The sequence below is a fragment of the Dama dama genome, chromosome 21 (assembly GCF_033118175.1).
Source record: "Dama dama isolate Ldn47 chromosome 21, ASM3311817v1, whole genome shotgun sequence".
Lineage (NCBI taxonomy): Eukaryota > Metazoa > Chordata > Mammalia > Artiodactyla > Cervidae > Dama > Dama dama.
Window position 1 is genome coordinate 16,843,292 of NC_083701.1, and position 72,089 is coordinate 16,915,380.

The following is a 72,089-nucleotide window of genomic DNA, read 5'->3' on the forward strand; positions in this document are numbered from 1 at the left end:
CATGTCCCCCAAGCTCTCCATCCCCAGCTCTCCTCACTCCCTGCGTCACAGTCTGAACTTCGCTGCATCCAGTGCCATTCCCCTCCTCTTGTCATTGGTCTGTCTCCCCCACCTGCGTAGCCACCCCATTCCCATCTTTATCTGCTTTTGCTTCATCAGTTCTTTGCTGTTGCTGTTTAGTTGCTAAGTCATGTCCAACTTGTTGGAGACCCCATGGACTGTAGCCCAGCAGGCTCCTGTCCATGAGCTTTCCCAGGCAAGAATACTGAAGTGGGTTGCCATTTCCTTCTCCAGGGGATCTTCCCAACCTGGGGATCAAACTTGCATCTCCAGCACTGGCAGGTGGATTCTTTACCACTGAGCCGCGAGGGAATTCCCACATCAGTTCTTACTCATCTTTTAAGACTCAGCCCAAGAGCAACTCCAGGAAGCCTCGCCTGACTGTCCTAGGCTGACTTCGGTGCTTATCCCTTCCTGTGGACGTCCCAACGACTTCACGCAAACTTCAATCACTGTACATACCACACAGTTTTAGGAGTGTATTTTTATGTGTCTCTCTTTCCCTATGGCCTATACACCCTCTGAGAGTAAATGGTCATCTCTGTATTCTCTAAGCTGCTTTAGATAGAAAAGGACCGGGAACATAGCAAAGGTGTGATGCATCCTTGCTGAGTCAATGAATGAATGACATTCTGTAATAAATTCTACAGCCTGTAAGATGATCAAAAAAACAGAAGAAACATAACTACTTCTTTTGTTTAGTTGATAGAAGAAACAATCTAATTTACGTTCCATCTCTTTAATAAACACACCATTTGAAGACATTTAGCAAAAGCTTTTATGGAATACCATTTTTAGCAAAGCAGATGTTTAAAAGACTAAATTATTTCTTAAATTACTATCAACAGTAAATCCTGGTTGAAAATATTATGCCTCTTAAGGGACTGAATTTCGCAGGCAGTAGTCAAAATGGGAAAGATGAACATTCTGTACTTCTTTTAAAATTACCTTCTTCTTCCTGAAATGAATGTACTGTTGTTTAAAAGAAATCATGGGTTCATTTTATTTTTATCGAATCACCTGAGGCAAACGGTAAAATGGTTTTCAGTTCAGAGACCACAGTTCTAGGCCACGACTTAGAAATTCAATTGTACATACACAGAGACCTCCTATGCGCCATGCATCGGGCACACATCAGAGAAGAAAATTCACTTACAGACTTTGGTTTTCTGGGGAAAACCATGGCTAAGACAGGCAGAGATAGACAACTGACCCAAGAAAAAGCACAGCAGAGAATTGTTTTCCTATTTCCCAATGAAATTTGTAATGATTGTTATTGATCACCCTTTAACCAATGATGTCATAGAATTGTATAACCATGTCTATTCCACATATGTGTACATAAATGTGAAAACTGAGCACCAAACAGGTTAAGTGACTTCTCTGGGACTTGACAAATCAGTAGCTGACTCATATGAGGAAATACACTCACCGTAACTCACAAACCCCTTCTCTGATCACTAGGGTTGACAAGTCCAAACATGCAGTGATTACAATTTGTCAAAATATAACAAGCTGTACATCTGCATTCAATCTGGTGGTCAAGGAAGGACTTACAAGGCACTTGATTTTTCAAATCTGCTGTTTCTCCAGGAGCCTAACTTGGAAGAGGAGTCTCTTTAAGGGTTCAAATACCTGTGACCATTTTTCTTCTATTCTTTGGATCAAACTCACTGACGAAACTCTTGATAAAATCCAATCATTGGAATGTGCAAAGCAAAGGTTTGAATTTTACTTCAAATTTTACCTTTCTCAGGGACCGTGGTCAGTACAGAAAGGTTAATGGAATATTCTAACCCTATTGGCTTGGTAGCATGTGTCTCAGTTCCCAGGACTGCTACTAACTAGTTCTGTGTTCCTGAGTGAGTTTCTTTTCTTTGGAAGTGGACCAGGTAACCTCAAAGTTGGTTCTGATTTTTATAAGCAGACTTTCAAGTAAGTGGTTAACATACCCGAGCATTAGTCTCTTCATCTGGGTCATTAGTTTCATCATCTTCATCTGGATTCACGGAATAAATCACATACCTCACAAAGTTATGTGAACATGACTGCTGATAAGTAACTAAACCACAAGACACAAAGCCTGGGCAAACTTTAGTTTGAGCTACTTTTGCATAGGAGAAATCTCAGAACTCAGATTTGCTACTCAACCATTCAAGATACTATGTGAAGAATTATAGACAATTTTAACCAATTTCAAGCACTTATACTGTATTTAAAGCTTTACATCCATTACAAAGGTAACATAAAACTTTAATATAACAAAATTTAACATTCACATATTTTAAATCTGGATTTTTTAAAAAGACACTAGAAGTCTGGGCTATTGGTGTAAATGTTGCAGTTTTATTTATTTCCCTATATTATATAAAAGTTAGTAGTTTTGTCTCCAAATCCTTTCTGCTACTTATCAAGAGGGAAAAAAAAAGAATTTTCATTAAAGCTGACCTATAAAAGAAGGATTATAGCAAAATATCCTTGACCCTCAGAAACAGAACCAAGCCCCCATTTGAGGAATAGCAAATGATTCTCATTAAAGTAATGAGAATATTTGCAGTGACATGTGTCTGACCAACTCTAATTTTGTTGGCAGGACTCCTGGCAGCCAGAGACCCAGAAATAACACACAGCTGGCAGTTCCTGCTCAAACACACCTAGCAGACATATTTCACACTGTTTCAAGGATGCCCTACCCTAGACAGCTAAGGCACAAGGTCATATGCAAATTTCTGTGGCATTAAACATACATTCCTCGTGACAACACTAGCAGGTTGAAAATACACCAACTCCTCCTTTATAAAATTTACTCTAACTTGAACAGGCTGAGCCAACAGACTTGTTGATTCCAGCCCCCGCCCAACCCAACAAGCTATTTTTAACTCACAATTACTGCTGATAAGTACTTTTCACACACAAAAAACCACCCTTTTAGAAAGAGAAACTATGAAAAAACAAAATATCATTACATTTCAGTGAGAAGAAGTCAGTCCCTCGGCCAAAGCTATAAAAAGATGTCATTTTGAATTAGAAATGTATTTATCATATTTATTATACTTATCAAGTTTTTCACAGTTCTTTCTACAAACAATTTCTCTAAACAGCCTTACATGGTAGTAATCGGGCTACAACTGTGCCAGGTTTAACTTCGAAAATGCAGTCTTTGGAACAGAATAAGGCCCGCTTCCAGAGTTCAAGTGCAATAAATAATAACTAACAATATGTAAACCATCATTTCATTGTACAGTTTGCTCCAATAGACACATTGTCTCATATCTGGAAATTAGCTAAGTGAGCTGTGCTCCATGTCCTCAACACTTAAAATTTGGTGGGGAAAACATAAATGGACTTGAGCCAAATTTGCATGAAGATAATAATAACTACTACTGATGTCAGCACTATTATATGTACTTTATACATATTACTTCAATAAATCCTCACAATACCCTCTGAGGTGGGTACTGTCATCATTCCCGTTTCAAAAATGAGGAAAGAGTAGCACAGAGAGGTAAAGTAACTGGCCCAAGGTCACACAGCTATTTCAGTAGGGAACTATGATTTCCAGTCAATCTGGCTCCAGTTGGGATTGAAGTTAGATCTTGGTACCAGCCTGGGTTCCACCACATACTAACTGGGTTATCCTAGGCAGGCTATTTAACTCTTCTGAGCTTCAGTTTCCTAATCTACAAAATGGGAATAATGGTACCTAGCTCACAGGGTTTTGTGAGGATTGTTAAACAGGATTACATTTGCGAAGCTCTGGGCACACTAACTTCAGTATGGCTAGAATCTGCCATCAAGGTAACAAGCACATGAAAACATCATTTTGAGGGAAGCCACCACCTTCTCTATTTGTCTTACCAACTGGTAAGGCATCACTGTTGGAGAATTCAGATATGCAGGGCAGGACTAGGGAATGTTACTCTCCTACCTCCCTATTCTGTCATGTCCTTAGAAATAATAAGGTATCAGTAGGTAAAGACATGGCACTACCCGTACCCCACGGTTAGCTCAACATTCACTGTGTTATTTATGGTTTATCTGTCATGTACCAAGCACTATGCTAGACACTGTGATGACTCAGCCCTGCCAACAAGGAGCTCCCAGCCCCATAGCAGAGAAGCACAGATAAATAACCCAATACCCAGCCTGTGATCTGGTCAGTCTGCTACCCAAAGCGGTTCAGCAGAGGCAGAGGCTCAATATCTGTGCAGTGGAACTCAGCCACTGTAGCTGCATTGTGTGAACCGCTCAAGCCCCTAGGCTATGCTGGTCCTACCCAGACTGGGCCTTGGGAAATTCTCAGAGTATCCTTCTGCTTCTATATCTTGAGTCCACAGGCATCACACTAATATTTTGTCTTTGTGGTTCTCAACTGCTGAGTCACGATAAGGATTCCAACTCCACAGCCTTTGCAGAGTCAAGGTAATTGGTCTAGACATGGCCGAGTACATTCTTTATCTTAAAGGGCTCACTCAGCATTACAAGGCTTCCTGGTTAGAAACCATGTGTTGGAAAAAGTGTCAAGTTGGATTTTTAATGGTGTGGGAAATCTAAAGCAGTCACTCATACATTAATAATGGCAGAGCTAAGATATGATAGTCACAGGAGGAGAAAGTCAAAGGACTACAGACAAACACTGAAGCTTCCTGAGATTAGTTCTTAGCCAAAAAGTCAAGGACCCCAAAATTGTGATTTCCTACTTGTGCTTAAATTTTTGAAATTAAAATTTCCACAGAGTTTTATCTACTCAACCCTAGTCAGCAACTGACACAGGAATTCTGTGTAATAAAAGACCACAATTATCACAGTGGCATTCAAACATAAAAATTTATTTCTTGCTACCATACCTGTGGGACAAGTAGGGTGTCTGCTCCATGAGTCGCATCCTAGGACCAAGGCTTGAGAAGCAGAGGCTACCCTGAGTACTCTCTTGCCATGGTTTTGGCAGAAGTACAAGAAGGCAAGCCAAATCAGACAAGCACACACATGATATCCTCTGCTCACATCACATCCACTAGCATCCCATTGGCCAAAGCAAGCTACATGGCCAAGGTCAGTGTGAAGAATAAGGGAAGTACTGAGTCTATATTACAAAGCTACAATAATCAAAACGGCATGATACTAGCGCAGTAACAGACACATAGATCAATGGGACAGTATAGAGAGCCCAGAAATAAACCTATGCACCTATGGTCAATTAATCTACAAGTGAAGGCAGCAACAATATACACTGGGAAAAAGAGAGTCTCTTCAATAATAAGTGGTGCTGGGAAAACTAGATAGCCACATGTAAAAGGAAGAGATTAGGACATTTTCTCACACCATATACAAAAACGAGTTCAAAATTAGACATGAATGTAAACTCTGAAACCATAAAACTCCTAGAAGGGAGCATGGACAGAACACTCTTTGACATAAATGGTAGCAAGATTGTTTGTATCTATCTCCTAAGGCAAAAGAAATAAAAGCAAAAATAAACAAATGAGACCTAATTAAACTTAAAAACTTTTTCCCAGCAAAAAAAATCATCAACAAAATGAAAAGACAACCTACTGAACGAGAGAAAATATTTGCAAATGATACTATTGACAAGGAGTTAATACCCAAATTATGTAAACAGTTTATACAACTCAAATATCAGAAAAACAAACAATGTGATTTAAAAAAAAAAAAAACAGGCAGAAGATCTGAGTAGACATTTTTCCAAAGACGACATACAGATAGTTAACAGGCACATGAAAAGATACTCAACATCACTAACTATTAGAGAAATGCAAATAAAAACAAAATTAAGATATCACTCACACCTATCAGAACAGCTATTATCAAAAAGTCTACAAATAACAAATGTTGATGACGATATGGATGTACACTGTTAGTGGGGATGTAAACTAGTACAGCCACTGTGGAAAACAGTATGGAAGTTTCTCAAAAAACTAAAAATAGAGTTACCATATGACCCAGCAATCCCACTCCTGGCACTACATCCAAAATAAATGAAAATACTAATTCAAAAACATACATGCACCCCAATGTTCATAGCAACCCTATTTACAATAGTCAAGATATGGAAGCAACAGAAGTGTCCATCAGCAGACAAATGGATAAAGAAGGTGTGGTGTATATACACAAGGGAATACTACTCAGTCATAGAAAAGGAACAAAAATCTGCCATTTGCAGCTATGTGGATGGACCTAGAAAATAGTATGCTTAATGAAATTAGACAGAGAAAGACAAATATTTTATGTTATCATTTATATGTGGAATCTAAAAAATAAAAAACAAATATCTATAGCAAAACAGAAACAGACAAAACAGAACTTTGTTCCCTAACAAAGTAAAGGATAATAGTGGGGGGAGGGGCAAGATGGGAGTAGAGGGTTAAGAGATAGAAACTACTATGTACAAAGTACCCACCAAGGATATATTGTACAACAGGGAACTAGAGCCGTTATTTTGTAATATCTTTAAGTGGAGTATAATCTATAAAAACACTGAATCATTAGGCTCTACACCTGAAACTAATATAATATTCTAAGTCAACTATATTTCAACTTTTAAAAAAGAATCAGGGAATTACATATTACTAAGAGGCCGTGTACCACGTGAATGCATTACACAACCAAGGGGAAAAGAACTGGTAACAATAATCCCATTTAAAATACTTTCTAAACAATCCTGAAAGGTAGACATTTATAGGCTCTATTCTCTCCTGACAGCTGAGAAAACTGAGCCTCCAGAATTTGTCATTCATCCAGGTCAGACAGACAGTATGTTGCTCTAGCAGAATTAGAATTCAAATCTTCTGCCTTCCATAGTTTCTACAGAGCTATAGCTCGCTGACGTGTAACTAGCACACATCTTTAATAATCACATCCCTTAATTATGCTCCCTTGCAGGTATCAGTTCTCTTCAACAAATGCCAGACCCAACACTATCTCATCTATGAGCTGGATCATAGTGATTATCATTTGTCTAGGACCTTCTGCAGTGTTTTTACAAGCTATTTTTACTATTACTACACTAATAAATTATTTATGGTGGAAAACCTGAATCAGAAAACTCTGGCTACTTGAAAACAGACTTTATTAAAAACATCTCCTTTCCCCTCCAACATGTACCCCTCCCAAGAGACACACAATTTGTCTACTCTGAGCCTTAAAGATGGCAGAGTTGGTGGCTGCAGAGGAGGGATTGTGGAGATATCAAGGAAGCAAGTGTAAGCTAACTCTTGAGCATGGAGATTTTACTCTGCTGTGACCACTCTTTGCAATCCAGTCACCAGAAGGAACAGATCATAAACCACCATAAGTAGAAGTCAGAAAGAGCACGACGAAAGCCTGAGGTCAGCAGCCTCCCATAAGCATTCACCTACTCATAGGACAAATAGTTACGGAAGGCCTTCTCCAGGCCTGGCAAAGTGCTGGAGCTGGGATGCTCCCCAAACAAGACGCTGGAGCTCCCCCGGAGTTTACACTCTCTGCAGACAGTGGTAGCTTATTACCAAAAAGCAAACGGGGTGATTTCAGATTGTACAGTGGGTTGTGAAGAAACAAGCCTTGTGACCCTGGCTAAGTCACAGGCTTAACCTTTCTCAGGGGCTGGATCGCTGCCAGACTGGTCCCCCTGCTCGCGGTTAGGAGGATTAGGTGAATAAACCGAGGTCTGTAAGGGTCTAGGACTCCGGGGGCATTGCCTCCTCACTGTGGGCTTTGATCGAACTTCCTTCAGTCCCATCAGTCGGGCGGGGGGGGCGCTTTCTGGAAACTCTTGCCAAAACTAAAACAAAACTCCTGGCCTGATTCTTCCCGGAGGAGGGCCTAATAGCCCAGAGGATACCAAACAGCAAGGAAGGGGAAGGGGCTTAGCGGTTCTTCAGAACAAAAGCCCAGGCCCCGGCGTCCTAGAGGGAGGCTGGACAGTAAGCGGAGCTGGGACACATCTAACCTGCTCCCCCGCTGCGCTGTGCTGGGCCGGGCGCTGCAGCCGCCAGCGCCGCTCGCTTAGGCGCGCAGAGGGGTGGGGGACGGTCCCTGCTCTCCACTCCCACCGTGCGGGGACCTGCCGCCGCCCGGCCTCCTTCTCCTTCCTTTGCCACCCCGGGGACAGGTCTGACAACAGACTCTTCAACAGTTCGAGGGCAGAGGGAGGTGGAAGACAGTCCCTCCTCCCATCCCCGCCTCGCGGCGGATCCCCTCCTCCGCCGAGGAGATCGGGGTCTAGGCAGTGAGAGAGGCCAGGAGGCTGCGTCCCGCTACCCGGCTCCGGGCCGCGCAGTGCCGGGTCGGCTCCCGCAAGGCCGCTCGGAACCGCGGGGCTCGACTGTGACAGCTCGGGGCTGGGAGGCGGGGAGCCTTTCTTCCCACCCCCGCTCCGCAGCGATCCAGACGCCGCCCGGGCCTAGTCCTCCCCGCACCTCGCCAGGCCGGGAGCTGCAGGAGGACGGGGCGCAGTTTCCCCGAGCGCCCGGCTTCGCGCTCGGGCCGCAGCAGCTGCGCCCTTTGCGAACAGGAAGGGAGCGCAGAGGGGCCCGGGGCGGAGGGGCCAGTGGGAGCCCCGGCCCCGCAGCGCGGCTTCAAGTTTCCATCGGCGAGCGGTTGTGCAACAGCCAGAGGAGCAGGAGCCGCGGGCGCCTCGGAAAACAAGTCGAGCCTATAAACAAAGCCACGTGGCCTCCGGGCTGGGGGGGGCCGGGCTAAGAGCAGGCGGCTCTTCCGGCAACAAAGAGCCGCGGCCGGCGGCCCAGGATAAATACGGCGGCCCGGACCGCAGCGCTGCACTGCAGCGAGCCTCGCGCAGCCCGCGACCCTCCATAGCGCGTTCCGCGAGCGCGGGCACCTCGCTCCGCAGCCCCCGATCCCGCAGCCGCTCACTCACCGGCCCCCAAGCACCCCAAGCAGCCGCCCAGGGCGGGCGCGCCCCCGAGGCCGCCGGGCGGGTCCCCGTCCCCCAGTCCGTCGCCTGCATCCGTCGCATCCCTCGGCAGTGCCATGCCATTCCTCGGGCAGGACTGGCGGTCCCCCGGGCAGAGCTGGGTCAAGACGGCGGATGGCTGGAAACGCTTCCTGGACGAGAAGAGCGGCAGCTTCGTGAGCGACCTCGGCAGGTGAGGGGGTCGCCACCAACTTCAGCGGCGGCGGACGGACTCGGGCTGGCCTCTCGGAGTCGGGGGCGGGTGAATGCGACGCAGGCAGGCCGGAACAGGGTGAGGAGGGAGCCCCGGACCAGAAGGATGGAAGTGGATTATCCCGGGTTTCTGCAGAGATGTCGGCAGAGCACGGGTGTTTGGTTTCTCTTATTGTTCAAGGTCAGCGTCTCCAAGTGGGCACTTCTTACAGAATGCTGGTCCCTCTGAGAAACTGATCTTATCCCCAAACGCTAAAACTCAGACCCAACTTCAGGGGTCCACTGCCTTAAAGGATACCAGCGTCGTGCGATTTGCGTGGGGGGTAGGGGTGGGGAGTGGGCGCCGGCGAGTGGGCCGCATGACCTTCATCCTGGGGTGGGCCCTGGGGTGGCGGGGCTCTGAGCACACGTCTGAGACGGGATTGGACATGGGTCCCGGCCGCCGCGCCTCCAGGCTCTTCCCACGCACAGGCGACCACAGAGTGGGCAGAGAAGATGAGTAACCGGGAAGGGGCGACCAGATGGTCCCTGGGGCATCCGTGCTGGCGGAGCGACGGTAAAGACCCGAGGAGGCAGAGCTGCGGAGGAGGGGAGGGAGGTGGGCTGAGACTCCCACAAGCCCTCGGCCTCTGGGAGGACCGCGTCTTTGCACCTGTTTCCTCAGTAGCCCTTTCGGGCGTTTTCTTTGTATAGTGAGTGCGCCCCCATTTCAAGTGATGCCCATCCCCTGCAGAAAGTCCACCCGGCGTGGGTGAGCCTCTGGAGTCAAGTTCCACCTGAACTGTCAGTGTGGTGGAAAATCTGAGTTTCCGAGGAGCCCCACCCCCACCCCGGTTAATAGCACAGAAGCAGCGACTAAGGAGTTGGATGGCCTGGAGTCTGTCAGTCCTCATCACCACAGTTGGCATCCACAGCGCTGCCATCTGGCCCAGAGGGGATCAGTGCAGCCTGCTTACCCTTGGGTGACTTTACCCGTGGCCTTTGGTGAAAACCACTGCTCCCCGCCCCCAGCCCTTAGACTGACTTCGGTGGAGAGTCCTGTACCTGGGCCAGCTTCCCACTCAGATTTACCAATGGTTGTTTGGCTGAGCCCCTGGCACTCAATTTTACAAAAACTATCAAGGAAATATGGTTATTTCAGCGTCCTGCCTTCCAGGGCCCCGCACCTGTTTGTGATTTGTGAAGCATCACTTTTTGTTTTCCAGTGGAAAAAAATAAAAGTAATTGATCTTGGGGGTCTGCCAGGGAAGACAAGAGCACATTGACCTTTTACTTTAAAGACACTTTGAGGTCGTCCCTGGGGAGTTTGGGTAGCACTCTAAAGAAATCTTACTTATGGAAACTCAGAAAATTTACAGAAAAATAAAAAGACTATCTGCTGTCTCTAGACTCTTTTAGGGACTCTAGTTGCCCATTTGGTCTAAATTTTTCTCCCTGGACTAAAAGCTTTTTTTTTGGTATAGTAGAATGCAAGCTTCTTTCTTTCCTTCCTTCCTTCTTTCCTTCCTTCCTCCTCATTCCTAAGAAGTGAGGATCTAATATTTTGGACTTTATTTTGAGGTGACAGTTTGGATTCTTCCTAGGGAGGTGCAGCCATGGTCTGCTCAGCTGTGTCCTAGTGGCTCACCCAGATACAAGCGTAGGATGTTCCTCAGTGGGAGACAGACCAGTGGGTTCGGCAGGAGAGTTTCCAAATCAGAGGCTCTGCTTGGCATAAACATTCACACTGAATCTGCTCTGGGAGATAAGCTGGTGTCACTCCCATTTAGAAAAGTGGTGCCTCTCTCTCCATAGTAGGGGAGACCTGGAGACAGGTTTACCTTACCACGAAAGTTTACCCTTAGCTTCCCACCTCTCTCTCCGCTTGAACCTCCTTTCTTTCCTCCCCTTTCAGGCCATCTGAGCTAGAACTGCCACCCTACCACCATCATCACAAATGGTGATCCACTTAGTGACCACTTGGGGCTGTTGGATGAGTCAGATTTGAGGATTCATTTGGTAGCTCCTAGCAAAGCAGCTCCCTGTTTGTTTGCAGAGTAATTTTTTTCCCCAGCAATTGTAAACAGTCCCTTCCCTACTTCACATGAGAAGTCTGCCAATTTCTTCAAAGCCGTTGGCCTTCTGAAACCCGGGTTTGCAGGCTCAAATATCCCTCCTGTTTTCAGTCCTGGTGATGTTGCTCTGTGATGTCAGGTTTGGGCGGCCAGCCTGCCTACTCAGGTGAAGCTGAATGCCTCTCCTGTTAGGAGAAAACAAAAGGCAGGCCCTTTCGAAAGAGAGGGAGGGGGGTGGATGTGCAATAGAGGCCTGCAGAAGAGGCCTCAGGCACTTAGTCTGATTCCACCTCCCATTCTGTGAGCTGCCTGGACAAGAGTGGGGGCGCGGGGGTGGGGGGGTGAGGGTGCCCTTGGTATGTTGCAACCTGGGGACCATGGTGTTTTTTGTGAGTGGACCACAGCTTCTCTGCCCAGAGCACCTTCTCTGGACCCTGCTGGCCATTCTCTCTGTGTCCCGGGCCCTGTCTTCTTCCAGCAGCTGAATGTTCCAAAACCCCGTCATAGCTAAGTGCCCTGAACTGAGATCAAGGGAGGATTTCAGATAAGCTTCAAGGAGGGTGCCCTGTGAAAAAGTTGAAACTACCTAAGAGGAATGGCAAGTGTTACATTTGGGCAGATGAAAAAAATTCAAGGAAAGAGTTCAGCAGGAATTAGGGTGATCCAAGAGGGCTTCAAGGAACTGGTGGTTGAGCCACCTCTCAAGCAGTCCTGCTCACCAATAACCCCCAGCCCTGCCCTGCCCCACCCCCCAGATGAGTCATCTCAGCTCCCTGAGCGTGGGCTACCCTTCTGCAAGCCTGCAGGGGCGCCTCTGAAAACTCCAAAAGTACAGCTAAGGCTGAACCAGGAAGCAGGAAGTTTACCCTGGTGCCCTGGGTGCACAAATAAAAACAAGCAAATAAAATAGTGAATAAGCAAATAAAATAATAGTTAAGATTTTTATGAGCACTTATTGTGTGCAAGGCAGTGTTCTCAGGGCTTCATACACTAGGCTGTTTGTTTTGCCACAACAATGGGGTTCTCGCCCTGTGAGTCTGACAGTTTGGGTATGTATTGGAGTAAATTAGCCTAGGACTCTCATTGGCCTTAATCTACAACTAAGTCCTTAGGAGTAGGCCACGGCTCTCTCCAAATGGTCTATTACAAATGAAATGAGAATTAGGACTTCTTTTTTTTTTTTTTTCTTCCCTGCCTTTGTCTCTGCTGCCAAATGCATTTATTTTGAAATCTTGCATTTTTTTTAAAGTTGTCTTTAAGTATCTTGCTATGTGTGTGATGACAGTACAGGGCTGGAAGAGGTCTTTTTTTTCTTATTCTAGGCCTGTGCCTATAAAAATCAAGATTAGTTAGAACTGACTATAAAATAGCAAGTTACTGGTTACTACTGCATTTAATGAAGAAGACAGCCTCTTTAAATGGTTTTGCTTATTTTAAAAAAAAAAGTCATGGTTCCCAAATGATGGTGGCTTTTCTTGTTCAAAATTTCAGTTGTAATTTTCCATTGGCTTTGCATTTTCTTGAAATGGACATAATTGAACTCTCAAAATAGCCTCTAACTGAATATATTATTGCTTAAAAGAAAACATATAAGCAAGCAACACAAATAAACCCCGTGGTCCTTCCTCCCAGGCCCTACCCCTGAAGTCCAAAACCTAAGTGAAAAGTGCAGGGTTTGTCTTTGGTTAAAGCTTTTCTACATTCTCCAGTGGGAAAGCGTCATCAATTATGTCGAATTCTTCTTAAAACTAGCTTTGGAAATGAGTCACTCAGGCTTAAAGCAGGTTATTGTTATTTCTGTGAGGAAGGCAAGTGCTCAAATTCCTTTGAGGAATGTTTTCAATTAGAAAAGAATAAGATGAAAGATAAATATTTAACATTGCTAAGGAATGGTCACAATCTATGGCCCAGGCCCCGAAATGCTCTGCTAAACCTTGAATGTGTGATTGAGAATAAGACAGCTTCATTTTGTGGCGCTGTCTATGTGGAATTCATGCTGTAGGTGTCTGCTCATGGTGCCAGTGTGTGTTTCCTTTAAAAATAAGTCTTCGTGGGATATTTTTACACGAAATGGCCTCAACTTTGTTTTCTAAAGCTGTTCTCAGCTTTGGTACATCATGGACCAGTCAAGTGACTTTCCATTTTCCTCCCTTCTCCTCAGCGTTGACAGAAATTTCTTAAATTAGCTCTAAGAACTCTGAATTCTGCTCCCCGTTTCTGCTGCCCCTCTTATCCTGCTGACCTTGGCACCGGGCAGCTGGCTGCTCAATGGTTTCGTGCCCCTAGAGCTGTGCAAGCAAATACACACTCACGTGTGATACAAAGCCAGGCCCAAAACATTCACCCTGGGCTCAGTGAGACTTAGTGTTCCCTAAGACAGGGCATTTCTACAGTAAACCCGCAGAAACCTCAAAGTATCCTGTATCCCGGAATGAGAAGGAGAAGGCTAATGATATTAGGAAGCTCAATAAATGGTATTAAGCTTGGCCTTCTGAGGGAAGATTAACAAATGACTGATTATCCATCACGCCTATCCCTCTGGGTCCAGAAACACTGAGCATATTGTTGGTGCTATCACGTGTAAGCATATTAGCAAGATACTTATTGTACTTATTGAAGTACTGGAGAGATCATTGTATTGATAGCAATAGGATACTGGAAATTGTTTTTCAACCCCTCTCTTCTCTTTTACATAATACTCATAACATGGAGAAGTGCAAGTATACCTCATCGTATCCAACAGATGTTGGTCCAAACAAGATATAAATCAAATCATATTTTAAATTCAGCAAAAGAATTCAGAAAGTTAAAGGGCTCTAATATATGGTTGATGTAAGAAAAAAAAAACCTAGTTGATGTTTTACAGGTTGACATTATAAATCTTGCCTGAAAAAAATAAAAATTCTGCCTGGCATATGCATACCCCATGGGGGTTGGGAGGTGGGGGTAGGGGGATCTTTTCATTATATCTTCTCAATATTTCTCCTGCATTCCTTCTGCGGAAACTCTTTGGAGATATACTCTCAAGTCCCATTACATGATAGAACTCCATCAGCCCCCCAAAGACAGCTAAGCTTACTGAAGGAAATATGCCCCAACCCAAGTTGAAACTGTACATTGTTTAGTGACCTGTGAATTGGCCAGTTCTGTCTTTTCAGCCCTAATAGATGTGTGAATTGTAAATTCAGCTTGTTTCATTTAGGACTCAAGGTCTTCACCTCACAACATGATGCCTAGGGGTTAGTCAAGGAATGATATGAAACCTAAACAACTGATACTATATGCTGAACACCTCCTAGAAATACAGTCTATAAGTCAGATTTCTGTAAATGTTTTAAAGACATGAGGGGAGCATGCTAGTTAAAAGCAGCTTGGGATGGGCAGGGAGATGGGAGGGAGGTTCAAGAGGGAGGGGACACATGTATACCTATGGCTGATTCATGTTGAGGTTTGACGGAAAACAACAAAATCCTGTAAAGCAATTATCGTTCAATTAAAAAATAAATTAATTAAAAATAAGTAAATAAATAGGTCAAAGATACGGTATGTGAATCATATCTCCATAAAGCTATTTTTTTAAAAGCAGCTTGAGGTGGATGATTTTTGCAAAATGAAAATATTGTATATTATAGTGATACCAGTAGCCCTCCCTCTTCCTCTCTCCCCACCATTCATAATTTTTGCTTAAAGTAATGTTGCTGTACGCTGGGTGGCTCTTAAAAGAGTGCAGAGCTATGTATCTAATACAATGGCAAACACTGTTGGGCATTCAAAATGAGTAGAAGCCCCCATCCCTGTCTTCCATAGAGACGTGACACTATTTTCTTCCTAAAAGAGGCAAGACTGGGCCTGTGCAGACTTCTTTTGAGTGATTATTTCATTGCTTTGTTTGAGGAGCACATATGATTGAGTTTTATAACTGCAGTGAGTTATTTATAGAAACAGCTCATGTTAAAGTATAACTGTTACAGCTCATCCTGTCTGGTCTTATTATTCCTAGTTATTGCAGCAAGGAAGTATACAATAAGGAGAACCTTTTCAACAGCCTGAACTATGACGTTGCAGCCAAGAAGAGAAAGAAGGACATGCTGAATAGCAAAACCAAAACTCAGTGTAAGCCGTTTGTTTTGAACTTAAGAAAGAAAGCTGTCTGAAGATCGTTTTGATTGGTTCTTGGGGCGGGGAATCACACTTCACATGTTTGACATTGGCTTTCACATTGACTGTGTCACTGACAGAGGTTACAGGGATCTTTGCACTCAGAAACCTGGTTATGCATTTTATGAGTGAGATTAATGTATTCTTTATAGTTGTGTTTATAAGTCAGTTGCTAGTTGGGGTATTTTTTCCTGGCTTGTCACTTATATTTGACATAGTTTAGTTATTATCCAGTGATATGGTCAGCTGAAGCACCAGTGTGTGCTTTCATTTGGAACTGGGTTTTGAGGCTTTGAATGTATATTTCTTCCCCCTCTTTCCTTGTAAAAACACTAGTAACAGTTCTAGATGCTGGATGTACGAACAGAGAGTCTACATTTCTGTTAATAAACAGGAATTACAGATCTTTAGTTGATTCCATCTGTACTGCATGGCTTCTTCATGTTATCTGTTTTATTTCTACTCTTTATGGCATTGTTTAACTTGTAGGCTTGGCATTTAACACAAACTTGTACTTGGGTATTAGATTTTTTTTTTTCTTTAATTTGGAGCTTTGGTATACTCGATCTGAGTATCAAAGACTTGAAATGCCTTCAACAAAGTAAGTTATAACTCTGGTATTTATACACTGCAGAAATTAGGCATTTGCATCCCCTTAGACTGTCAGTAGAGTCTTTGCATGTTCTGTCAAAACTTTTTAACACTTTGGAGTAAATGAAAAATAAATGCAAAATCTTGGACATGTAAATTTTAAAGCTATGGGGTTTTGTTTGTTTGTCTTTTTAGATTTCCACCAAGAAAAATGGATCTATGTTCACAAAGGAAGTACTAAAGAGGTGAGCACTCATCTGTTTGTTAATGAGAATGCTTATTTATACCTGCCCTAGGAGAGTATAGGACTCTCTCCTTGGGTGTGGGTGGTGCTGGCTTACAGCCCACTACCTAGCCAACCATCAGTTTGGGGCTACAGAGAGAGAGGCTAAAGTCTCTAGGTGGACTCCCCAGTTGTTCAGTGAGATGATGACTGTAAAAGTGCTTAATGGAGATGAATATTCACATCTCAAAGGCTGGAACTGTTATAAAGTTCCAGCATTTCCCTCAGGACAATGCCTCCCTTTTGTTCTAACATCACTTTTAGACTTCAACTCGGTTCATTTTAGCCCTGGAGGTTTAATTACTAAATACAGTAGAAGTTTTTGTGCCTGCCTGGTGTGATGCTGCACAACCAAGATGCAGAAGAGAACACAACATTGTAATATCTCAATTTGCATGGCAGATTGATAGAATTTCTACCCCTGTCAGGGACCTGGGAGAACTAGTTCCCTCTGTGATTTGAGGCCCTGAGAGGGGGACAGTGATATACCCGAGACCACCCAGGTTCTGGGAGTAGAGCTGGGGCTGTGAGTCAGGGCTTTCCACCCTCAGTGCCTTGTGCATTCACAGGGGAAAGACCAAAACTTCTCTGGCTCCTTCGTGAAGCCTTAAAAACACTTCTGATGATCACAGTGAGAAAAGACCTAGAGATGTGAGGCAGGATGGCAGACAGAGCTAACACACACAGGGTTAATTCTCCCCCCAGAAGTATGTTCCCGTGATCAACATACATCACATATCTATCTCCCAACCCTTCCTCAATAAGCAAGTGCATGCGGAGGACAAGGGTCCACAGGGGACACGTCACAGCTTCAGTCACTGACTAAAGCAACTGTCTGCTGAACCACCCATCTTTGTGGCTCACGGGGGTGAGGGGTAGGGGGGTGGAGTTTCCCAGAAAGAGCTGATCATGGTGCAGGAAAGGAGCAGGTTACCTTAGATAGCCACCCAGCTGGTCCGCAGAGTCCAGGCAGATCATTCTAGAACGTGACCTCTGCACCCCCTGTTTTCACATTCAGCGCCATGGATACTGCACTCTTGGGGAAGCTTTCAACAGGCTGGACTTCTCAACTGCCATTCTGGATTCCAGAAGATTTAACTACGTTGTACGGGTAAGTCTCTATTGATTACCCAGACTCTCAAGTTGAAGTGTCTCTTTAGGTTGTCTTGAAGTAGCCCCCACCCCCACCCCTGCCCGATATAAGTAACTTTTTAGGACCCTGGACATCTTGAGGAAAGCTGAAAATGGACTCCTCAACGTCCCCCTCCCTGGATGGACTTCCGGTTCCCGTATGGATCCTGTTAGGGTGTCCCTGTGATCGGCGCCCCCAGACAGGGACGCCATAATCCCTCACGGGAGCCACGGGGCGGGCAGCATCGGCCCTGGCAGCAACATTGGCCAGAGAGAATTTAGCAGAAAACAAGTTGTAAAGCACCTTGGCTTGTTTTACAATTTTTATGCCCCTCTGGCCATTCTCACTGGCCTTCCTCCTTCCCCAACTTTAGCTGACTCTGGGTGAACCTAAGACATTTTTGGTTTAAGCCTCAAAGCTGGGTGTTCAGGCGCATTGGACCCTTGTTTCCCTGACTCCCTTCTCCCACCCCTCCACCGCCACGTGATGACAATATTCAGTCCGAGGTTCACTGCAAGCCTGAAACTACCTGCTGGGGTCAGTTGCTTCCTATTTTAAACCCTGAGTTGGGGGAAAAAAAAAATTAATGAGCTTTAGGAAAATATTAATGATGAAGGTAGTAAAACAAGTTAAGCCTAACCATGACCTTCAAGTCACTGATTCTTTTTAATTGCTCGGTGGCTGTTTTTCCCCCAAGCTCCCTTGTTCTCAGCAGTTCCATCTGGGAGGTAGCAGCTGTTTGGGTTTTAGGATCAGAAGTAGAAGGCAGTTTACCCCCTATGGGTGTTGGCCGGTCGGGTTTTTATTTTCTTTTTCCTGGGTTGTTGTGCTTCTCAGTGCTGTGTCAATGAGTCAGATGATTGCAAAGACTGAGCCAGAGCGATGACATTCAAGCCCCCTTGAGGCCTGGATCGTTCACCTGTCATCTGGGCAGATACAGGCCTGGCTGTCCCAACTGACCTGATTTTAAAACACACGCACCACACTCACACACAAACCCAGGCCTCTTGTAGGTTAGAAGCTTTGAGCTGAGCCCGTGATCAGGTCTGTCTGTCTGCCTGCTCAGATGAGCCCTTATTCCAGACCAAAAGGGATAACAATGAGACGTTCATGTCATTCAGTGTGACTCTGCTGACTCTGGGAGGTCATTTTGGCCCACAACCCAGCGCAGGCTGGTTGGAGTGAGGTCCAGGAAGACCTGGAACTTGTCACTAAGAAGGTGAATAGTTTCCAGTCTCCCAGATCTGATGTCTTGATCCCAAACTGATCAGCATATGGTTAGTTTTTAGATGGTTCTCCTTTCTACCTGTTCTCCTTTCCACAAGAAATAAGATAAAGCAAAGGAACAAGGAGTTGAATTGTGGAAATCTATTTCAAGCAATTATGTGCACTAATACTTCTTAGCCTTCCATTAACTGTGTAAAGTATAGGTACTTTTATTCTCTGTTTACATAGAGAGGTACAGAGAAGTAAAATGACCTGTCCAAGGTCACAAAGCTACGTAAGGGAAGATAGCCAAATCTGAAACCGGCAGTTAAAGTCCACACTCTTTAGCTGCTACAAGGAGGAGCTCCATATAAGCAAAGGACTGAAAGTAAAATGGCCTGTGGTCAGATCTCAGCGCCACTTCTTTCACATTGTTTGACCCTTACGTTCCCAAGTGGAAGAAGGACTTGGAATAACCTAACTTCACAGAGTAGCTGTGAAACTCAGTAACATACATGGAAATTTTCTGCAGGCCGGAATATGTTAGTCAAAGTCAGCTACTAATATTTGTTATTACCTACCTATCAAAATTACTGTTTATAAGAATCAACTCTAATTGATCACACAAGGCAATTTTATTTCTGGGAATTCAATTAATATTTTTTATTATAATGACAAGATTTTATAATTGGTAAGCTTTTCCAGACTGAATTTTTTAATTTTTAGACTAGTTGGCTATTAAATCTTCTTATGTGTTTAAAAAATTATTGTTTATTCTCCCTGAAAGACCTTTTCAATTTGGTTGATTAAAAAAAAAAAATGTTTTTCTACTTAAAAAAAAAATACCTGGAGAATAATGCCATTTCCTTTTGATTAAAACTCAGCATGAAGAACCTTGTATCTAACAGTATGAGCACAATCTCCTAATCTTGAAGTTAAAGAAACTATTGAATGCTTTCTGTTATTAGGTTCAGAAAGTGGGGGAAAATATCTATTTTGGAAAGAATAATCTTTTTTTCCTCTTCACTGTTAGAGTCCTCTGTAATTTGAGAAATGTTATTTTTATAAAGAGCTTAAAACATTTTAATGATAGGCACCACATTTTGAGGGTTTTCTTCTAAGGAACTTAAGACACTTAAGTTGTTCTCAAATAGTCTTCTTATCCTTAAAACAACTTTGCAAAGTAGTTTGCCAGTGTTTTATCCTCATCTTACTGCTTTGGCCTAATGGTTTCTTAATACTACAATGATTCCTCAGTACCAGAAGAATCAACTCTGACGCCTTCAAATTTGTTTAACCTCTTTAAAGACAAAGTACATTTTAAAAAATGTATCGTGTTCATACTGGCTATCAATCTCCATAAAAGAGACAAGCAGAGGGAATGAAAAAGATTGCCAACACTCCTATCTCAGTGTTATGAGTTTTATCAGATAGCATGAAAATTTTGTGGAACTTTTAGAATCAGAAATTTGACAATAAATTGGAGAGGTTTTTATATAACGTTTGTACCTTTGTTTAATTGGCTTTAGGCTACACTGATTGCCTCTACCCACTTCTCTCCATACCACCAGTGGCTTAAACACAATTTTAACTGTGGTTTTTAAAGATGATTTAAAATCTCTAAAAGCAGCAACTTACCCACTTATGAAAGGTCACTTTTTAAAAAATGGGTTTACACCATGCCTCAAGACCGACACATTTTGGAAATTCCCCTGGGGAGCCGGTGAAGATTCCAGGAGATGGGCCAGTGGTGGGGTTAGAACTGTAACCAGGAAAACACTGTGCTGACTAACCCGTCCAGGGCACAGAGAGCCCAACAGAGAAAGTAAGTCTCCGGAAGACACACAGTTGCACATTAGAATCACCTGTGAAGCTTTTTTCTCTAGGAAGCCCACCTCTAGTGCATTCAAGTTCATCAGCTGAAGGTGGTACCCTGGCATTGCTAGTTAAGTTTATCCACCAGTTGACGCTAGCGTGTTTTCAAGTTTGCCAACCAGCCCAGAAACCACTTGGGAGCCCAACTTATATTTTGCATAATAAGTTTTTAAACAAGACACACTGAGGCATGAGTGCAAGAGAGGGCTTTAACACTTAAATGCCAGAATGATCTTTGGTTCTCCCAGCTCTCTCTATGGCATGAGAATGTGGCCAAGTACCTGGTAACTCTAGAAGCTGTCTTTAGATCAGGAAGAACCTTGAATAGCAAGTTCCTGACCTTAATGAAGGGGATTCCCAGGTGGCGGTAGTGCTAGTGGTAAAGAACCCACCTGCCAATGCAGGAGACGTAAGAAATGCAGGTTCAGTCCTTGGGTCGGAAAGACCCCCTGGAGGAGGGCATGGCAACCCACTCCAGTATTCTTGCCTGGAGAATCCCATGGACAGAGGAGCCTGGCAGGCTATAGTCCGCAGGGACGCACAGTCAGACAATTTAGCAATTTAGCCTGCACACACACATGACCTTAATGAATTGCCCCTTGTGTGCAACAGTTGGGGAAGGACAAACAAAAAGTTTGCAACCACACTCTCTCTGTTCCTCTGCCACAGAGAACATCCACAACCTAAACCGATGCACGTTTTTATTTTTTTCTGCATTACAGCCCTAAGTCCATTTGAATGTTTCCAGCAAGTTACTGTGTTCTTACCACCCCCTAAAAATCTTTTTCCAAAAACATGTTTTAGTTTAAGTTGACTGGCGGTTTGGCAAACGAAAGGCTGAAATATGGCACAATGATGACTCAAATTTAAACCCAATGCCTTCAATTAAAGGCATGCTGTTGCCAAGCCCCTGGTGGGTCATGATGTGTGCGGGCAGCTGGGCCCTGCACCGGGTCCCTCTGCCCAAGTGACCTTGGATTAATCTGGTTGTGCACAGCCTTCCTTTGCTTAAAGTTTGAGTCCTGCCCCCTGGGTCTTAAAACCGGTGGTGTCTTTTTCCTTCGGGACTGAGAAACAGGGATGGAGGGAAGGAGGTCAGCCCTCCCAATGGCAACAAAGTCAAAGGAGCAGAGCCCTAAGCCTGTTTTAAAATGATGGCAGAAGTGGTTGCAAACTGGGAGAATGCACTGTAGGGTATTAGCAGTGAAGGTCCCAAGCTAATCTTAAAGTGAATGCTGGCTGATTAGGGTGCTGGCGATTTTACCAAGCAGTGCTGCATCTCAGAATTCCTAGCTTTCTCAGTCATCCTAAGCATTTAGGCAAGGAGGTCCTGCAATTTCTAGGTGCCCTCAGAAGTGGGGTACACTCACAGACCTTGAGGGTATGACCAAAGAATTGGAGGAGTACATGCAGAAGTAGGGGGCTTCCTACAGAAGTGGGAGTGCCCACACAATGACAAAAGTAACAGAGTACTTGCAGAAGTAGGGGGTACCCACCAAAGTGGGGGCACCCCCAAAACTGGAGGAAGGCTGAAAGACCAGAATAGTGGTGTTTTTGACCATGGACACCTGACAGTACATTGATAATTTAAGCACATATTCTCAATTTATATATATTCATAAATTCATTTGTAAATCATATACATATGCATGCATGCATGCTCAGTTGCTTCAGTCATGTCCAGTTCTTTGCTCGCCTATGGACTGTGGCCCACCAGGCTCCTCTGTTCACGGGATTCTCCTGGCAAGAATACTGGAGTGGATTTCCATGCCTTCCTCCAGGGGGTTTTCCCAACCCAGGGAGTGAACCCATGTCTCCTGCATCTCCTGCATTGCAGCTGGATTCTTTATCCACTGAGCCACCTGGGAAGCCCCATATACCTCTAAAAGGTGCTAATAATGGTACCTACTGCCCTGTTGCTACAAAATTAAATGGAATTTAATCACTTGAAATGCCTTTGAACAGTGCCCAGTACATCCATTGTTGCTGTAACTATTGTCATCTTTAGGGTCGTAATTAGGCATTAGAAAATATATGAAAATAGAAATTAAAGATGAAATAAAATATAGAGATTGACTTTTTTATGATTTTTCTACCTGATTTTCTTTCCCTTTGGAGATGGAGAAACACTGGAGGCAGATTCTTGGAAGATGTTGAACCTGAGAGTCTCCTTCCTTGAAGGAAGGCCAGGATTTACCCAGGTGGAGAGACAGTAGAAGGCTTTGCAGAGACAAATGGCATGAGCCCCACACTGGAGATGGAAAAAAGAAAAATGGAGAGTGATGGTGGACCAGGGGCCAAGGGCAGTGTGACAGAGAACCTGGTACAATCCTAGGGTAGAGGTAAAGAGGTTGAGTAGACAGGGAGCTTGATTTCAGCAGGCTCATTGTGGCAAACAGAGGTGCTCAGATCGATGCAACAGGGAACAGGGCATCATTCTAAGTTCAGAATTTTCTGGGATGGATAGAAGACAGAGAGGCAAGTTGCTCTCAGCTGAGAATACAATTGATTTGTATAAACTTGGCCCTCAGTTAGAGAGATGTTTCATTTGCAAATAATATTTACCCAATCTTGACATGCCTGGAGATTATTAATGTAGCCAAAATGCTCCCTCTTCCAACCTGTCAGTGTTCAGGCTCAAAGTCAGGACAAAACTTTCCAGGTTCTAATCTAGGTTGTCCCTTGAATAAATAAGGGTCTTGGAAGTACACAGAGCACTGCCTGATATAACCAAAGGTTTATGGCAGAAGACATAATTTTCCTATGGGCACCCAGCTTGGGTACTGAGCATGGGAGAAATGGCAGGGGCTTCTCCAAGCTTCTTAAAGCTTTTTCCTACGTTTGAGAATCCTTTGGCATGTTTTCTAAGCAGACATGCATGTCCTTTAAACCTCACAGCCTACTGTCATAGGATAAGGAGGAATTTAGGGATGAATTACATTTTTAACAATATTCTATGCAAGACAGAGTATGTTTGGGTGTGCATATTTCATGGCTAACCTCGAACCAACAAGGCGAGTAGCTGCTCTTTCTGTTTGTCCTTCTGAAGCCCCAGTTGCCTAGTGTCCCTTTAAATCTCAGCTGCTTGCCTTCCTGGAAAGTGTTAGTGACATGTCTGCATTATAAGTAATGTATCAGTCTGGGAACAGACCCCATATGAATACCAGCCTGACAGTCCAGACCATCTACTGTTGACCTCGATCATGTCGTTTGACCCCCCTGAGCCTCCTCTTCTATAGCAGGAGGGAATATGCGTAAACTGTTATCCAGGGCCACTCCAGCTATACTGCTCCTTGAGTCTAACAGACAGGTGTGTTAAATATATATGTATATAGTTGAGTGCCTGCCATGTGCCAGGTTGGCATAGTTGTTGCTCTTCAGTCACTAAGTGTGCGACCCAATGAACTACAGCATGCCAGGCTTCCCTGTCCTTCACTGTCTCCCTGTATTTGCTCAAACTCATGAGTCAGTGATGCCATCCAACCATCTCATCCTCTGTTGCCCCCTTCTCCTTTTGCCCTCAGTCCTTCCTAGCATCAGTGTCTTTTCCAATGAGCCAGCTCTTCGTATCAGGTGGCAAAGTATTGGAACTTCAGCATCAGTCCTTCCGATGAATATTCAGGGTTGATTTTCTTTAGGATTGACTGGTTTGATCTCCTTGCTATCCAAGGGACTCTCAAGAGTCTTCTCCAGCAGGTTGGGGTAGAGTGGTAAACAAAACAACCCTTTCTTCCTTGAGGTTTCTATCCCAACTAGACAGCCAGCAAGCAAGTAAACAAGATCATTTCAGACATGTACAAATGGAATGATGAAGAACAATGAAACCATAGTAAGATCTAGGAGAGTCCAGAAAGGGCTCTCTGAGCTCTCAGCAGGCAGCATTGGAACCGAGACCTGAATGGAGCTGCCCGTGAAGATGTGGCCGGGACAAAGCCTGGGAGGTGGGAATGAGCTAGAAGGTGGTTCAGGGAACCAGAGGTGGGCTATGGAGCCAGAGCGGCGTGAGCTGGGGAAGGACTGGGCGCGATGAGGCTGGACAGGGAGTTGAAGACCAGGTCAGGGAGGACCTAGCCAGTCATGGTCAGGAGGCTGAATTTTTTTCTAAGGGCCAAGGGAAGGCATTTGAGGGTTTCGAGCAGAGAGGTGACTCGAGCAAATTTATTTTTAAAAGTCTGAATTCTAAAAAAACAAAAAGTCTGAATGCTATGATGAACCAAATGGAAGAGATGATAGAAATCTATTTTCTGTGCAGCAAAGTGAGATATGAGGGCAGTCTTTTTCTGCCCATTCATCTTCCACACACCCCTTCAAGCTGTGGTTGGCATCCATTCCAAGATTGGCTGTAGGATGTTGCTGGCAACTAGATTTTTCTTCTCCGTGTGTCTAAGACTAGCATGAGTCAAAGCCAAAGGGCAGGATGTGGTTTCGGCATGCGGTGACCACCAGCCCTTCCTCCGGGAGCCCAGAACCGGTCCTGTTACAGCACAGCTAGTCACTGAGGATCCTCCTGGATCCCCAGGCGGCCCCGTGGTAATGATAGCCTGGAATTAGAACCCTCTTCTCACCCCCACCCCGCCCCCACCTCTCTTTAAACACAGCCACAAATTACTGGCACCTGGACTAAAATTTGCCCAGCAGAAAACAAACAGCCATTTGCAAATAGTCCGTTTTCCTCTGCTTTTTCTCTTGTGGCCAGAGGCAAAGAATCCAACTGGCTAAGTCATCTTGATAAATAAATTGCTAGATACAGCTCTACACTCCTAGGCACACAGCTCCCTTGACACAAGTAAAATTAATCAGTTCTGTCCTCCTTGCTACTAGTTCATACAATACTGGTTCTGGATCTGTAGAATTATACTGATGTGGAAAGTAGACCTATGTGATTTACCTAAAGCTATTGGCTTCCCTGATAGCTCAGTTGGTAAAGAATCCACCTGCAATGCAGGAGACCCTGCATGTTTGATTCCTGGGTTGGGAAGATCCGCTGGGGAAGGGATAGGCTACCCACTCCAGTATTCTTGCCTGGAGAATTCCAGGGACTCTATAGTCCATGGGATCACAAAGAGTCAGACACAACCGAGCGACTTTCACACACACACACATTGCCTCATCACGACTGAACAACTAACACACACATAAACATGTTGTTTGGAGAAGGACGTGGCAACCCACTCCAATATTCTTGCCTGGAGAATCCCATGGGTAGAGGAGCCTGGCGGGCTACTGTCCATGGGGTCACAGAGAGTTGGACTTGACAGCAACTAACACACACACACACACACAAACGTGTTATTAACCCTTTCTGGATGTTATTTCTTTCTTAATGTTACAAGCTGATTACCTATCACAGGGTAATATTGATATAAGGTTTTCAGACCCTGTTTCCTAGAACATAGCAATACATGATATTAGTACTGTTTTTAAAGTTTGGCCCTAGATGCAAATTTGATTAGCCTTGAGAAACCAAAGTCCTTAAACTATCAGAAAAACCTGTTCTCAGGACTTCGCTGGTGGTCCAGTGGTTAAGACTCAGAGCTTCCACTGCAAGAGGCACAGGTTCGGTCCCTGGTCGGGGAACTAAGATCCCACATGCAACCTGGCATAGCCAAAAAGTTAAAATAAATAAATAAATAAATATGTTCTCTGTTAGACATATCTGGGCCCAAGTCCTGGCTCCTCTACTTGCTACAGCTGTTATGTCTTTAGATGAGTTGCATAATTTCTCAGGGCCACAGAATCCCCTTTTGACTAGTGGAGAACCCACTTCATTGCGTTGCCATTGAAGGTGAAATAAGATCACACATATAAGGTACTGAGCACAGTCACTGGCATTTGGCAACCACCGGTTGGTGTTAACAAAATAAGACTTCATGGTAGATGGAACTACGTGAATCATCTAATGTAGCAACATTAACTTTTATCATCAGACAAGAAGCTATTAAATGTATCAGAACTATAATAAAAATGACAGAAAGGAATATGAGAATTTGAAAGAATTTAAGCATTTGGTTGACAATATATAAAATTGAATTACAACGATTCTAAAGGTCTTTAAACCAGCTGTACTTTACCCTACTAATTCACTATGCCTTCCTTGGCAATAATTTTACCTAGTAATATTCTCTGTGCTATGATAAAAACCAATGATAATAATTTATTGAGTATGTTTTTGGTATCGGGCACTGTTCTAAGTGCTTTATGGATGCATTTAATCTTCACAACAATTCTAAAGTAGATACTGTTGTTACCATGTACATCTTAAAGCTAGGGAAACAGAGGTAGGCAGTTTGGCTCTAGAGACCTCACTCTTGAACTCTGTGATAAATATATATATCAAACTCTATACTCTATCAGAAGTTGACAGACTGTAGCCCAAGAGCCGAATCTGCCCCCCATGTCTTTTTTTATAAATAAAGTTTTATTGGAACACAGCCACACCTGTTCATTTCCATACTGTCCAGGGCTGCTTTTGTACTACCATTGCTGAGTTAAGTAGTTGCAGCACAGACCTTATGTTCTCAAAGGCAAAAATATTTACTGTCTAGCCCTTTACAGAAAAAACTTTATGGAAATGGTAACCCTTGATATCAACTTTAAACTTCACTGAAAGACTGGGATTTGGAAGGGAAAGAAATAGTACCTTATTGTAATGATGCCCTGTATTTGGTTTCTATATACTGATCTCATTTAATTCTCATTACAGCCCTGTGACGTAGGTAGTCTTTTTTTTTTAAGTTATTTATTTATTTTTGGTTGTGCTGGGTCTTCGTTGCTGCATACAAGCTTTCTCTAGTTGTGGAAAGCGGGGCTATTCTCTAGTTGCAGCGTGCAGGCTTCTCATTGCAGTAGCTTCTCTTGTCGCAGAGCACAGGCTCTAGGCTCCCAGGCTTCAGTAGCTGTAGTGCACGGGCTTAGTTGCTCTGAGGCATGTGGGATCTTCCCGAACCAGGGGTCGGACCGGTGTCCCCTACATTGGCAGGCAGATTCTTAACCGCTGGGCCACCAGGGAAGTCCCAGGTAGTCTTTTTTTTTTTTTTTGGTCCACTTCAGAAATGAAGAAACTGAGGTTCTGGGAGGTAAAATGATTTACATCACAGACTAGATGGTAAACCCCCCTGAGTCTAGGGATCGTGTGTCTTAATCCACGTCACCTACCACAACACTAGAACAGAACTGACATGCAGAAAACACTTGCTAAGTGATTGACAGATGCAAAGGTCACCCAGCTACAGCATCCGGTCTCCTCCTATTCCAGGGCTCTCTCATGACCCCGAGGCTGCCTGGCAGTGAAAAGAAGGACTTTCTTTTGACACAGAGACAAACAGAGGGCGGTTGACATGTTATTCTTCTGCCAATTGACTGATTTTTGCTGCTCTATCTTGCTGCTCTTCCTTAATCAAAGATCATCTCAGTCAGGCCAAAGGGTTTTTCTTGTTCCCCTTCAAATGCACAGTCATAGCCTTGAGAATTTTTGTGTTCCTGGGGTTGGTGCAATTTTAGACAAGACTGAAGCTGACGCCCTGGTGAGATGGCAGTCACATGGAATGGGGCTTTTGGATGGATTTCAGGCAGAGTTCTGCCTACCCTCCTCCCACCCCGCCCCCTGCCCCACCTCCCACCCCGTGATGAGTCATGGCGCACAGCCGACTGCCCTTCCCAGAGCCGCCTCAAGACTGTTGTTTGCTTTCATCTTGCTTTGTGCTGGTCATGTGAGGCTCAGGGTATTAATAGACCGTGGTCTTGGCCTTCTGAGTCTTGTTGTTGGTCAGGGAGATAAATGGAAGTTTTGGCCAGTCCCTTTGTGCCATTTTTCGCTCCTCTCTTGACTCACGTGTCGGTTGGTGACAGAGCTGAACTGGACATGCAGAGGACATCCAGTCTGGTCACTGCCCCGGGGACACAGCCTCTGCTGCTGTGTTCACTTCTTTCCCCTCCTCATGGGCATTTGGTCAGTTCCTGACATCCAGCCTTGGATCCCCAGTACTGATCTTAGTAAACCAGCCTTTCTTCATCACCCTCCCCCAGCCCAAAGAGGGCATGTCTCCCCTCATGTGTGAGAGATACCCAAGCCAGGCAGGGAAGGATTGGGGGTCTTGTCACTGTTCAGTCACTGAGTCGTGTCTGACTCTTTATGACCCCGTGGACTACAGCACACCAGGCCTCCCTGTTCCTCACCACCCCCTGGAGTTCACCCAAGTTCATGTCCGTTGAGTTGGTGATGCCATCCAACCATCTCATCTTCTGCCGCCCTCTTCTTTTGCCTTCAGTCTTTCCCAGGATCAGGGTCTTTTCCGATGAGTTGGCTCTTAGCATCAGGTGGCCCAAGTATATTTTTAACTTCGAGCAAAATTATTTTCAGGAAATTAAAAGTCTGTGCATGGTCCGACTGGCTCCTAAGGAGCTTCATGGGGACAAAATTTTTAAACAAATGCCTTGGAAGCAGAGGTTCTTTGAATTGCCTGGGGCTTTGATCCAAAAGTTTCAATTCTTCTCTACAGCCCAATTTTTTAAATGTCACTTTGCTAGTTCCCTCAGCCTGGATTCCAGCACCCAGCACAGTGTCATACTTGGTGTTTACTGACCTGAAGTGAAGTTGGGCTGGGGCCTGGCCCAGGAGATGAAACTTCTTTGGAAAGTTTCCTAGGAGCAGAGACTCAAGCTTTAACATAAAGGGGAGTCTTGGTTCTCTAAATCTAATTGACTGGCTGTGAGACTAGTCAGTTTTCCTTTGCCTGGTGGGGTTCCGGGTGCAATTAATTACTTTCCCTTTATATCAACTCTTTTGTTTAATAACTGAAAGCATGAAGTGTGTTAAGAAGATCCTGCTGATCCCTTTCACTCTTTGTGGTGTAGTTGGTGAAGTTTAGTCTCTTGAGCCTCGTTTTGCTCATTTGTTAACTGGGTTGAACTGTATGATCTCTAAGACCCCATTTCAGTCTAAATTTTCATTTTTTCAATCACAAAATTTTTGATTTAAAAAAAAAATCTTGCCATATCTATAAGAATTTTGCTTTTGAGGGAAAGAATGATTATGCTAAGGGTGCACCAACTTAAATTATTATCTTTATTTCTTTTTGTTTAGTGATAACATGGGTGGTGGGAATGGACCATACTCCCGCAATATACCAACCAACCTCTATTTTCTACCTAATTTATGCCAAGTGCTCTGCTAAGGGCTTTATGTGTGTTTCCTCATTTAACACTCACACGAATCTTGAAGACTCTAAGTATTACAAGTACAGATGAAGAAACTTGGGGCACCAAGAAACTCAGGAAGTTGCTCAGAGTCACAGAGCTAATAAGTGGTCAAAGCAAGACTTGCACATAATTCTAAGAACTACAAGGATCCTAACTTCTAGGTAAAAAGATACATATACACTATACATCCCTGAAGGTCTCTCTTCCTGTTATTAGCTTCTTTCTTTTGGTCACTCTACAAGTTTTTATTAGAACTTGACTATGTCATATATTGTTTTTTTATTTTATATTGGAGTATAGCCAATTAGGGGGCTTCCCTTGTGGCTCAGTGGTAAAGAATCTGCTTGCAGTGCAAGAGCCGTAGGAGATGCGTGTTTAATCCCTGGGTCGGGAAGATCCCCTGGAAAAGGGCATGACAAGCCACTCAAGTATTCCTGCCCAGAGAATCCCATCGACAGAGGAGCCTGGTGGGCTACACTCCATAGAGTCACCAAAGAGTCAGACACGACTGAAGCGACTTAGCACGCACGCACGCACGCACACAGCCAATTAACAATGTTGTGATAGTTTCAGGTGGACACCAAGGGATTCAGTCATGCATTGGCATCTTTCTACAAAGAGTTAAGTGTGATGAAAGATTCTAATTCATGGACATGTTTATTGAGCACTGCATAAGCAGGAGATATCTGGATAAGAATTGCCACTTCCTTGAAAAGTGCACATCACTGCTGAACTTGAGCATTTAGGTGCCTTGAGAGCAGTCCCAGCCAATGGGGAGAAGTTCAAGTCAGGGTAGAAGAACTCCCTCTGGGAGTGATTATATAGAACTCCAACATCACAGGTCATGGGAGGTTTTGTTCCCCTTGGAGAACTTCAGCTTCACTTGTTGAAGTAGGACAAGTAGAATGAATTAGCCCTGACTGAAGCCAAGCTCTTTATATTTAAAAGAAAAAAAGCAATTAAATATTCAGCCTGATGCCGAGGTTTTGAATTACCCCCATTTGTCTTTTACTCAGAGCATCTGCTTTTTATTGCACTGTGGCCCTGTCTGCCATTTATCTCTCCCCGTCAATCCGTGTCTACGTGTCACGTGACTCAAAAGTGAAGATTAGAGGAGAAAAACATCTCTGTAGTCTAAGCCTGGCAACTTCTATTTTTATCCACAGCTGTTGGAACTGATAGCGAAGTCACAGCTCACATCCCTGAGTGGCATTGCCCAGAAGAACTTCATGAACATTTTGGAAAAAGTGGTACTGAAAGGTGAGCTCTTTCCCACTCTCTCACCCCTTTTTATAGGCCTGGGGCTGGGCAGATGGATTTTCCAATGCAGTGGACATGTCACTGAATTAAGGGAACGTGAGTGGATAGAAATGAATGACTCCAGATGCATTTCATGGGTGCCAGATTCCAGTTGAGAAAGGAGGGCCATTCGTGCTCAAGACAAAGGGTGAGACGATCACCATCTTGTCCTTGTATTGGAATCATCCATTTGTCCTGCTGTCTCCCTCTCAGGCTTCTCAGTGGAGGCACATGTCCCAACCTTGGCTACCAAACTTCTAGATTCCACATTCCTAGAAAAGTGAGCAGGGTGCAAGGCAGGATAGATTCACAGACTCTCTGAGCTAGAAAGAACTTGACGTCTCTGGCTCAACTGACTCATTGTATACATGAGAGAAAGAGTGATTTATTCACAATCACACAAAGAGGCAGCCAGACTGGGTATGAATCCAAGTTCCTGACCCCCAGACCCGTGCTTCTACCACTGATCATCTGAAAGACACATCACTGCTGGGCAAGAGGCACTGCTTTCAGATCAGGTGAGCCCGTGGTGCTGGCAGGACCAATGAAAAGAGAAATAGTCTTTGTGGAAAACGGAGAGAAGAGAACAAAGAGGGACCTAGATAATGGAAACTCTACCCCATACCCTCGAGTGCAGAAGCTTAGCCAAGCATAGAATAAACACCAGTGAGAAAGAAGACCATATCCCCCATGGGTGTACCTGGGTAACACAAGCACAGTAGAACAGGAGAAAGGACCACTTGTAAAATTATGGAGTGTTCTAGCCTCATAAACTCTTCCTACTGTTTTTCTTCCCCCACTCAAGTCCTTGAAGACCAGCAAAACATTAGACTAATAAGGGAACTCCTGCAGACGCTCTACACGTCCTTATGTACACTGGTCCAAAGAGTCGGCAAGTCTGTGCTAGTGGGGAACATCAACATGTGGGTGTATCGGATGGAGACGATCCTGCACTGGCAGCAGCAGCTGAATAACATCCAAATCACCAGGGTAAGCGGGAACCCCCCAGCTTCCTCCCAGCAGGAACAACCCCTCTGCAGTCAGTTCCTCTGCCGAGATGCTGGGCAGCCTCACCAGGACTTTAAACCCACTCCGATGATGGAAGAGTCTAGACAGCTCTGCTCAGATGTTGTCTCTTGGGTGCTGAGGGTGGGCTGGGGGCTTTCTGATAAAGGGAGGGTGGGAAGAACTTGGCAGAGCAGGATCAAAGCACACGGAGGATGACGACCAATGGAAAGGTGGGAAAAACTGGAAACTTGACCTTTGGGTCAGATGTGGGCTATACCACTGAAATCTTCAGTGGGATCTAGAGATTTCTGCCCATTTCCTCTTAAAGTACAAGTTCGTTTATAGCTTTAAGATGCTGCCTGGATTACAAAGGAGCTATGATGGTGGTGGCTTGGAGAACTGGTGCTACCAGCCTTTTAAAACTCTAGTTCCAGTTATTAACTGGAAGGAAAGGAAGCCTTTGAGTAAAGACTGTAAACATAAGGTGGGGAAAGAGATGGGCAAGTCTCACTCAAGGCAAACAAATAAACCAGACCCCCCAACATTTCCAGCTAAACTACTACCAGTAGTTTCTTCTGGCTTTTAAAACACAAGCTGGCCCCCTAGCACTTGTCCTCTTGAGAGTGAGCAGAAGGACCAAGACATACGAAAAATGTGAGAAAGATGTTGTTGTAATCTCTCAAGGCTCCCTAATGGACATACACACTTAGGCCGCTCACATGGCACTTGGCTGACTTATCTCATCACTCACCACGGCTGTTTTAAGTGGTTCCGGGACCCAGGCTGATAAAGTTAGGGTCTGCCTTGTCTCTTGAGAATGAAACATAAAAAAAAAAAAAACTTCTTTGACCTCTTTTAAGTGTTTCACTATATGAAGCTTGCAAAATGCAGTGTCCTTGACTTTACAGTTAATAACCTCTCTGTTCCTTGGGTTTTTTTAAACTCAGAAACAGAGGGAATAATTAGAAACCTCAGAGTTCTATGACTTCCTTAGAATTATGTAGGCTACACTACATACACACACATACACACACTACATAGAAACCAGTGATACCTAATCAATGATATAAAAGAGCAAATCCCATTAGTCTCAAGGGCATCTTCCCTCCAATAACTTGGAACACCCATTTAGATGGTCCCACTTGCCCAGAGGTTGCCTCTGTTCTCTCTGTTTCCCTCACAGGAGCTGCCCCCTCCCTTGGCCATGTCTGCCCACTTTCATGCGTCTGCTCTCCCCAAAGCCCTCCTTAGTTGATCTACAGACTCTCTTGGGAGGGACTCGTTGTAGTTGCTGTGACCCTTCATGGAATGAGGGGCGAGGAGCGATCAGAGAAGCCCAGTGACTTTCCCAAGTAACACAGCAATCAGGCCAGAGCTGAGGTCAGAACCCTGAGCTTCTTATTCCTAAAATGGCAAAGCTTTTTAGCATCAGTGGTTTCCAAAATTTTTTCAATCCAGCTTTCTTCCAACTATGTATTCAGTGATTCAGCTTTTTGCAAACCTTTTAAATCCAATGAAATCTCACACAGGATGGATCAGACCCTGAAATTCATCTGACTCTCCCCTCTGCTCATGGCACCCCAGCCAGCCCAAGCTGTTCTCAGCTTGGTCCTACCTCAGGGCTTTGAGGATAGCTGCTGCTTCTGACCATCCAGTCTGTTGAAGCCTCTGTCATCTTACTGAGCTGCTTTTATGAAATGAGATTATCTCATACATATATTCACCTTCCTGTCTCATCCACTGGCTTATAAACGCCACAAAGAAAGGACAGTACCATCTAGTTCCCTGCTCTGTTTCCTGTCCCTGGACCAAAGCAGGTGGCAGTCAGTAGACATTAATTGAATGAATGAGTGATTTAAGGCAACTCTCCTCCCTACACCTACCTAAAGAACTTGCTCAGTGTTCAGAGGAATACAGTTGCAAAATAGTGCCCTGTATTACAGATGAGGATGAAAATTTACCAACTGCAGGATAGGTAGGGAATAGGTATTGAACATCTCTGTGCCTCGCTTTTCTCGTTTGGGAAATAGGAGCAACCGTGCCTATCTCATAGCCCTGGTATGAGAGTTAATAAGTTAGTATATGAAAGCACTTAGAGCGGAGCCTGACATGTAGTACTGTAAATGCATCAGCTGTTATTACTGTTATGAGGGGCTCACTCAGTGGCACTCTTCAAAGTCCTCTAATGTATTAATTAACTCATCTAGTGACTAATTGTAAGGAGGGGTCATTATAAAAGCTAATATTAACTGGCCACTGTGCTCAGTACTTCCAGGCATTGTCTCATGAGAAAAATCAGACTGAGTGGTTAAGAATAATCTGGCCGGGGCCTCCCCACCAGTAGGATATGGACTGAACCCAGGCCCGTCTGCAGAGGCTTAAGAAACCCATCAGTCTCTGCTCCCTCATGCCCTCCTTCCCAACCCTCCATGGCTCTCAGCTACATTATTTTGACAGCAGTGCTGGGAACCCACAGAGCTCTGAAGTGCTTTTCACAGAAATGCCCACGTCTCCAGAGGAAAGAAAGATGGACAGAGAGAGAGCGAGAAAGTGGGGGTGGACAGAAAAAAAGTCAGTCGCTCAGCTGTGTCCGACTCTGCAGCCCCATGGACTGTAGCCCACCAGGCTCCTCTGTCCATGTAGTTCTCCAGGCAAAATTACTGGAGTGGGTTGCCATTCCCTTCTCCAGAGGATCTTCCTGACCCAGGGATCGAACCCAGGTCTCCTGCGTTGCAGGCAGATTCTTTACCATCTGAGCCACCAGGGAAACCCAAGGGACTTAATTACTTCAGTGTGGACTGTATTTTAAAACTTTTTAACAGTTTGGACCAAAGAGAAGTATGTTATTACATGAAAATGTTAAGGTGACATTTACAGTCATTGTTTTCTGTTTGCCAAAGTTCTATCAGTATCTCCCCAGCACATAATCTTGTTTTCTTTCAGAATTTCCTATCTCATTCTATGGAGCCAATTTTTATTGGCAAAATAATTAATATAGTAAATAATAAAAGGGAGAAACACGAAGAGAACTGGCTTGCGGTGGGCAGGGGGCTGGTGGGGGGAATCACACAGAATCACAGTGTGCTGTGAGCAAGGCAGAGTTTGGAAGCGTCGGGGGGCAGGGAAGGCAGGGTGAATATAAAAGGATTTTTAGCCAAACACTTGATAGGGGGAGCAAGAGTGACTTCTTTTTCTTTAATATGTTTATATTCAAATAGAAGAAGGTACGCAAGCAGTTAATCATTTATCAGGAGTAAAGGCTCAGCATGGGGTCTGGGCAAGGATTTTGGAAAAGTTCAGGTTTGAAAATTTAAGAGTGAAATTGCCAAGTGGACTTTAATAGGAGTTCATGTAATAATTGGCTTGGGAGTTTTAACCAAAAAAGTAGATGCTTTGAAGTGCTGGAAACAAAAAGAAAATCTCATGGCAGTTTTATTGGCTCATATGATCAGCCGCAGATGATAAATGACAAATAGGTCTAGGACCTTCTGCAGTCCAGCAAAGTCCTGAATTCTGCAAACAATTGTAAGTTCAGCCCGGCAGCCTGAGCAATATAAATTGTCAAGTCAGAGACACTTCTGACGGGTTAGGAGGCTGATGCTACTTCGAGTCTGAGATGGTTGGAGCTGGAGGGGATCCTCAGAGACTTCTAAGCCTACTCATTTTGGACACGAAGGAAGTATGAAAGGAAGTGTTAGTCGCTCAGTCATGTCTGACCCTTTGCGACCCCATGGACTATAGCTTGCCAGGCTCCTCTGTCCATGGAATTCTCCAGGCCGTGGAATGGGTTGCCATTCCCTTCTCCAGGGGATCTTCCCCACCCAGGGATTGAACCTGTGTCTCCTGCATTGCAGGCAGTTTCTTTACCAGACAGAATTTGAGACCCAGATTTCCCATGGGATCTCCATCTGCTGCTGCTCCATCCCATGTTCCTCCCACGCCACCTCCTGTTCTTCTTCATCATCCAACGTCCCAGGGCACCCTGTGACTGCCCACCTTCCCTCTCCACGCCTGTCCTGCTTTGCAAAGACACGGCAGGGCACAGGAGAGGGGAATTGCTGACACTGTGTGTCCCCCTGGAATCTTGTGTGGTCCAGCCTTGACATGCCTCGTACAGAGTTTAGTTAGCTAAGATTTCAAGGGGGGAACTCAATACCCATTCCCAGGATATTTTCCCCTGAACTAAGGAAAGGTTTCTTCATCTTGTTTGTTTGTGTTGTTTTTTTTTTCCCTCTTGTGACCTCCAGAGGTGATAGAACACTGAGCTAAAAATGTCACTAGTTCAAGTTCAAGAGCTCACCCAGGACTTGCATGGGAAGGACAAAGAACCACGGTCTTGGTCTCAAGCGATTTGTGCTGACTTCTTATCCAGATGGCAGAAGCTAGTTGCTGTTCAAGAAATAGCAACAAGCACTACCGAGGACCTTCTGTACAGATGGTTCCCATAGCACTTTCTGCTTGTCTCCTTGGTGGCATTTAACCTTTGTTCTCCAATAATTTGCATATGTTCTGGGTCTCTCACCCTTGCAGCAAGTCCAGCGCCAGAAGAGGGTTTTTGTGCTAGACTAGTCTGCGAGGGTTACAAGCTTGGTTCTTGGCTTCAAGGATCTCGGTCTGGATAGGCTAACATAAGCTCATCCAAATTTAAACAATAAAGGGCTTAACTATAAATGCAAGGATATAATAGAAGAAGCTTCTAGAAGAGCTCATGATTAATTGCCAATGTGTTTGTTCTCCACAGATCAGTAGTTTTCAAAATGTTCCACGGAGCCTAAGGTTCAATAGAGATGCCTAAACAGATGGATCTTTAGGCTGAAAGATTCTTGACCAGCCCTTCCCAAAGTGTCCATACATGTGTACACACACACACACTAGTACAGAGTCTTTCTACTGTGGTTGTTTTTACCTGTTTAATTATTACTTTATTTTCATTATTCCACAAATATTTATTGAGTGCCTACTATATCCTAGCACACTTCTAGACTCTTCTAGACATAGCAATGAAAAACCACAAAAATTTCTGCCTCTGTGGAATTTATATCCTAGCAGGAATGTTCCATTAAGCTTTCTTTTGGAGATGGGTTCTAAAAGAGGGGATTTCCTTGGTATTCCAGTGGGTAAGACTCCACATTCCCAGTGGAGGGGGCTAGGGTTCAATCCTTGGTCAGGAAACTAAGATCCTGCATGCCCCTTGGTGCAGCCAAAAAAGACAATGGTATCTGAAAGAGATCATAGGAATTCTAGGAAGATGCAGTGCCTAAGACTTGAGGGAGACACAAAAGCAGTTTTCAGAGGAGGTGAGTTTGAACAGGGGCTCCCCAGGTGGCGCTACTGGTTAAAAACAAAACAAAACAATACCTGCCAATGCAGGTAGACTTAAGAGACACAGGTTTGATCCCTGGGTCAGGAAGATCCCCTGGAGGAGGAGGGCATGGCAACCCCCTGCAGTATTCTTGCCTGGAGAATCCCCATGAACAGAGGAGCCTAGTGGGCTACAGTCTACAGGGTTGCAAAGAATTGGACACGACTGAAGCGACTTAGCATGCACGAGATTGAACTTGATCTGAGAAGAGTCACTTGTACATGAGCAGAGGCCTGGACAGAGTGACTGCCTTCTGGGCAGTGTTTGGGGACCAGTGAGAAAGCCTGTTTTGGGGGATCAGTGGTCACAAGGAGGCAGGCCATGAGAGCTGGGGTTGGGGGGTGCCCTGCCAGGGCAGTGAGTCCTTCAGGACTATTGTAATTGAGTGAAGCACAGGAATCCAGCTCACAATATTAGAATCTTTCCGGTTGGTGCTAGTGGTAAAGAACCCGCCTGCCAATGCAGGAGACATTAGAGATTCAGGTTCCATCCCTGGAGAAGGGTATGGCAACCCACTCCAGTATTCTTGCCTTGAGAATCTCATGGACAGAAGAGCCTGGTGAGCTACAGTCCTTAGAGCTGCAAAGAGGTAGATACAACTGAAGCAACTTAGCACTTCACAGTAAAAGTGTGAATCAGTGAAGGAAATTAAGAGGTACAAACCTCCATTAGAAAACAAATGAGCCACTGGGGCTGTAATATACAGTATAAGGAATATGGTCAATCATATTGTAATAGCTTTATATGGGCACACATGTTACTAGACTTACTGGATGATCATTTCATAACATCTGCAAATATCAAATCACTATGTAGTACACCTGAACTAACGGGATAGTGTATGTCAACTACATTTCCTTTTTTTTTTTTAAGCATAAAGTTTTGTGCAACTTAGGAAAATTTCTCTGGCACCATTGGCCAGAGCTGCTCCAGGCTGATCTTTGTGCGTCTCGGTCATGGGTCCTGTCTTGTACTCAGGGCAGGGAGAATGGCTGCTCTGATCAGTAAACCAGCTTGAGGCTGGAGGACAAGGGGACAGCTGCATCCTTGGAGGGTGTTGCCTGGTGCCTAGCTGCTCTCCGACCTGCAACTTAACACCGTCCTTCTCCCCGCAGCCTGCCTTCAAAGGCCTCACCTTCACAGACCTGCCTTTGTGCTTACAACTGAATATCATGCAGAGGCTGAGCGACGGGCGAGACCTGGTCAGCCTGGGCCAGGTGGCCCCCGGCCTCCACGTGCTCAGCGAGGACCGGCTCTTATGGAAGAAGCTCTGCCAGTACCACTTCTCCGAGAGGCAGGTCGGTGTGGCCCCGCGGCTGTTCCTTCCTTCTCTCGCGCTCTGCCCGCCACCCTGCCAAGCTTCCTTGGCATCTTTCTCAAACCCACCCTGGGGGGCTCCCTAGTTTGACTAGAAAGCAGTCCGAGGAGTTTCTAAATAATACTTGTGAGATTTCTTTTATGTGATTCAAGAAGAAAAAAAAAAAAAACCTTATGTTTTAACCCATTCCCATTTTACAGCTTGCTCTGAAAACAATTCATAAAATTGGCAACAGCCCTTCTTTTCTATAACAAAGTAACTTACATTTTTATGACATTTTACAGCTAGAGGATTTTCCTGATGTCATTTCATTTTATGCTGATAACCCAGGGAAAGGTAGCCCCGGAGTTGGAAATGGCAACCCCACTCCAGTATTCTCACCTGGGAAACCCCAGAGGAACCTGGCGGGCTGCAAAGTCCATAGGGTTGCAGTGAGTCGGACACAATTGAGCGACTGAGCACATTATGCCCACTTTAAACAGACAGAGGGACTGAGGCCAGAAGTGGCTAAATGACATATCCAAATTAGTGGCATGCTCTCCAGGTGAGGAAAATGGCCTTGGATTTGAACTTGGGTCTTTGGACACCAGCTCTAGGCCTTTTTCCCTTCCGCACACTGCCTTGGATTTTTTTTTCCCCCAACTTCTTTATATAGAAGTGTGAGTTCAACAGAGTCTGTTCACGAAGCCACTAATATTTAGATATAAAATAGAGCCACTGTGCCAAACAGTCACTGCATCTCCCTGGAAATAATCACTCAAGTCTGTAGCAGTGAAAAGATTGAAGTTGTTTATGGAGATCACCTAAACTTTCAACACCAGAAGATGTCACCAACCACCTGTTTCTTTTAAAGACTGGTTAAAAGCTATTGTTTCTTTCACTGGGTAGAGATCAGAAGCTACATTTTTATATCTCTGCTATTTTTTCCCTGGCTATCATCAGGGTATAGATGAAAACGGTGGGGAAAGAAGGCAGGAGCAGAACTTTTCAGAACAACTTTTATGTGTTTGATACTTAGATCCGCAAGCGATTAATCTTGTCTGACAAAGGACAGCTGGATTGGAAGAAGATGTATTTTAAACTTGTGCGATGCTACCCACGGAAAGAGCAGTATGGAGACACCCTTCAGCTCTGCAGACACTGCCACATTCTTTCCTGGAAGGTATGTGTCTCAGAGGCGGTGGCCACACACCCCCAAGCCCAGCCCCTAAGAGCCAATGACACCCGCACTGTGTTGCCAAATGCTTTCATGCTCTTTCACTGTTGTAGCCCCCAGGTGAAGGCGAAGGTAAGACTGATGCAGGCCCTGGGGAGAGAAACTGTCAAAGACTTTGATTTCCTTTTCCCCACTGTGTCAGCTTTCCCTGCAGCGCCCCCAGATTCCCCCATCTCTCTGTGCACAGGTACACAGACACATATAGCACTCTTTGGTTTTTGCATAATACAGGGCATTCTTGAGAGAGGAATGTTGTTTTGAGGTTGGGCAATGCCAGGACTTCCCTGGTGGCTCAGTGGTAGAGAATCCACCTGCCAGTGCAGGAGACATGAGTTCGATCCCTGGGTCAGGAAAATCCTCTGGAGAAGGGAATGGAAACCCACTCCTGTATTCTTGCCTGGAGAACCCCATGAACAGAGGAGCCTGGTGGGCTACAGTCCGTGGGGTCGCAAAAGAGTCAGACATAACTGAGCGACTGAGCAGCGGCAGCAGCAACTCCATAGGGTACCACAAGCCAGTGGGATGCTGTGGAGAATGGCCACCTAACCGTGATGTTCCTTTCCAGGGCACCGATCACCCGTGCACAGCCAATAACCCAGCGAGCTGTTCTGTTTCACTTTCACCCCAGGACTTTATCAACTTGTTCAAGTTCTGAATCCCAGCACATGACAGCACTTCAGAAGGGTTCCCCTGATGATTGGATGGTTGGGAATCCAGAGTTTGGACACTTGATTTGTAAATAGTGTACATGTTAAACATTGGCTCAAAACTTCTGAGATAAGGGACACTGAAGGGGAGAGAACAGCTGCTGGCTGGAAGTTTAAGCATATGGACTTCTCATTAGAATTGGTATGGAAAACAGAAATCCTGTAAATAAACTTTTTTTCCTAACGATTTGCCAGCAAGACTGTAAGGCAGGAATTCTATTTCATCGGTGAAAATGGAATTCTCTTGAAGTTCACTGCAACTCCTTGATAGTTCCCTAGAGTTGTGGAAGAGAGGGCAAAACTCAAATACAAAATAGAACGCTCTTCGTTTACAATGTGAAAATGTGTTGGGAAAAAAAATTAAGAAGAAAAACTACATGTGAGAAACCCCTGGGCTTTGGGTTTTGATTTGGGGTTTGTTTGGCAAAGGCAATGGAAGCACCACTCATCTTAAACCCACATGGGTATAGATAGGGCCTTATCTTCCGAAGACACCGCACAATAGTCTACCTCGGAAAGCTGCAACGCTCGCTCTGACAAACCGCATGGTCCAGTAGACGGTCTCTGTCTGTTTTGTGTCTTCATCAAAAGTGATTTGAAACAGGAAGAGAGATTGGAGGCATCCTTCCTCGTGCTTCAGGCTTCCCTTTTAGACGAATGGGACACTCTTTGGGGTTTCTTCTCTTTGAGAACAAACCCCAAAGCACCTATGCCTTTTTCCCTTTCACATTGTAGCTTATGTCGTGCAACATAAGGCCAATTAAAAGCAGTCCCAGAGGAAATCCTGCTGCAGGAAAAATGGAATGAGTCACCCAATAGCCATGAAGATTTTCTTATTCCTGTTTAACTTCTTGACTTGTCTGGGCTTCCTAGGGTATCTTGATGGATAAGCCTGTCTCTGGGGACTGTTTGGAGCCAGAGGCCTGATAAAGACTTGTAGAACAGATTTTACATATCAGCTGCTGTTCTTCTTGATGGGTGATGAGTTTTCTTTACATCCAGCCGAAATTTAGTCAACCTGAGCTAGGGCTTCTTATGAGGTTGATAAAGCCTGGTGTTCTCGTCAGACAGGGAGTGGATGGAGGTACTTTGAGTTCAACCCCAGGGGAACTTGCTAGACAAATACCAACAGGTAGTTATATGTGGAAGAAGGAAATCTCAGGACTTAAGGAGTCAATATTCCTAGAAGGGAGTGGGGAATGTTTTTGTTTTTTACCTTTTATAGAACTTTGCTTTTCTACAACAGTGTATATATTTTTGCAATTGTATTTGCTTTCCTTTTTTGTGTACGTAAAGTGGGCACCCTCCATGATCTTGGCCAATGAGTGAAGCAGAAATAGGAACTTGGTCCACATTTATGTTGAGCAACAGTGTATTCTTAGGGATTGAATTGGGGGTGACCTGAAATGGGGAGAGATGGTTAAGAATGTACAGAAACAAGCCAAGGGACCAGCTAGTGATAAGGGACCCCTTCATGCCCTTTCTCAAAGCACAACCCAAGTACCAGTATCTGGAAAAGAACTTGACCACTAGTTGATGTTCCTCACTGTGCAAGGCCTATGCCTATGGATTTCTCAATATCTTTTTTTTCATCATCACCCCCCTAAGAAGAAAAAGGTAAATTGTATTTCAATTTTGAGGGAAAGTAAATATTGAAGAATAAGATATTGGTTAAGGTTGAGCTCTGGAGGGTCACAAACCACTGTGACACCTAACAGGATCCTGCCCACCCCAGTCAAGGTCACATTGAGAATGCAGGTCCAGACTATGGAATCAAAGGCTCATTCTGCCCTAATTCAGGCAGGTTCTCTCCAAGGTCTCAGCCTCCTTAAAGATGTGAGTGGAGCTGAGATCGTTGTTGTGGTGAGGGCTCTGGAACCTTTGACTCTGGCAACTTGGGGCATTCATAGCCTTTCACATCTTGCCCCAAACTCATGTTCTCAGCGCCTTCATGCTGATGGTGTAAACAGACACTCCTCAGCACCTTCAGGTTCACATTTCCAGAAATGTCGCCTGCTTTGACTGTCAGCACGAAACTGGGGAACCAGTATCACTTGGACTGTCCGAGGTGCTCAAGACCACACCGCAGGCCCCAGGCAGCAAGAACAGCTACGCAAAATGACCCTACCACAAGGGACAGGCTTACAGTTTTCTGAAATGTTCACCCAGATCGTGACTCCAAACTCTCCCCATCTCCTTTGACATCACTGGAGGTGGTGTGGACAGAGTCAAGGAAAATTTTTAAGGAAAAAAAAAAGAAACCAATACTTGTGATTCCCTTTCTTTGGAAGAGGAAAATAAGGAAAGAAATGGCAGGTGGCGAGGGAGAGGGGAAGGAATAGCGGTGGTGTGTCTTTGCTGCTGTGGTTTGGGCATGAGCGGGGGGTGGCGGGGACAAAGAGCATAGCTGTGTGAGCATCTCTGCTGGTGACACGGGGCACCTCTGCAGTGTGGCCAGAGCCTCTCGTATAAGTAAAACCAAAAAGTTTAAAAGAAGATGCTTGTTCCCTGGGCACTGATTGTCTATAGAATTTCTATTGGCAAACCCTCCCATGACAACCTGACCTAAAAACCAAAAAACAAAGGATCTCTGTCTCAGAACCTCTGGCCTAAAAAGCCAGAAGGGACATGCCAGTGGAAAGTGCTGGAGAAGACAGAATGCTGCACTGTCTCTGCTGTGCCTACCTATCCCCACCGCAACTCTGGAAAGGAGGATTCAAGATTGATGTCGAATATGGGAGTACCAGAGAAGGAAAGAGTTTTTGTCCAGGACAGTAGAAGCTGATCCACGCGAGTGTAATGATTTGTTTCAATGTGAACATTTCTGAACAACAATCCTAGAGTTTCTTGAGAAGAAGGCACAGCGTTTGAGGAAAGGAGAATATGTGAAGCTCACGTAGGACTCAACTTATAGCAAGATCCAGACATTTGAAAGTAGATCACATTATGACTCAACACTGTTACTTTTAGCAGATGGACCAGTCACCTGGGAGGGTGGTGGCAGAAACTACAATGTGAAAACATCTCCAGTTTTGAGATCAGAAGGGTCAGTTGTGAGATGACCTCTGTTTAGCCATGATCCATTTTATATTGAAGTAGATCAGAGGAGATATTTTAGATGGGCTGGATTTATACTGCAAAACTGTCAAGGCAACAAAGGGCTTTACTTGGCAATGATGAAGGAAGGTAACAAGTGTGATTACCTTATTGCCACAGTTCTCTCTTCAAAAACTGTTTGGGAGCTTGCAATTAACACAGGCTCCTCGTTTCCATTGTTTTTATGTGGGAGAAGAAAAGGGGCTTGGAATCTGATTTGTCTAAACAAGTGGTGTGATTTGCAAGAAGTTCAGTCATTTCAACAGTATATCATGCTTAGTGTTCAATACAATGTTTATCATAAAATATGCACCTGAGTTTATATATTTCTGCCAGGCTGTAGGGCAATTACATCTTGCTATGCAAACACTATTTTATGTGTGAATTTTTTTAACTGTAATTTTATGTGTGAATTTTTTAAACTAAACTCTATCATCATTTTCCATGTTGACATCTGTTGTTTTTTGTGTTTTTTCGTTTTAATCTGTTTCCAACTCTCAGAGTCTGTGAACCATCCCTCTGACTGGATGCTGGCCTAAAATCCTATTAGTGTTTAAACAGACCTCAGAAACACCCTGAACCTCTAGGCAAATGCAGAGATGGGGCTCTTTGATATAGCTTGGGCCCTTGATGTCTTCAACAAACAAGATCGTAATTCCTTTCAACTCCACGGTTTCTGTAGACGCTTTCTCCTCTGTTTTGTTAAGGAGAGTCAAGTCTCGTGGTTTTCCAGAGGAAGGAAACTCCTCTGCTAGACTTTAGTGCTGGGAGGAAGGTTAGCGATGATGGAGTCTGGCATTCCTTCTGCCTTTCCAGATGAGGTAGTGGGTCCAGAATATTTGGGAGACATGCCTCAACCCAGCTGGTACTCAACAGTGGTCCTGAGTATAAACCTGGGACTCTGTGAGCCTTGACTTTGTGCCCCCTACCGCAGCACCTTTTGTTGTGGCTGGACGCACGTGACACCAAAGCTGATTCCTCTCAAGACTTCCACATTGGTGGTCCAGTGTTAGGTGTCTGGCTGTTCACTATTTAAAAACATTTGAAGTCCCTGATTCTTCCTGGAGAAGTTAAGGAGCCTCTTAATGTTTTTACAGAACTCTGACTCTGCTGTGGGTACGGCACACTAGTGAGTACAACCTGCTTGCCGTAAAGTTAGCAGCCTGTGTTGACAAATTCATTTTTCCCTAGGTACTCAGATTTTAATTGTAGAGGTGCCCCCTGAAACAGATGACCGCTGAGCACCTGGATTGCTTTCTAGAAACTAAGATTCTGGTGGTAACCAAGCAGGTTTCTTCTCCCCTTAGACTAAGAGGTACATTTACCCCATCCCTTCCATCTCCCGGTCCTCTGGTACCTGCTGTGAGACCCAGTGAGCTTCTACCAGTGGAAGGTCACTCTCTGCTAAACCTCACAAGCAAAGGGGGCATGAGGCGGCAAGGAGCAAGGAACCAGGATATTCATGACTTTGTCTGCTAGACATTTTTCAAAGTATCCTTGAACTCAGCAAACAAAGTTTTCTGAGAGATCTCTCAAAATTCAGGCCCTGCTCCATTTGGCCAAAAATGGATGGCTGCTTCAAAACTCTGAACGGCTTGAAACTCCATCTGCTGCAACATTACTTCTGGAGTTTGAACATGACTTTTTCTGTCTTTGAGTATAGAAATGTTTAATTTAATTAATGATATACAAGGCTGTTAAACAGAAGGCGCCAAGCTGTGCTCTGCACTTGAGCACATTTGGCGCCATCTTTATTCTGCTGATACTGCCAGTCATCCTGGCTAGAGGAGGTGTATGTGAAAGTCCATATCCTAAGCTTAGAAGCTTTCAAGTACTTTTTTTTTTTTTTCCAAGTACTTTTTTAATGAAAAATGCTATAGGGGATTGAACATTTTAACTAAAAGTATAAGGTTAGACCAATTACATGCAGAGATGTTTATTTAATATTGTGTGAACTGAGTCCTTCTGTATAAATTATTTGCACTCTCTTCTTGCATGACGAACTGATTTTTTTATAGTTGTTTGTACCAGACGGTGGCATATTTTTGTAAAATTTTTTTGACACTGAATTGCAATAAATGTTTTTCCAACAACACACACTGGTGCATTTTTGGTGCGTGTCAATTCAAGTTGGTTTTTTATCAAACTGAGTATGTTTACCTTTTGCTGAGTGAGGCTTATATTCCTACTCTCAGAAACTTAACATTGATGTAAAATTTTCTAGGAATACACAGAAAGCTAAGCTTGCTGCTGAGTACCAATCTGAATCAGAAATACAGTATTATGCTTAAATGGGATATTCCTACTTACTGTTCATAAAATAGAATGCTTAGGGGATAGTGAACTTTAAAGTCAGTATTAAGTAAAAATTAAAAAAAATAAAGTCAGTATTAATTTACTCATCAACAGACATCTATTGAGGAGCTGCTCCATGATAGACTCTGTGAAGGCACTGGGCATAAGATGGTGAACAAGACAGATAGAGTCTATAGCTTAATGGAATTTAGATTCTAGTGGGAAAGAAAAAAACAAGTTGTTGTTCAGTCGCTTAGTCATGTCCAACTCCATGTAACCCCATGAACCATAGCATCCTAGGCTTCCCTGACCTTCACCATCTCCTTGAGTTAGCTCAAACTCATGTCCATTGAGTCGGTGATGCCATCCAACCATCTCATCCTCTGTCATCCCCTTCTCCTCCTGCCCTCAATCTTTCCCAGCATCAGGGTCTTTTCCAGTGAGTCAGCTCTTCACATCAGGTGGCCAAAGTATTGGAGCTTCAGCTTCAGCATCAGTCCTTCCAATGAGTATTCAGGGTTGGTTTCCTTTAGTATTGACTGGTTTGATCTCCTTGCTGTCCAAGTAGGGGACAAAAAAATAAGTAGAGGACAAATTTAATTTGTCATAAGTGCTATGAAGGGAAAAAAGCAAGGGACTAAGGTGCAGAATAACAAGGTGTGGGGTGGAAATGGGCCGTCTGAGGAAGTGATGTTGAAAGATGAGAAGAGCTGGCTTCAGAAGATGGGGGCACGAGCATTCCAGAAAGGGGAAACAGCCTGTGCAAGGTTTACATCATGGTCCTGTCACCCACATGCAGTGTGACTTTTGTCACTTAACCCTTCTCTGTGTCAATTTCTTCAACTCTTGATAATAAATCTATTTCTTATGGCTATGAGGGTTAAGTGAGCTAATACTTATAAAGTGCCTGGAGCTGGGCACATAATATGAGCTCAATAAATGTTAGCAGTTATGATTCCCTGAGCAACAAGAGAATCAGGTTAGTAACTGCCCTGTGTTCCCAGTTGGTTATGTGTGATTGCTCAGGTGACTAACTCGGGGGTGACTGATTTACTCGACACATTTACTCTGGAACATGCCCTGATCCTGACACTGACACTCCATCAGAAATTGACATAAAAGTCACCTGAGAATAATTAGAATCTTTTTTAAAACTCCCAGCAGGATCACAAAATCTCACCATTCCCTACACATGCCATGCAGTCTTCTTTCAGGTCGTTCTACCTTCCTACAATGCTCTTCCCAGCCTCTCTGTCTGATAATTATCCATTGCTCCTTAGGGCCATTTCCTAGCTGCAGCTTTCTCCAACTGAGTAAATCTCATCTTCTGGTATCACTTTTTGGGCTCTCCTGGTGGTTCAGATGGTAAAGAATCTGCCTGCAATGCAGGAGACACGGGTTTGACCTCTGGGTCAGGAAGATACCCTGGAGAAGGGAATGGCAATCCACTCCAGTATTCTTGCCTGGAGAATTCCATGGACAGAGGAGCCTGGAGGGCCACAGTCCATGGGGTCACAAAAAGTCTGACAGGACTCAGTGACTAACACTATATTTTCTGTTACACCGTAATCTTACTTGTACCTAGCATAGTGCCTGGGCCAAATGAATGAATAAATCCACACATACATTCACAAAATGCTTGTGAAAGTCTCACTTAGGACCACAGACTTAACCCTAGACTAGAATAAGTATCAGCCTGAGTTTATGTGCGTAGACCTATTTATAGCATCTTGGTTACAAATTAATGGCAGTTGAAAAAGTAACAAATGTGGAGACCTAGTGTTCATTAAAGTTTAAGTTCAAGCAAATATAAGTCTAGTAAATTTTCATACGAAATAAGAGGGCCTTTTATTATTCTCTGAGAAACTCACATTGAACAGACTAAACAAGTCCCTTTGACAAACAATAAAAATTCTTTTAAACGTTTTAAAACTGCAATTATAACTCTAATGCATTTGCTTTTTTTAAAAAGTAAGCACTTCAAATACCTGCTCACAGAAGCTTCAATCCTAATAAGCAAAACATTCCCAAGTTAATTAATAACTTATAAATTTAGTAAGTTAAACATAAATATATCTCAAATTCTTTCAAAGAAAAACTTCAGCATTCTTAAAATTAGTGAAATTATTATACCTTTCCATTAAAAATCATCTTACACTAATAGCTTATTTTAAAATGGAAAGCATAAGGCTACACTGGTGGGTGGAATAATGGTCCCTCAGAGCCAAGGAATGAGATCAAAGTCTACAACCTGGAAAAGGCGAGGATTAAGCATCCACCCCTGGAGCCTACGGACTTCCCTGGTGGCTCAGTCGGTAAAGCATCTGCCTACAACACTGGAGACCTGAGTTCAATCCCTGGGTCAGGAAGATCTCCTGGAGAAGGAAATGGCAACCCACTCCAGTACTCTTGCCTGGAAAATCCCATGGACAGAGAAGCCTGGTGGGCTACAGTCCATGGAGTCGCAAAGAGTCGGACACGACTGAGCGACTTCGCTTCCTGGAGCCTACAGAAGGGAATGTCACCCTGCTGACAACTTGACCTTGGCCCAGAGAGACCTGTGTCAGCCTTCTGGCCTTCTAATGAATTTGTGTTGTCTTAAGCCACTGAGTTTGCAGTAGCTTGTTACAGCCACACAGGAAACTAAGACAGAGAACCTAGCAGACATTCTAGCTCTGCCCCTTCAGATAAATTCCCACTCATCCTTCTGCTCCATGTCCCCCGTCCCCCGCTGAGTGGGGAACTGTCTGCCATGAAAGGCACAGCCTAAGTCAGCACCCAGTCACTCTGGCCACCCTGATACATGGACCTGCGAGAGCTGGACCGCAGGGCTACGCCTGTTGGGGGCAGGTGTGAAGCTGCCTCCTTCCCGCTCTACACGGGCTTCATTGAGGCTGACGCCAATCACACTTCTGGCCAAGAAGCATCCAGAGACCCAGCATTTCAAATTCTCGCCAATAAGCCATGTTTATGAAGCAGCAGTGTCCTGCGCACTGGAGCAGCCCATCAGAACCATGAACTCAGGGACTTCCCTGGTGGCCCAGTGGCTGAGACTCTGAGTTCCCAATGCGGGGCCCCAGGTTCCATCCGTGGCCAGGGAACTAGATGCTACAACTAAGAGTCTGCACACCACAACTAAAGAGCCCGTGAACCACAACTGAGGCCCAGTGCAGCCAAATAAATAAATAAAATTTTAAATAAATATTCAGTTCAGTCACTCAGTCATGTCTGACTCTTGGTGACCACATGGACTGCAGCACACCAGGCTTCCCTGTCCATCACCGACTTCCAGAGCTTGCTCCTCATGTCCATCGAGTTGGTGATGCCATTCAACCATCTCATCCTCTGTCATTCCCTTCTCCTCCTGCCTTCAATCTTTCCCAGCATCAGGGTCTTTTCCAATGAGCTTCAGCTTCAGCATCAGTCCTTCCAATGAGAGTGAAAAAGTTGGCTTAAAACTCAACATTCAGAAAACTAAGATCATGGCATCTGGTCCCATCACTTCATGGCAAATAGATGGGGAAACAGTGACAGATTTTATTTTCCTGGGCTCCAAAATCACTGCAGATGGTGACTGAAGCCATGAAATTAAAAAGACGCTTGCTCCTTAGAAGAAAAGCTATGACCAACCTAGACAGCATATTAAAAAGCAGAGACATTACTTTGTCAACAAAGATCCATCTAGTCAAAGCTATGATTTTTCCAGTAGTCATGTATGGATGTGAGAGTTGGACTATAAAGAAAGCTGAGCACCAAAGAATTGATGCTTTTGAACTGTGGTATTGGAGAAGATTCTTGAGAGTTCCTTGGACTACAAGGAGATCCAACCAGTCCATCCTAAAGCAAATCAGTCCTGAATATTCATTGTAAGGTCTGATGCTGAAGCTGAAACTCCAAAACTTTGGCCACCTGATGTGAAGAACTGAGTTATTTGAAAAGACCCTGATGCTGGGAAAGATTGAATGCAGGAGGAGAAGGGGACAACAGAGGATGAGATGGTTGGATGGCATCACTGACTCAATGGACATGAGTTTGAGTAAACTCCAGGAGTTGGCAATGGACAAGGAGGCCTGGCGTGCTGCAGTCCATGGGGTCGCAAAGAGTCGGACACGACTGGGTGACTGAACTGAACTGAATGATTATTCAGGACTGATTTCCTTTAGGATTGACTGGTTTGATGAAAACTGAAAAACAATGATCACATGAGTTTTAAATGAATAAGTAAATCTGTATAGATAGATTTTAAAGAACAAAATATTTTATTTTAAGGAATAAAATCTATCTCTACATATCTATTAATATATCTGGGGGAGGGATTACTATCTATAGAGAGATGGAGAGAGAGAGAGACCAGTACCTCCTATTGGTTCTATTCCTCTGGAGAACCCTAAAAAAATACGAGCTCCTAGAAAGAGAATAAGGGCAAGGCAAGTCTAGAGGAAGGATTCAGAGGGCAAGAGGAAAAACCCAGAGGAGAGCGGAATCTAGTGGCTACCAGAGGCAGTTAGCCAGCTACCACATCCTGAAAATCATACTTGGCAGATGCCAAAGAGCACAAGGAAAGAGTCACTCTTAACCCACAGAAGAACATTTGAGTGACTGTCCTGTCTCTGTACTTTTAAAACTTGCATTCAATTGTTTTAATTTTACTTTGCAATTTTTTTTTCTTAATTTCAAAATTACTCCATGGAACCCCTACTTCCTTCAAAGAGGCAACAAGGCCTAGAGATGAAGAGCAAAGAATCTGAAGTCAACTTCCCGGGTTCAAACCCCACCCTACCTCTTCCTGGCTGTACCAAACACTGTACTAAAACCTTGACCTGCCTCAGTCCCCTTATCTGTAAAATGGGAATGATGACAGTACCCACATCATGGAATTGCTGTGAGCAGTAATTGAGTTGATGCATTTTACATGGTTTTTCTGTGGCTAGAGCAGTGCTTAACACATAAGCTTACTTATAAACATTTGTTGTTATTATTCACAAGCCCACTCTCCCTTTTATTTTGTTTTTTTGTATTATGTCTTCTAAGCAGAAAAACCATGTAGCCTTCACTATCTCTCAAGAGAAACACAATGACTAAATCAATGACCCCCGCAATTCTAGCCTTTGTTTATTATTTAAAACCAGTGGTCTCCAACCATCGCATCAGTAAATATTTTTTAAGCATAAACCAAAATACGTGTGTTTATCTATTTATGAAGTATTGGCAAGCACTATTATCATTAATTAATATTTCAAAGCATAGTGCACACATAGGAGGAGGCTCATTATTAGTAATAATGGACATAAATCCATATTCCAAATAGCTGTGACCATTATGAACTTTTGGGCCAATTTTCAATTCAATTTCATTAGCTTATCATTGAGCTAATGCAGCCAGTGAAAAGCAATGTCAGTGCTCACACTTTTGTGTTTCTTGGCATCTGCAACAGTATCTTCACTCTGCTGTTTCTTTGCAAGAAACTAGGAAACTTCTTAAAGCATTCGCCCATTTTGTGAGATTTTGCTTATTTCAGACTAGATACTATAATCCACAAATCCATTTAGTTGGGCATACAGAAGTTGCAATATGTTACAGTACACTGATCAACTTTGGGTTCCACTGCCTTCCACTCCTCATTGGGACCAAAGTGCCTTGGGTACTGAATGATGTCTGATGGATGGATGGAAAGGACCACTATCAACCCAGACATTAAACATCTTTAAGGCTTTTGTGCTAGTTGTTCTCTGCTTGACCCTGAAGATACATTCTCCGCTTCTCTGCCGAGCTCAGTGCCCTAGGAGGCTGACCGCAAAGAGTCCTACATCCCCCAGACTCTCTTGCCAGTTGGCATCTGGTTGGGTTTGTCCAATAGGAGGTGCTGGCAGAGACCAGAGCAGAGAAAGAGTTCAGGGTCATTCCTGCCTGCTCTCTCCTGGCTGGTCCCTGGTCCCTGGCAGAAACTGTATCCCTCCTCCTTACGGTTCCAGCCATCCCTAGGCTTCTCTCCAAACCTGGGAGAAGTAATTCTCGTTGTTGCTCATCTCTGGGGGCCTTAGCATCTTCTGTGTTCCCTTAACCCTGCCCACACCTGTCTGAGTAATTCCTTCGATGAAATGACACAAGATTATTCCCTGGCAGAAGATAATTGCTTGACGTCTCACTCTTTAATAGAAAAATCAATAGTAGTTTTGGGGTTTTTTTCTTCCAGCCTCTCACTTTGGAGACCACTGGTTTAATGAACTGTTCTGATAATTGAGTCAAATCACTTTTCCTGAATAGTATGAAAGGAAGCCTGAGATTTCCATCACTCTTTGCTCATGCCAACAAGCACAAGCTGAAAAGAACTGGACCCACAGATGAGTCCCGAATAGCCAGTCAGCAGAGCCGGCTTCCACTCGGGGCTCTGTTGCAGCTGGGCTAAACCTGAGGGAAGCCACTTCCACTCTCTGACTCAGTTTCCTCATCTGTAATAGGAAAGAAGGTGGGTTGGTTTAGCTATCTCTAGGTCCCTTTTATTTCATATAATCTTTTGAGATTTTAGGAAATCATATATTAGTTCAGATGAAACTAGTTTATTTTGTCTTTTTGTTTTATTTCTTGCTTCTCCAACAGTCTCTCCATCCCCTCTCCAACTTCTGCAGCAGACATTACACACCCTCCACCAGTTAGGATTTTTCTTGGATTTAAATCCTTTCAATTTTATAAACTCCTAGGTAATAAGAAATGAGAAAGCCCAGATGCAACATCAATAATAAACTGAATCCTACTCTTGGCCAAATGCTTTCAAATATATTATTCTTTTGAACTGTCATAGCAGCCCTGTAAGAGAGATACTAGTATTGAATATTATCCTCACTTCACAAGTGTGGAAACCGGGGAGGCTCAGAAAAATTAGATGATGTGTCCAAAATCACACAATCTGGTAGGCTGGAAATGGCTCATGAGAGCTGAGCTGAATGCATTCAACTTTTTTCAACTCCACATTCAGTAGCATGTTAGTAACTTACAGTCAACCATAGTGGGAATATTTCCATCTCAAAAGTCAGGAAGAACTACAAATCAAAACTTTTTTTCTTATTTGGAGAGCTGATTCTTTTAAATATTTACTATCACACACTTTGGTCACACAGTTCCTAAACCACAGAGATAGGTTCTAAGCTCAAATCTGACCCTAAACCTGGTGTCCTTTTATGACTCTGCAGCTCCTCTTGCCCCACAGTGCCTAGTGCTATACCTTATGAAGAGTCTTTGTGAAATATTTCCTGCACCAGCTGCCCAGGGTCCCTAGGCTAAACCTTCATTAGCCTTGACATCCAAATGGTCTTATAGAGGGAAACTTGCCAGCAAGTAACTGAACAACTTCTTGGCTTGTGCTCACAGCCTCGCCCCAGTAGATGAGAAAAGATTATACACAGAGCTCAGCCCTGGGTCCGTCGCCCTCCTATGTATGAACACAGCTCCCGCCTCCCCTCTCCCGGTTAACATCTGCCCCTCTTTCTAGTCAGGCATTTCACAACTCTGAAGTGCTTTGACATGAATGTGATTTTTAAACTATAATTGATTTACAATATTGTGCTAGTTTCTGGTGTACAGCAAAGGGATTCAGTTATATAAAAATATTTATGTGTTATTTTTCAGATTCTTTTCCATTAGAGATTATTAAAGCATATTGAATATATAGTTCCCTGTGCTATACAGTAAATCCTTATTGTTATCTATTTTACATATAGGGGTGTGTACCTGTCAATCCCATGCTCCTAATTTATCCTCCCCCCTCGCTTCCTCTTGGGTAACCATAAGCTTATTTTCTATGTCTGTGTTTCTGTTTTGTAAGTAAATTCAGTTGTATTGTTAGTAAGTGATATCATATGATATTTGTCATTCTCTATCTGACTTACATCACTTAGTGTGATAATCTCTAGGTCTACCCATGTTGCTGCAAATGGCAATATTTCATTCCTTTCTGTGGTTTTTGTTGTTGTTTAGTTGTGTCCAATTCCAGTATTCTTGCCTGGGAAATCCCACGGACCAAGAAGGCTAGCAGGCTACAATCCATGGGGTCACAAAGAGTCAGACACAACTTAGTGACTAAACAACAGCAACACAATGTCACACAACATTAAAGTATACAACATAATGATTTGATACATTGGATGTTATGATTTTTTGTAACACCTTATGGAAAAATATTAACAAATATTGGCCAACCCAATATATTGTTACATGATATCACAATTAGGTTAGTTAACACATTCATCAAAAAAAGTTGGCTTAAACATCATCATGAAAACATTGGCTTAAAACTCAACATTCAGAAAACGAAGATCATGGCATCTGGTCCCATCACTTCATGGCAAATAGATGGGGAAACAATGGAAACAGTGACAGACTTTATTTTTTGGGCTCCAAAATCACTGCAGATGGTGACTGCAGCCATGAAATTAAAAAGACCCTTGCTCTTTGGAAGAAAAGCTATGACCTAGATAGCATATTAAAAAGCAGAAACATTACTTCGTCAACAAAGTTCTGTCTAGTCAAAGCTATGGTTTTTCCAGTAGTCACATATGGATGCAAGAGTTGAACTATAAAGAAAGCTGCGTGCTGAAGAATTGATGCTTTTGAACTGTGGCATTGGAGAAAACTCATGAGAGTCCCTTAGACTGCAAGGAGATCCAACCAGTCAGTCCTAAAGGAAATCAGTCCTGAATATTCATTGAAAGGACTGATGCTGAAACTGAAATTCCAATACTTTGGCCACTTGATGCGAAGAACTGACTCATTAGAAAAGACCCTGAAGCTGGGAAAGATTGAAGACAGGAGGAGAAGGGGATGACAGAGGATGAGATGGTTGAATGGCATCACTGACTCGATGGACATGAGTTTGAGTAAGCTCTGGGAGTTGGTGATGGACAGGGAAGCCTGGCATGCTGTGGTCCATGGGGTCACAAAGAGTCAGACACAACTGAGTGACTGAACTGAACTGAACTGAACACCTTCATCACCTCATGTGTTTACCATTTTAGATGTCTGTGGTGAAAACATTTAAAATTTACTCTCAGAGCAACTTTCAAGTATCTAATACATTGTTAACTCAGGCTATACCCCAGAATTTATTCATCTTACAACTGGAGGTCTGTACCATTTACCCAACAGTTCTCCATTTCTTCCAGCTCCCAGCTCCTGTCTACTTCTGTGAGTTTGGCTGTTTTAGATTCCACATATAAGTGAGATTATCTAGCATTTGTCTTTCTCTGTCTACTTATTTTACTTAGCATAATGTTAATTTATGTGCTCAAGGTCCATCCATGTTGTCACCAATGGCAAGATTTTCTTTTTTCTTTTCATGGCTGAATAATATTCCATTACATATTTTTAATATAGGATATTAAAATATATTTTATATAATGTATATATTTATCTATATTATTTTGTTTTTCAGTCACTGTGTCGTGTCCAACTTTGTGACCCCATGGACTGCAGCATGCCAGGCTTCCCTGTCCTTCACCATCTCCCGGAGCTTGCTCAAACTTGTGTCCACTGAATCGGTGATGCCATCCAACCATCTCATCCTCTGTCATCCCCTTCTCCTCCTGCCTTCAATCTTTCCCACCATCAGGGAAAGATTCATTTTCCAATGAATCAGCTCTTTGTATCAGGTGGCCAAAGTATTGGAGCTTCAACTTATATATTATATATAATATAAAATACATATGCATATATTTATATATCACATAATCTTTATCCATTCATCTGCCAATGGACACTTAGTTTGCTTCCCTGTCTTGGCTATTGTGAACAACGAAGCCACAATGAAGTCCCAGGACTTGAGATAAAACCCAGTGCAAAGGACAAATGGCACTGAGTATTCTGACCTTGTAAATCCAACAGCTGGAGCCAGCCACCACCCTGAAGGGCTTATGGAGAGGCCAGAATCAAGTGAATTCCCTCCACCCTCTGAGTCAGTGTAACAGGAAGAGTGAAGAGAGGGGAGGACAGTGTTCATGGGAAGAGCCCATATCCTCCCCCACTCCTCCACTGGGACTCCAGGGGAATCATTCATAAAGTCCAGGAGTTCCAATGATGTAGAAGACCAGCATTTCATTCCCTACTTGCAACTGTTAACTGGGGCAGGGGAAGACAGACTTGGAGAGGACACTGGTTTGGGAGAGGGAGGGGTGGCAAGGCACCTTGCAACGTCCCCAGAGGCACACAAGGGCGTGCACATTTCCCCAGGGTGGAGTGGACACTAAGAAGGTAACTGGGCTTGAGTCATCCTCTCTGCACCTCATTAAAAGAGGATCCCCATATATATTAAGTTAACCTTACAAATGCATTCCAGTATATAGTAGGTACAAACAGTGTTTGAGTCCATTTATATGAGGTACCTAGAATAATCAGGGACAGGGAGGCCTGGCATTCTGCAGTCCATGGGGTCGCAAAGAGTCGGACACATCTTAGCGATGGAACAACAATGACCAAGAATAGTCAAATTCATAGAGTCAGATCCCATCCTCTTCACCAAAAAAAAAAAAAAAATTCACAATCAGAAAGCACATCAGAAGATGCCAGGGGCTGAGGGGTGGAGGGTGGGAAGGGGGAATGGGGACTTAGAGTTTAATGGGGACAGAGTTCCAGTTTAGGAAGGTGAAAAACTCCAGAGATGTACGATGGTGAGAGTCGCACAACAATGTGAATGTCCTGAGTGCCACTGAACTGTACAGTTAAACATGGTCAAAATAGTATGTTTTATATTATGTGACTTCTACCACAATAAAAAAAAAAAAAAACCATTTTAAAAGGGGTGTCCCCCAGGTCAGTGGCCCCTGCAGCCATGGAAGAGGCAGGAACTGAAGTAGGGTCAGGGGAAGAGTTTGCAACTGAAGGCAGCTCTCTGAGCTGGGGAGGGTGTCGGGGAGGGAGAGTTTCCCAAAGGGCCTGCAAAGAACCAGCCCTCACACACCATGGAAGACCCAGCCTTGAGAACCCGCCCCCGAGAGAGGACCGATGATCAAGCAGCTGGAGAGACAGCAACCGCCCCTGTAGAGAGAATGGAAACCTCACCCTGGACTGCCAAGTAAGGCAAATGTCGCCCTGACGTCACCCTCCTACCGCCCACCCACACCTAAGCTCCGGAGGAGAGACAGCCACGAGGAAACCAGGAGCGACTGCAGTCACAGCTGCACTGGCCGGGCCGGGAGGAGAGCTACGGCGGAAATCAGAGAGAGACGTTATCAAATAAATCAGGCTGAAGCCCAGTTCTGGAATGAAACTGCTAATAACCAGAGGGAAATGAACAACTGCATAATTTGGCCTGAAGGTCATCAAGGAAGCTGTTCCCATGAAGCTTCGGAAAGAACCATATAACAACGGTTGGGAGCCAATACTGAAAAAATGTATTTTCATGTTGATGCCCCAAACTGACACTTCCCACTAAGTTCCTTCTAATGTATTTAAGATTATTACTGTGTGTCTGGTACTAGATCTATGATAAATTAGGAGATTAGGATTGACATATACACAGTTATTATGTATAAAGTGGATAACTAATGAGAACCTCGCCCAGGGGGAAAAAATAAAGACAGCTAGAGTTATCATATTTGAGGAGCCCACATATTTATGGAGGAGAGCCAGGCATATAAACCGATAATTTTAATACTCTACAACCAGGTTTATATGAGGTTCAGCAGAGACACAAGAATATTTATACCAAATAGACTTTTCTATGTTTCAGTTTCCTCATCTATAAAATAGGAATAATAACAGCATCTACTTATAGAATGGCTGGTTGGATAAAGAGAGCTGTTTTATGTAGAAAAGTACCTGGCACAGAGTAAGCTGAACACTTTTGCTAGTATTCAATATTTCTAGCTGTGGTTATTTTTGCTACTTGTATATTGAATAGCAAGGCATTGTTCTAAGCATGTGAAATGGTTGATTATCTCAAAAATCTATGGAATAGGCACTACTTATTAGCCCCCTCTTTATAGACAGAACTGAAGTACAAGAGGATGAGCAGCTTGGCCAGGGACACAGTGGAACTGCATTCAAACCTGGGCTGTCTAAATCCAGAATGCACACTCACTTCACTGGGCACTTCCGGGAACGCAGAGGCGAAAGTCCTTTTTTCCAAAACAGCAACCGATAAAATATAAGTCCTAAAATAACTTGCAACAAAAAAAGAAGTCTGGCTCTGGACTCTTTAAAAACACTCGCACACATTTTTCGATCCAATTTTAAATTTGAAAAGGCAAAAATCATGGTGGAGTCCCAGATGTGCAGACATGAATTCACTGGGTGATGTGGCCGGGGTCCCTCCTGGTGCCTCTGCCGTCAACCCCACCTCTGGCTCTGCTTGGGGAAGCGGCGTCCTGCCCCTCGGCCTACTTCGACTTGAGTGCCGTTCCCTCTGAAGGGGAATTCAGGTCCTCGAAGTGTAGCCTGGATGAGCTATGTTGCTCTCAGTGTTTATGTAACCATCCCAGCTCCAAGACGAGAGATGCAAGTACTGGGTAATGACAGGCTTGCAGGCCTGTCACTGGGGAGAGAAAACACGGATAAGAGCTCCATCTGCCTGTGGAGTCCAAACTTGTCTGGAAGTCCAAGAAAGCACCATGAAAAGGAATCAATAGGCCAAATCCCCTAGCACCCCCATTCAAAACATCCTTTTTTTATTAAATAGACGGAATTTGGCTGCCCCCAAACTGAGCATGACTGTGAAGTTGTAAATGACATCATCTCATCTGGATAGCGTTTTGTTAAAATGGAGGGGCTCCTATAAAGTTCCCAGCCACAAAACCAGCCCCTCCAACATGTTCTTTAATCAAGAACAGCAAAAAAGAAGAGTTCAACTTAAGAAGTAATTTTTTTTTAAAGTTCATTAACCCATGCTATGCATCAGGATTCCGGATGTCAAAATCTTGCTTCTCTTTTACACGCTAAATTATGAGCTCATGTCTGCTGTTCCCATGGGGGGTTGGTGGTCCCAGCTTTCAATTCTAGGGCCTTTCATCAATCCTAAAATTAACATTCTTTCCATTTTTATATCTTTGAATTCAGGCTGCATCTTAACAATCCATGGCATCTTAGATATAATGAAACACAGACTTATGATTGAAACACATGTAGCCCATCAATTCTACTTTTAAATTCCTCCCTGTTCTAGAGAGGCTTCTAGAGAAGCCCCTCCTCTCCTTCTCTAGTGCCTTCCCCCAACTAGGGCCATCAGCATCGCTTGCCTGGAAATTTACAAGAGGTGCTTGGCCTGTCTCCTCATCTCCAGCCTGAACCCCTCCAACATACCCACTTTGCTGCCCGAGAGGTCTTTCTAGAACACATTACCTAATCCCACCACTTCCCTGTTTATGATCATTCAATAGATAATCATTGAATCTGGATAACAGGTCAATGAAGATTCTTTTTGCTATTTTTTCTAATTTTGGGAAGGTGTCTTAGTCTCAGGCTGCCACAACAAAATAACACAGACTGGAGCCTTTAACAACAAAAATTTATTTTTTCACAGTTCCAGAGGCTGGAGGGTCCCAGATCAAGGTCGAGCAGGGTCCAGTTTCTGGTAAGAGCTCTCTTAGACCTGCAGACATCCATTTCCTTGCTGTGGCCTCACATGATGGACAGCTGACCTCATTTAATCTTAATTTCCTTCTAAAGATCCTATCTCCAAATACAGTCACGTCGGGAGTTAAGGCTTCAACATGTGAATTTTAGGAGGGAACACAATTCAGTCCATAGGAGTATATTTGAAAACATACATGATAAAATGTATAATACATCAATGAGGATGCCCCAAACTATTACAAGGGCTACCTCAGGGGAGGGGGAGAAGGGAGTGGGGGACTGATTTGGATGGACCCAGAAGAGAGTAGTGAAAGAGGACTTTCACTCTCTAACTGTAAAATTATTCTTGCTTTTTCCAAAGTGTGGCAAGAGTCACTTTTGTCATTTTTATAATAATTTTTCAAATTATTCTGAAGCTTCCCATTAACACCAATCTAACACTCAAGCTCAGTGTCATGGCAGCAGGGCTGGTGATAATATAGTCCGTGCATCCCCTAAAGCCACATTCAGAGACAAACATACCTTCTGCCCCAGGTCCTCGAAATCACAGGCAGCTCCCTAAACTAGCCATCTCTTTCATGCCTCTGTTGTGAACTCTTCCCACTGTCTGGAATGCCCTTCCCTGTTCCATAAACTCCAACTCTCCCTACAAGACTCAGCTCCAATGTGACCTCTTCTATAAAGCCTTGTTTGAGCATCGCCTCCCAGTTCCTAAGGCACTAAGTCCATGGTCCCATCACAGTCCCGATCTCACCATATTATAATTATTTGTGGCAGAGCTGTCCCTCCCAATAAGCTAAATCTTTGAAAATCTGTATTATTATTCATTCATTTTTGTATCCACTGTGCATAGTTCAGTGGCTGCCAAATCAAAGTAGTTTATTACATGTATGCAGTATAATTAACCAATGAAATAGATTTTTCTGTTCATACCCAACTGTGTTTGGTAAATTTAATTCCAATCACAATCCAGCTGACCTGAAGTGGAACTGGGTAAGCTTTTGGAGGAGATAGTTTTAAGACTAACAAAAAAGTCCTCTTTCACATCATATGTAGCTAGTGAATCTATAGTCAGTTTGTCCAAACAAGAAAAAAATCTCTGTCTAAGGCACTTGTGGTTCCTTATAATCTCTTGGGACATATTTTTATTTTTTTAAAACATTTTATTTTCTATTGAAGCATAGCAAATTAACAATGTTGTGACAGTTTCAGGTGGACAGCAAAGGGACTCGGCCGTACACATACATGTATCCCTTCTCCCTCTGGGAACTTAGTTTTAAAAGAAAACAGATTTTCAGTCCTCACTCTGACCAGCTAAATGAGAATCCCCAAGTCTATAAAAAGCTTAAAACACCCTGGGAATGCTGATGAAGTTGGTCCAAGGGTAGGTGCTTTGAGACTACCATTTTAGGGGAAAACAGGAAAAAGGCTGGGGTAAATTCACTCACGATACTGCAATGTCAAGCAACTTTTTCTTCTTATATTTACAGTAAATGGTGGATTAACTATAATTCATATCATTTGCTTTGGAAACTTGCTGCATCCCTCTGACGGTGAATTAGATATTAGAAACAGGTGCATTGACATCCTGTATCTGCACTATAAAGGTGTGAGGCAAAACCAAAGATGTTTTCGAAGGCTGTGCTAGAGAGAACTCATGAAAGAAAGGGCCGAGATAAGCCAAGGCAGCATGCCAAATGTTCCTGCTTTCTTATAGGCTCCAGATGAAGAGCAAACCACTCGGCTTGGCAGCCTGCACTGCGCTGGACATTTTCTCTCTGCTGCTCCAGATTCACTCTCCTCTCCCCTCCATCCTCTTTGTTACCTAAAAGGCTGGCCCATGTGAACAGCATCTGTGGATCTCTCACCTGTGGCTTCTGGTTAGATCCGGCCAATGGAAGGAAGACAAAGAGCTCTGGAGGGTGAGGCAGGGTGGAAGGCAGATTACTTATTCCTACCAGCACCTCCCTGCTGTAATTAGGGACCACAAATCTAGGGGTGAAAAGCAACATGAGTTTCTCATTTGCAGTTCTGTAGGTCAGAAGTCTAGAATGGGTGGGCAGCACTGGTTCCTTCTGAAGGTTCTCAGGGAGAATCCATGTCTTTGCCTTTTCCAGTTTCTAGAGGCTGCTTGCTTTCCTAGGCTCTTGGCCCCACGTCACTCTGACCTCTGCTTCCGCCATCACATCTCTTTTTCTGTCTCTGACTATCCACCCTCCCTCCTAAGGAGTGCTTGGTGCCGGTCACCACCATCTTTTGCATAGACAATCCCAACAGCAGTCTTTCCTTCATATTTATTTTTATTTGTTTGGCTGTGCTGGGTCTTAGTTGCGACACATGGAATCTTCTAGTTATGGCCTGTGGGATCTAGTTTTGAAAGGTTGTTGCTGACCCACAAAAAGACACCGGGATTCTTGGCCTCTGGAGGAGAAGAATTCAAACCGGGGCCAGAAACAAGGCTTGATCGCTCAGAGCTTTTGTGTAATAAAGTTTTATTAAAGTATAAAGGAGATAGAGAAAGCTTCTGACATAAGCACCAGAAGGGGACAGAAATAGTCCCCTGCTGCTAGTTTTCTAGCTGGATGTTATATAGTCACTAGCAATCTGTTAATGAAAGAAAGGAATGTCTTAAAACTCAGAATGACACCAGGCCCCTCATCCATAAAATGTATTTTGGGATAATCTTGGCACCAAACAAGTCATCCTTCCCGGGGCCATAAAACGATTGACTTGAATCTTGTAGAAGGGCAGATTACCATACAAATAGTTTTGTTTACATAGATTAGGGGAACAATGTCTGAGTATAACATAATGGTTTGTCAAGTCAATTCTGAGCGATTAGGCAGAACGGACTTGAAGACAGAGTCTGGGGTAAATGCATAGTACATTAACATAGCTTAAGACAAGCATTTCCTTAAGAAGAATGCATTGGTTAACTCAAGGTTTGAGAATAGTTAACTTCAGGTGGAACCAGGTGTCATTATGGCAACACAGTATTTTAAGAGAAACCTCCTTTTAAATTTGTATAGAGAAGGGAAAAAAAAAAATTATATATATATATATATATATATCACTAGTTTGTTTCCTCCTTCTGCTTAAGAGAGAAAAAATGTCTGACACTTGCAGCTTATTTCCTCCATTTGGAGACCCCTGGCCTTCCTGCCTGTTACCCTCCCAGTTTCCTGACCAGAGGTCGAACCTGGGCCCTCTGTACTGGGGTGCTGAATCTTAGCCACTAGACTACCAGGGAAGTCCCCTCAACAGCATTCCCATCCTGTCTACTTCATTCTCCATGCACCAGCAAATTGGATAATGTCACTTCTCTATTTAGGACCCTTTGGTGGGTTCCTATTACACTTAGAATAAAACTGAATTTCTTACCAAGGGCTGGTAAGGCCCTCCATGACCTGTACTGACCATCTTTCTGGCCTCATCTCACCCCACTCTCCTTTTTATGCTCCAGCCACACACACTCTCTTTCAAACCCTTGAACTGGTCAAGTTCTTCCCCCACCCACTCGCCAAAACCTTTGTATTATTTCTTCTTTCCAGGCTCTTTCATATCATGGGGGCTTAAATGTCACCTGGTCAAAGAAGTCTTCCTTTCCTTCCCATGCAAAGTAAGATCTGAGCTTCCTTCCCCATCCCAACTCCATTATTCTATATTTCAACCCTTCCACTACTTCCTTGGTGGTGACTATTACAATTTGTAATGATTCCACTTGCTTGTTTTTTAATGTATTCTCTACTAGATTGTAAATCCATGAGCACAAGGATTCTGTCTTACCTAATAGTGTCTCCCTACCACTTTTGAGTGTGACAAAGTGAAAGTGATAAGTTGTTCAGTCTATGTAATATTTGTTATATGTGGTATGGCGGCCATTTCTTAGACTCTTATAAACAATGGCTAATAAAGTCAAAATTGCAGACTTCATTGCTGTGTGAGCCAGTTTCCTTTACTTGTTTTCAAAGGCTCAAACCTGACCAGCTGTTGCCATTATTCTATCTCCATCCCCACGATAATGTTGCAGGTAATACATTAAATACAAATCCTTACCATTACTATTCAATACACTCAGTTCAACAGCTACTTATAAGCACTATACAGTGTGTATCTTACAAGGAGGGGGCGTGGGGGTGTCATCATCCACTTGTAATGAAAAGTAGTGTTATTTTACTTAAACAAATAATAGCAGGAATTAGTTTTGATGCATATTAGGGGCCAGAAACCATGACAAATGTATGTACATCATCTCATTTAATTGTCAAAACAGCCCTAAACAGTATAGAATACCAAGAACATAGGTTCTAGAATCATATTTATTTGGGTTCAGATGCCAGTCCTGCTTCTCTTGTTGTTCAGTCGCCAAGTCATGTCTAACTCTTTGTGACCCCATGGACTGTAGCCCGCCAGGCTCCTCTGTCCATGGGATTTCTCAGGCAAGAACACTGGAGTGGGTTGCCGTTTCCTTCTCCAGGGAATCTTCCCAACCCAGGGATCAAACCTGCGTCTCCTGCATTTGCAGGCGGATTCTTTACCACTGAGCCACCAGGAAAGCCTTCTGCTACTCTTATAAAGTTCCTTAACTTCTCTGCTTCCATTTTTCATGGGTAAAGTGGGGGTAATAGTAGTAACCACATTTTATTAGGGTTGTTGAGAGGATTAAATGAGATCATGCATGTGATGTACATGGCACATAGAAAGCATTCCATAGATACCATCTGCTGCTGCTTCTTAACTTGTCCTTCTGGGGGGCACTGTATGTCCTATAGATCACAGGATGTATCCAGCACAGAGGGAGTTAGCCAGGCTGAGTTCCTGCCCTTCAGAAGCACACCATCCGAGACAGCTGTGAACACACAGAATTCAGAAGAAGAGAGCAAACACGTTCCTCCAAACGTCTGTGTTCATTTTATGGGCCAAGCCCAGTAAACCCATGTTCTCATTTCCTTTTCCACCAAAATAGCTGTCTCTGCTCCCTGAAGAGGCCTTGGATTATTATAGTTCCTTAAATGCCCTGAAATCCTCAAGAGAGAAGGAATGTTTTTCTAAAGCAGGCAGAGCTTGGAGCTAGAAGACAAAAGGTTAAATTCTCTTAAGCTACAACAATGTAACTCATTTCCTGTTTTTCTCAACTGTCTAGACACAGATCTCATAAGCATTAGCCATGAATCCCACCATCAGGTTAAAAATAGAAGGTTTAAATATGAAATGCTGTGGTGGGGGAAAGATTGTAGGTTTCTACCTTCATCCACAAAATGACTACTTTGAAACGTGATGTTTCATCTTTGCTGTTAGTTTTTCCATAAGTTCTGTTGAGCTCTATTTCAATGGCAGGAGTAGAGAATATATTTTTTCTAAAGACTATATTTGCCCCTTGAAAAGCAAATGCAATTTTCCCCATAGATTTTAAAAGCTATTTGAAGACATACCTTATAGCAGCTTCTCTTAACAAGGAATGTGGTCACACAACTTTAAAAATTTCACGTTATTGTGCAGACCAACATTTAGTCCCAGAAATTAATACAACAAAAATCACATTAAATTTGACATGTTTTCTTCTTCTTTTATATCTTCTGCTTCCATAAAGTGGTCTGATAAATATTTTGTTTATATCATATAATTTTTCTGGAAAATATATTTTTTTAAAACTCCTTTAATAATCCCTGGGCAGTGTTACATAAGTGTGGGGGGGACTACCATGACACACTTCCCAAATTTATTGGACCACAGAGCCCTTTCATCATGATAAGCCTATTAACACTTCCCAAAACAGTATTCCATGGAATACCAGTTTAGGAAACATGAATTGGATATCTCTATGATTTTTTTTTTTTCTGTTCTCAGAATTATATCAGGTTAGGTCCCTTTTCTAATAACCTAGGCTATGTGAATCATAACATAAAATTGAAAGTAAACAAGTACCGTTGACTCTGCAATATTGTAATATTCTCCTTATTTGGGACAGACAAATAGAGAAGCCTGCCTTGTAGATACTCTTGCAGCTTCTTTAGAGTGAATGTATTCATTATGGCTTTTAATATTTATATAGGGAATTCCCTTATGGTCCAGTGCTTAGAATTCCGTACTTGGGGGGCATGGGTTCCATCTATGCAGGGAACTAAGACACCACAAGCCAAGCAGCTCAACCCAAAAAGAAATCTATACAGATTCATTGAAATAAAAGTTGATGTGTGTGTGCTAGTAAACATAAACATATTTCCTAGCTCTGTCCACTGAGAGGACCTAGAAGCAATGATACCCCAGCAGCAATGAGCACACCTACCACCAAGATCATAGTTTCTAAATCCATTCTCCAATAAAAGGAACTAGTGCTTTGGGGGACATAAAAGGGGTGTTGGGGCAAGGAAATGTAAGACGAGCCTAGAAAAAGTAGGCACTGCCGATAGTAATGAATGATGGAGCATGCTGAAAGAATACAGAAGCCAACCTAATTAAGCTCCTCATGGGAAAGCTGGAACAATGTGATCATAATAACAATAGTATTAGATTATAACCCATAGAATAAAATAAATATGTATTAGCTCATTCTAATACAAATAAGTAAGTGGAAGAAAAGAAACAACTTTTCCTTACAGAGGAATTCCAATTAACAAATACGGCATGAAAGAAATAGAAAATCTCCAGTAAGCAAACACCACATTAATAATTGTTTCTGGCAAAAATCCTGCATAGATGCTAAAACTAGTGTGCAAACGTATGACAAAAAAGGATATATTCATGGTCTCAAAGTATCTCCCCAAGATATTTGTTAGCTGCAAGAGGAAAAACAGTAACTTAAATTCAAGAAACCTGACAGATACTACTTTAACCAAGAGGTCAAGTTTAACAACACCAGTTATAAAATACATTGGCATTGTGTACCTCCTGAAATGGTACATGGAGAAAGATATGGCATTACTTCTGGGTATCCTTGCTAAACTGCATTACCTCAATTTAATCAAAGAAAACACAGACAAGCCGAAACTAAAGGACATTCCACAAAGTAACTGATAAGTTCTCTTCAAAAGTGTTGAGATCATGAAACATAATTTTTAAAAAATCTAAGTTGGAGAAGACTAAGCTAGTCGTCCCATAAAGTCCCTGCATTGCAATAGGAAACTGGAAACTTTAACAGGAAAACAAGCAATTTCAAGTAAGATCTGTAGTTTACTTATTAGCATTGAATTGATCATAATTTCTTGGTTTTGATCATCTGACTGTGGTTAATCAAGATGTTAACATTAGGGGCTTCTCTGGTGGCTGAGTGGTAAAGAATCCACCTGCCAATGCAAGACACACAGGTTCGATATCCCTGACCCAAAGATCCCACATGCCACAGAGCAGCTAAGCCCTTGCACCACAACTATTGAGCCTGTGTCCTAGAGCCTGGGAGCCACAACTACTGAAGCCCGAGCATCCTGGAGTCCGTGCTCCACAACGAAGAGAAGCCACAGCAATGAGAAGCCTGCACCCCACAACAAAGAGTAGCCCCCGCTCACCACAACTAGAGAGACGCTCGCACCACAATGAAGACCCAGCACAGCCAAAACTAAATGAAAAAAATTTTTAAGATGTTAAAATTAGGGAAAGCTAGTGAAGCACATATATGAATTCTCTGTATTGTTTTTATTAACTTTTCTGTAAGTCTAAAATTAGTTGACATTTTTTAAAAGTTAAAAAAATAGATTCATTAGCCAAGTATTTATAACTCAGTGCTTGTGAAAACCAATGATATTAATAATGTTAATAGCAATAATAATAGCAATGTGATATTTTTTTTAAGTTTTCACTTCCTGACCATCTTTAATGTACCAGGAGTTGCAGTGGGAGCTTGTATGTGCTCATTCATGTGTATGTGTGCATTTTCCTTTAACCTTCACAATGTAAGATGAAGTTAAGCAACATGACCAAAGTAATATTACTGGTCAGTGGCAAGAGTTATGACATCAACTTATGCTGTAACTTAACAAAAACAATGAAAGTAAATTACTTACTATTTGAAAGAGGCTAAATTGAGAAATAAATTACAGGCAATGTTGAATATCTATACTACACTATTTCTGTTTCTTGTTCATCTAAGACTTAAAGGCATGTCAACAATTTAGAGATTCAAAAATATAAATTAATCAATAACCTACATGAGTAATGTCCCCTTTTCTACCTGAAAATTTGTCTATAAAAATTCCTTAGAGTTGCATGCATGCCTTGGAAGCTTTTGCCAAGCTTTCTCACACTGATTTTACTGAATACTCACAACCACCAAATGAGATGTGTCATTTTTGCCATTTTATAAACAAAAAGAAAACTAAATCTCCAAGAGACAGAGATTTTGTTTTCCCCACACATCATCCCATCCCTCCGCCCAACAGGCAACAGCCCCGGTCATTTCTGTCCATCAAAATTAAAATCAACTAACATCCAAGGTGTCATTGAACAAGGAAATAAGCAATGAAAGTCCAGGAGTGGTGGCTGGTGAAGGGGCAAGCCAATGGGAAGGAGGAAGATGTTTTGGCTAATTAATAGTTTTTAAATGTGCTTCTAAACTCAGCTCAGTCACTTTCTGTAACCTGGACAAGTTATTCTTTCTGCCTCTTTCTCCTCAAATGAAAAAAGAAAAAGAATTGTAGTAAATGTAGTGGGGGGTCCTCCTAAATTTATGCCCATTCACAACTTCAGAATGTGACCTTATTTGGAAATAGAGTTACCAAAGATGTAAATAGTTTATTTAAGATGAGGTCGTACTGGAATAGGGTGGGCCCTTAACCTAATTGACTAGCGTCCATATAAAAAGAGGAAGTAGAAACATACAGGGAAATGACAACAATTTAACTTGGGAGACAGAGACTGAGTGATGCATCTACAAGCCAAGGAACCTAGAGGAGGCAAGAAAAGATTCTCCCCTACCAGTTTCAGAGGGAGTGTGGCCCTGATGACACCTTGATTTCAGACTTCAAGCTTCCTGAACTGCTAGAATTCACATCTGTTGTTTTAAGCCACTGAGTTTGTGGTACTTTGTGATGCAAGCAGTCTTAGGAAATGTATGTTGTTGTTCATTTGCTAAGTCGGTGTCCAACTCTTTTGTGACCCCATGGACTGTAGCCTGTGAGTCTCCTCTGTCCATGGTATTTCCCAGGCAAGAACACGGGAGTGGGTTGTCATTTCCTTCTCCAGGAGGTCTTCCTGGACCAGGTATCAAACCTGTGTCTCTTGCATTGGCCAGTGGATTCATTACCACTGAGCCACCAGGAAAGTCCAGGAAATGTATACAATTGATTTATCAAGGCTAAGCTTAAAAAGAGGGTGTTCCTGCCCTAGGAAAATGTATGTAACGAAATAGAGTCAAATAGGCATACTTTTAAGTATCAGTGCTGGCTATTCACTATTTAAACATACTCTCCTCCATTTCCCACCCTTCTGTGTGGCCTGGAGTGCTGATCCCAAAAGACTGTGGTGTCCAGGCTCCCCTGCCCTTGGATTCTGGTTGAGTTTGGCCAGTGGGTGACAACAACTGGGAACTGGAGGCTAGGAGAAGTTTGGATATTTCTCATTCTCTCCCTGCCTTGCATTCTGGCTATGTTTTCCTCTCTCTACCACTTCAGCTCCTGCTAGGCACCATGCCCAACTCCCAACCACCATCTGCAGCTTTGAGACCCACAGTACAACTTCCTCCCCTTGCTCCTTCATCCCTTGGGGGTTCCCTCTGCTTCCAGTCCCAAAGAGCCTCAACATCCCTATCGGTTCCCTCTATCCCTGCCTATTACAGACTGCATGTGTATGCCCTAACCCTAACTCCTATGTTGAAGCTCTAACCCACAATGTGATAGTATCTGGTGGTGGGGCATCTGGGAGGTAATCAGGGGTAGATGAGTTCATGAGGGTGGGGCCCCTATGGTGGGATGAGTGCCCTTTTAAGAGAGAAAAAGAAACCAGAGCTCTCGCTCTCTCCTTGTGAGGAGAAAGATGGCAGCCATCTGCAAGCCAGGAAAAACACCTTGACCAAGGCTCTAGTCTTGGATCTCCCAGCCTCCAGAGCTATGAGAAATAAATGTCTGCTTTTTAAGTCACCTGATCTGTGACATTTTTATAGAAGTTCCAGCCAGTACACTGACTCACCTGGGTAAACATTAAATCCTCTTTAAAATCCTGGCTGAGTGTACTTTAGATTTTCCTTCCAAAACCTTGACTAACAGAATTGCCATGTTATGAAACCAGATATAAACCTGGCCAATGCTGGATCATGTCACAATGACACATATCTACAGTTTTCCCTTCTGGGCGCTGGATTTTTTAAAATTATTCTATTAGCTGCAAGGGTCCATTTAGGTGTATCCAATCTAGAAAATTACCTTTATTAATAGAAGTGCTTTAACTCTGGGCTGTAGAAAGACCAGAAAATAATGCACTAAAAATGATTACACTATTGTAAATCAATGTATGGGTGAATAGCAATAAAATAAAATTTTAAGTGATTTGACCCAAAACTCTACAAAATACATTCCTAATTCTCCTCAAAACTGCCAGTCATAAAAAACAAAGAAAAATTGAGAAACTGTCACAGACCAGAGAAGACTAAAGAGACACAACAACTAAATGTAACGTGGTGGTATCCTAAATTGAACTGTAGAAGAGAAAAAGACATTAATGGAGTAAGTAGTGAAATCCAAACGAAGCCTAAAGTTTAGTTAATGGTAATGTACCAATGCTGGGCTCTTGGTTTTGATAAAAGTACCATGATAATGGTACCATGGATAATGGGCTTCCCCAGTGGCTCAGCAGTCAAGGATCTGCTTGCAGTGCAGGAGCTTCAGGAGATGCAGAATCTATCCTTGGGTTGGAAAGATCCCCTGGAGAAGGAAATGGCAACTCACTCTGGCATTCTTGCCTGGAGAATCCCATGGACAGAGGAGTCCATAGGGTCACAAAGAGTTGGACACGACTGAAGTAAGTTAGCATGCACTTAGCATGCATGATCATACAAAACGTTAACATCAGGGAAAACTGAAACTGGGTAAGGGATATATGGGAACATTGCAACTCTTCTGTAAATCCAAGATATTCCAAAATAAAAGTTTATTTTAAACAAAAAAGTTAAAAAAATTAATAAATAAACAAAAAAGTGGCTGGACCCACATTACGAATGAAAACTAAATACAGGTTAAGGGACAGCAAACTTAAGCATCAATAATTTGTTTACAATATTGAAGATTACAAACTGAGTTTCTTATATAAACTCGATACTCCTCTCCAAAGATACTGAAAACCTTTCATCATACAAAGCTAAGAGAAGTTGTACTAGAAGAACAAGCAATGCAAAAGAGATTTCAATTCATATATGCACACCTATCCCATTTGAAAGAAATAAAACACCTGCCAAATAACTGCAAAGCAAAGCATTATGCTAATTCACATACAATCACCACTGTTCAGCCCAAATGAGAGTGCTATTGAATGTCTCAATCTGCTAGTCTTGCAGAAGCAATCTCTCTTTCACCCTATTTCCTGTGTGTCTTGAATGGAACATTAGGTTATTGAAATGACAGAAATTTTGGTTTCAACTAGAGTGGGATGTATCTGGGGAGACCCTAAGAAATAGCCCTACAGAGAGCAGCTTCAGATGGAACATGGACTCCTTCAGACATCTGGACACAAGTCCCAGCCTTTAAGCCCTCATCCCTTTCATTCTCCAAGCAAAATGCATCAGTTTCACTAGGTATTCAGTTCAGTTCAGTTCAGTTGCTCAGTCGTGCCTGACTCTTTGCGACCCCATGAATCACAGCACGCCAGGCCTCCCTGTCCATCACCAACTCCTGGAGTCTACTCAAACCCATGTCCATCAAGTCAGTGATGCCATCCAACTATCTCATCCTCTGTCGTCCCCTTCTCCTCCTGCCCCCAATCCCTCCCAGCATCAGGGTCTTTTCCAATAAGTCAACTCTTTGCATGAGGTGGCCAAAGTATTGGAGTTTCAGTTTCAGCATCAGTCCTTCCAATGAACACCCAGGACTGATCTCCTTTAGGATAGACTGGTTGGATCTCCTTGCAGTCCAAGGGACTCTCAAGATTCTTCTCCAACACCACAGTTCAAAAGCATCAATTTTTCGGGGAGACAGGGGAAACAGTGTCAGACTTTATTTTGGGGGGCTCTAAAATCACTGCAGATGGTGACTGCAGCCATGAAATTAAAAGACGCTTACTCCTTAGAAGGAAAGTTATGACCAACCTAGATAGCGTATTAAAAAGCAGAGACATTATTTTGCCAACAAAGCTCTGTCTGGTCAAGGCTATGGTTTTTCCAGTGGTCACTAGGTATTAGCCCTTAGCAAAGAGCAGTGGGCATGAAGGTGATCTGGGGCCTTGGTAAGAACAAGCTCACATGGGCTCTTAAGAGCATGGACAGCATCTCACAGTCTCTTTTACCTCTTCAAATTCCTAGCAGAGGGAGGGCAGGCACACACATTTTCCTTGATGCTGCTAATGGAAAATGAGATTCTATACAGAAACACACATAGCAGGGACTGGTCTCTTATGCACAATTGTATTCCCT

At 43.4% G+C, this 72,089-nt stretch overlaps 1 protein-coding gene across 1 annotated transcript; it reads left to right on the plus strand.

Moving 5' to 3' along the window:
- Window positions 1-8,911: 8,911 nt before the first annotated feature.
- FBXO32 (F-box protein 32) lies at window positions 8,912-45,785 on the plus strand. Its single transcript, XM_061123255.1, has 9 exons — window positions 8,912-9,167; window positions 15,242-15,354; window positions 16,186-16,235; window positions 17,292-17,384; window positions 30,851-30,944; window positions 31,789-31,973; window positions 38,469-38,651; window positions 39,690-39,833; window positions 40,453-45,785. The coding sequence occupies exons 1-9, from the start codon at window positions 9,052-9,054 to the stop codon at window positions 40,540-40,542; spliced, it is 1,068 nt and encodes a 355-aa protein (XP_060979238.1). The 5' UTR covers window positions 8,912-9,051; the 3' UTR covers window positions 40,543-45,785.
- The last annotated feature ends 26,304 nt before the right edge of the window (window positions 45,786-72,089 follow it).

Excerpts from the sequence above, each read along its gene's own strand:
- FBXO32 (XM_061123255.1), top strand. The coding sequence starts at position 9,052 with ATGCCATTCCTCGGGCAGGACTGGCGGTCCCCCGGGCAGAGCTGGGTC. Across the intron at positions 16,236-17,291 it reads ACAAAGGAAGTACTAAAGAG|CGCCATGGATACTGCACTCT; the intron begins GTGAGCACTCAT and ends TTTCACATTCAG. Across the intron at positions 38,652-39,689 it reads ACCACTTCTCCGAGAGGCAG|ATCCGCAAGCGATTAATCTT; the intron begins GTCGGTGTGGCC and ends TTTGATACTTAG.